This window comes from Schistocerca americana, chromosome 7, assembly GCF_021461395.2.
Source record: "Schistocerca americana isolate TAMUIC-IGC-003095 chromosome 7, iqSchAmer2.1, whole genome shotgun sequence".
NCBI lineage: Eukaryota > Metazoa > Arthropoda > Insecta > Orthoptera > Acrididae > Schistocerca > Schistocerca americana.
In genome coordinates, this window is record NC_060125.1 from 468,410,946 (window position 1) to 468,483,034 (window position 72,089).

Consider the following 72,089-nt stretch of genomic DNA (forward strand, 5'->3'; position numbering starts at 1 on the left):
GGGGTAAGGCGAAATTTTATACTGCAAATCCCATTACATTTATTTCCGACATGGAATTTCTCTGCCCCACTCTAACTTGCTGGGATGTTTGGTTCAAAACATCAAATTTCTGCAACTGATCGCTTTGTATTCACGAGTAAGGAACGAAAGCTTGATTGTGACGTCGAGTCGACAACTAAGTGATTAGAGATGGGGCACAATGCAAGGGGAGGTGGAGAAGGGGGGGAGGGATGGGAAGGGAAGCTATTTTTTATTTTTATTTTATTTTATTATATTTTGTTTTATTAATTAATTAATTTATTTATTTTTTGAGTTATCAGTCTTCTGACTGGTCTGATGCGGACCGCCACGAATTCCTCTCCTGTGCTAACCTCTTCATCTCAGAGTACCACTTACAACCTACGTCCTCAGTTATTTGCTGGATTTATTCGAATCTCTGTCTTCCTGTACAGTTTTTGCCCTCTACAGCTCCTTTTAGCACCATGGAATTCATTCCCTCTTATCTTAACAGATGTGATATCATAGTGTCCCTTCTCCTTAACAGTGTGTTCCACATATTCCCTCCTTCTCCTGTTTTGTGCAGAACAACCCTATTCCTTACCTTATCAGTCCACCTGATTTTCTCCATTCGTCTGTAGCACCACATCTCAAATGCTTCGATTCTATTCTGTTACGGTTTTACCACAGTCCATGATTCACTGCCATATCATACTGTGCTCCAAACGTACATTCTCAGAAATTTCTTCCTCAAAGTTTGATACTAGTGGAGTTCTCTTGGCCAGGAATGAACTTTTTGCTAGTGCTAGTATGCTTTTCATGTTCTCCTTGCTCCGTCCGTCTTCAATTATTTTGCTGCCTATTTAACTTTATCTACTTGGTGATCATGAATCCTGATGTAAAGTTTCTCGCTGTCTCATTTCTGCTACTTCTTATTACTTTCGTCTTTCTTCGATTTACTCTCAATCCATATTCTGTGCTCGTTAAACTGTTCATTCCATGCAGCAGGTCATGTAATCATGCAGCCCACTGATAGAGAAGAAATTGGCTGTGCCATTTCATTTTGGTCTCCTCGAGCGGCGCGTTCTACACGGTCCAGTCACATTAATGTGGTCACCTTTTGCCGCCCGGGCGTTGAGGAAGAGAACCAGCGACGTTCTGGAAAGCACAGACAGGGATGTGGGGCCATGCAGACTCCAGTGCCATGGCCAGCTGCGGTGGGCTTGTCGGTTGAAGATCCATGACGCGAACAGCCCGATCGAACTGTCCCAGAGATTCTCGATTGGGATTAAATCCGAAGAGTTTGGTGGCCAAGAGAGGACGACACACTCATTCTAGTGCTGTTCAAACCACGCATATACAGGGTGTCCCACTCAAACCTCCCTGATTTCAAGGACCTGGGAGAGAAATAGATACGACAATGGAAAATGCACCACATTGTAAAGCATCTCAAGGAATTTATATTCCCGCGTCAGAAGTGTCAAGAATTGTCACCAGAGTGCAGTATGGTCGCATAAAGTGAAAATGGCGGCTCCACAGCATTGTGCGCAAGCAGTGTGGTTTGCAGATACAAAATCGCCGATTACTGTGCAAAGAATTATCGTCATGTGTATGAATGTGATCCACCTGATGTGAAAACAATTAAGGAATGGTGTAGGAAGTTTCTGGCAGCAGGAAGTGTTCTGAAACATTCTGGCACTACACGTTACGGAGTTTCAGAAGAGACAGTGGAGGGCATCAGACAAGCGTTTCTCAGAAGCCCAGGTAAGTCAGTCGTCAAGCATCTAGGCAATTTGTACCTCGATCGACATTGCACCGTGTAGTTCACCAGCGTCTTCATATGTGTGCTTACAAAGTGCAAATTTTGCAACATCTGGCGCTGAACGACAAACCACGCCAACAACAATATGCTGCAGCATATTGATGTGGATGTCAGCTTCCTGGATAGATGTTTATTCTCAGACGAGACCAGCTTTCCTCTATCAGGATGGGTTAATAGGCATAATGTTCGCATTTGGGGTTCGCAAAATCCGCATGTTATCATTGAACACGTTCGTGATAGCCCTAAACTAAACATCTGGTGCGGGCTAATGCACGACAGGATTGTGCATTTGTGGAACAAACAGTGAATGGGTCAGAGTATCTGGACATGTTGGATTCGTTTGTGTACCCTCAGATGAAAAACTTGCAACCCAACATCATTATTCAACAAGATGGAGCTCCGCCTAATTGGTAAACGGCTGTTCGCAGGTTCCTGGATAGGAAATTTCTCAGTCATTGAATCGGATGCAGAGGAACCATTGCCTGGCCACCACGTTCACCCGACGCTATGCCGCTTGATTTCTTCATGTCAGGATTCATGAAGGACTGCGTGTATGCGACTAAAGTGGACGATATTCCTATGTTGCGACATCGTATCACTAATTCAATTTCAACAATAACAGAGGAAATATTACAAAGAACTTGGCAAGAATTGAATATGGACTCGATATTCTATGTGCTACAAATGGTTCACACGTAGAAGTGTAATGATGATAGATAAATAAATTCTTTGATATGCTCTACAGCGTGGTGCATTTTTCACTGTCGTATCTACTGTTGTTTTTTTTCCTGGGTGTTTGAAATAAGGGAGGTTTGAGTGGGACACCATGTACATTGTGACCCGTGTGACATGCTGTATTGTACTGCTGGTCGTTGCCATCGTGCCGCGGTCCGCAAGAATACATGCATACTTGTATTGACCCATTGTGCTGTCCAGAATGACGAGGTCACTCTGGGAATTCCACGAAAACACTCCCGAGACCATTAAGTTCCCTCCTCCAAGTTGGACCCTTCCGAAGATTGTTGCAGGATGTTTGCTTTCAGATATTTCACGCTGTACACGGCAACGGCCATCTATCATCTATAAAGCCACCTGTCGCTACTTACCGAAAGTCCATTTGCAGTATTGGCGTGCACATTCCAGCCTTTATGGCCGATGAACAGCAGTCAGAATAAGTGCATGAAACAGGCACCTTCTGCGGCAGGCCATACACAGCAAGGAGACACTGCCGGTAGCACCTTGGTTCATGTGGGCGGCCAGTCGCTCAACAGTTGCAAGCCTGAAGTCTGTTCACAACTTTCGTTCATGCCTGTCATGTGTGGACCCTGGTGCACCACAATTGCGCTGTCGCTGCTTTTGGATAGCTCCATTTCGCCATGCGCGGTGTATTTTAAGCATGCCTGTGAGCGAAAAATTTACTGACTTAGCAGTTTCAAAAATGCTTTTATCCTTGGCTACTGCACTATATTCCTAATGTCCCCGACACACTTTATATACCCTCCACTGCTAGTGCTGCCACCTGCCGTCTGTGAGTGGTTACTGCATGCTGACGTCGTACATAGGAGCGCTCAGATTAACGTGACTGGGGGTAGTTCGGTGTGTACAAGACTGCAGACATGTACCTGTGAGCAACTAGAAATTAATTAAGGAACGCTATTTTTTCGAAGTTGTAATTAAAACATTGCGACTAGACTCCATATGACGCCCAAAATTTGCGATTCGATGCGGTGTATGGTACGAGTGTAGACATGATGTACTGAAGATGGCAGCATGCCATGAGTTAACCAGCTTTCAGTCTGAGATGGTAATCGCTGGAAGATGCATGGGTGATGGCGTATCGGAGGTTACACTAGGGGTCGGCAGTCTCTGGGTTGGACGTTCAATATCGCAGAGAAGAATTTCCTATACGTGTAAATCACCGCACAAGACGGACACTAGTGTAGACGAGCTGAGGTCTCGTCGCCTCTGCTGAGCCACACAGGGCGATCGTTGGTGTTCTGAGAATCAGACCGCCGCCGATCTCAATAGGTCGTCAGAAACCCATTTCTTAAGGACTGTACGGTGACAAACGTCCAAGATAAGGCTTCACCAACCGACGACCGACTTCACATCCTGTGTCTTCCCACAATTTTTTTACCAGTCACTATATTTGAGCAGTGCTTTCCATTGACTTTTGGTATTTCAGTGAGAAATAGGACTGTCGTGTGACTAGGGCCTCCCGTCAGGTAGACCGTTCGCCTGGTGCAAGTCTCTCGATTTGACGCCACTTCGGCGACTTGCGCGTCGATGGGGATGAAATGATGATGATTAGGACAACACAACACCCAGTCCCTGAACGGAGAAAATCTCCGACCCAGCCGGGAATCGAACCCGGACCCTTAAGGATTGACATTCTGCCGCGCTAACCACTCAGCTACTAGGATGAAATATCCGCTTCTGTACTTCGGTGGTCAACGTGTCTAGTTGCTATGCAGAGGATCCGCACTCGATCCCCGGTACTGCCAGGTATTTTTCCTTGGTTGGAAGACTGGACAGAGGCTCTCTGAGCACTATGGGACTTAACATCTATGGTTATCAGTCCCCTAGAACTTAGAACTACTTAAACCTAACTAACCTAAGGACATCACACAACACCCAGTCATCACGAGGCAGAGAAAATCCCTGACCCCGCCGGGAATCGAACCCGGGAACCCGGGCGTGGGAAGCGAGAACGCTACCGCACGACCACGAGCTGCGGACTGGACAGAGGTTCACTCAGCATCGCGATGCCAATTGAAGAGTTTCTTGAAGGAGAAGTAGCGTCTCCAAGGTCAAGATAGCCAACAACGCACGGGAGAGCGGTATAATTGACCCCACGCCCCTCTGCACCACATCCAGCGACGCCATTGACAGAGAATGACGCAGCAGTAGGTCGGTCTCTACTGGCCCATTAGGGGCATAACGCTGGACTTCACACGTTTCGCTAAAGGACGAAAGAGGAACGACAGGAATCGTGGTAAATGTGTAGGTGATTTACATATCATTTTACGAGTTATATAGGTTAGGGGTAAGATAGATACTGCCTACAGGAAAATTAGAGACCTTTGGAGATAAGAGAACCACTTGCATGAACATCAAGAGCTCAGATGGAAACCCAGTTCTAAGCAAAGAAGGGAAAGGAGAAAGGTGGAAGGAGTATATAGAGGGTCTATAAAAGGGCGATGTACTCGAGGACAATATTATGGAAATGGAAGAGGATGTAGATGAAGATGAAATGGGAGATACGATACTGCGTGAAGAGTTTGACAGAGCACTGAAAGACCTGAGTCGAAACAAGGCCCCCGGAGTAGACAACATTCCATTGGAACTACTGACGGCCTTGGGAGAGCCAGTCCTGACAAAACTCTACCATCTGGTGAGCAAGATGTACGAGACAGGCAAAATACCCTCAGACTTCAAGAAGAATATAATAATTCCAATCCCAAAGAAAGCAGATGTTGACATATGTGAAAATTACCGAACTATCAGTTTAATAAGTCACGGCTGCAAAATACTAACGCGAATTCTTTACAGACGAATGGAAAAACTAGTAGAAGCCGACCTCGGGGAAGATCAGTTTGGATTCCGTAGAAATATTGGAACACGTGAGGCAATACTGACCTTACGACTTATCTTAGAATAAAGATTAAGGAAAGGCAAACCTACGTTTTTAGCATTTGTAGACTTAGAGAAAGCTTTTGACAATGTTGACTGGAATACTCTCTTTCAAATTCTAAAGGTGGCAGGGGTAAAATACAGGGAGCGAAAGGCTATTTAAAATTTGTACAGAAACTAGATGGCAGTTATAAGAGTCGAGGGGCATGAAAGGGAAGCAGTGGTTGGGAAGGGAGTGAGACAGGGTTGTAGCCTATCCCCGATGTTATTCAATCTGTATATTGAGCAAGCAGTAAAGGATACAAAAGAAACATTTGGAGTAGGTATTAAAATCCAGGGAGAAGAAATAAAAACTTTGAGGTTCGCCGATGACATTGTAATTCTGTCAGAGACAGCAAAGGACTTGGAAGAGCAGTTGAATGGAATGGACAGTGTCTTGAAAGGAGGATATAAGATGAACATCAACAAAAGCAAAACGAGGATAATGGAATGTAATCGAATTAAGTCGGGTGATGCTGAGGGAATTAGATTAGGAAATGAGACACTTAAAGTAGTAAAGGAGTTTTGCTATTTGGGGAGCAAAATAACTGATGATGGTAGAAGTAGAGAGGATATAAAATGTAGACTCGCAATGGCAAGGAAAGCGTTTCTGAAGAAGAGAAATTTGTTAACATCGAGTATAGATTTAAGTGTCAGGAAGTCATTTCTGAAAGTATTTGTATGGAGTGTAGCCATGTATGGAGGTGAAACATGGACGATAAATAGTTTGGACAAGAAGAGAATAGAAGCTTTTGAAATGTGGTGCTACAGAAGAATGCTGAAGATTAGATGGGTAGATCACATAACTAATGAGGAAGTATTGAATAGGATTGGGGAGAAGAGAAGTTTGTGGCACAACTTGACCAGAAGAAGGGATCGGTTGGTAGGACATGTTCTGAGGCATCAAGGGATCACCAATTTAGTATTGGAGGGCAGCGTGGAGGGTAAAATTCGTAGAGGGAGACCAAGAGATGAATACACTAAGCAGATTCAGAAGGATGTAGGTTGCAGTAGGTACTGGGAGATGAAGAAGCTTGCACAGGATAGAGTAGCATAGAGAGCTGCATCAAACCAGTCTCAGGACTGAAGGCCACAACAACAACAACACTACAATCCCTACCGACTTCCTGCGATCCAGGCAACGGAGGCGACGCGCAGCTGGCGATGTAGGATAATCGTGCGTCGCGTGCAGCCGGTTACGCTCTTTGGTAAAGGCATGTGCCGCAGTGAAAGTGCCTCCGACTCTGCCTGTTGTGCTGGTCTAGCTGTAGGTCGCCTAGACGAGAGCCAGTGCGGCGCTAGTGAGGATGTTGGTCGGAATCACGGCGGATCAGCGCGGCCGTGACCGCAATGCCACCCGGCGAAGCGCGTCCGCTTATGTGAGCAGGGACGCCGCTATATGCGGCACAACGGCTGGTCCGCTCCGCTGTTTTGTATGACACACACAGACCCAGTTCTGTCGGTCACTAAGTTTGTTTTACTGAAGTAGACATGTTACGAGGATGATATCAGGAACTTCGTGGTGACTAAAATGTCGACATTGGCTGCATAGTAGGATTTTTTAAAATTTAAGGAGCACCAGTGTCGAGTCCCATTTGCAAATCTTCATAAGACGAGTCATTATGTTCTGACGTAGATAGTTACATACACTGAATGATCAACAGTATCGAGACAGGTATTAGTGGAGATTGACATACGATGTGTCCACCCTTCGCCTTTATGACGGCTTGCACTCTGCTGGGGACACTGTCAGTGAAGTGTCAATGCCTGCAGAAGAATGGTAGCCCATACATCCTCGAGAGCCGAAACCAGAGAGAATAGTGATGTCAGACTCTGGATCTGGAGTGAATTCGTCCTTCTAGCTCATCCCAAAGGTGTTTCATTGATCTCGGGAATGTTATTGACCAAAACCATTGCCTCACAGAGGCTACTATATGACGGGGTGCACTGTCATGCTCATACAACCATCGTCACCGAACTATACCTCTGCTGTATGCAGCACATTCAATGTTGTAAGTACGGTAAGGGCACCACGAGAAGCAATCCCATACCGTAACACCACCTGTTGTAACGTCCTTCGGATCTTCGGTCTTGGCTAACACTCAGTGGTAGAGCAATGAGATTGTTACTTCTTATGTATCGGTATCGAAGTTACAAAAAGAACATTGATGAACTGAACTCGCGACTTGTGCGAGATATTTACTTCACCAAATGTAATTAAATCGTTTATAATCGATGGTTTATCAGCTGCTATTTAAATATTAATGATTGGTTCAAATTAGAGCCAGCGACACCAAATTCCCGATAGACTGGTTGTAATCTCAAATCTATAATCAGTCGTAACAGTGTTATTAATTCCTAAAGTCAAGGAGTTTTCTATATAAGCGCCGAGCGCTTCAGTCAAATAATAACGCTGCACGTTACCTCTGTAAATAATATTGTAAAACTTGAATGATAAATGCGTGAATTGACATGATATGCTGGTTTATTACACAATATTAGTCACTTCCTAACAGAGCCGTGAGGAAGAAGCTTTCCCAGGTGTTGGGGGGAATTATAAATTATATGCTTCGTAACTATAGTCCATAGTCCATTAGTTATTACGAATGATACTGTTTATCTGTGTTCACTTCCTAAATAGTGTTAACTTCAGGTTATCTAATTAAGTCACTTCTGTCTAATACATGCAAGTCCTCTATCTGAATTCTAAATAACGTAATATTTGTAGTCCAAGTACCGTTTCACTGCGTAATAGTAGATCGCAATAATCAATTCTGAAAAAACAATCTAATTGCGCCTACAGATACGAGCATTCAAAAGTATGACCTGCTTCGGCTAACTCTCGTAACGTAGTGACAATGGATTGAATTATCCTTACTAGCGGTTCTAGGCGCTCAGTCCGGAACCGCGCGACTGCTACGGTCGCAGGTTCGAATCCTGTCTCGGGCATGGATGTGTGTGATGTCCTTAGGTTAGTGAGGTTTAAGTAGTTCTAAGTTCTAGGGGACTGATGACCACAGATGTTAAGTCCCATAGTGCTCAGAGCCATTTGAACCATTTGAATTACCCTTAGCCATTACTCACGAATCCCAAAGAGTACTCACACGGAGTATTCTTTGGGAACGTCGGTTCTACTTTGCGAATTTTAATTATAATGATTTTGCGATTTACTATGATTTTGAATTTTGAGTTTGATTTTACTGGAATCCTATCTTTCTTTCGTATGGTAATAAATTACTAAGTATTAGATTTCTGATTAAATTACTGGTTAATATCCAAGTAATAGTGTTAACTGGAAATTTGTTTGCTAGTTCATTTTTCATGGAATTTGGAACTTGTTTTGGGGAAATCTTTGGGAATTTTGGAGTTAATTTTTGATTTTCATTTCTCGTCCGAGGAAGTGGCATTACACTGTCCACGCTTCACTATCGGCACTACACATGACAGCAGGTAAGGTTTTCCAGGCATTCGCCAAACCCAGACCCTTCCATCGCGCTGTCGCACGGTATAGCGTGAAAAGCACATGTGTCCTGGCGTACATTGCCTAGTGGTGTCACCACCTCAAGCGTCCCTTAGCGATGACTACAGAAAGTGTGGCCCATGAGATGCTGCGTCATCATTGCAACCCATTCTTCTTAACTTCCTATGTACACACTCAGTGCTAGCTGGTCTGCTGGAAGCAGCTTCGAGCTCACGAGTGTTTGCTTCCGCTGATTTCGTGTGATATTTTCAAAAGCGTCCTTCACAATGTTCGTTGGCCCCTGTCCATCAGTACATAAGGTCTACCGGGTCTTGTTTTAGTTGTGGTTGTTACTTCGCGTTTTCACTTCACAGTCACGTCACCAACAGTTGATTTGGGCAGCTTTGGAAGGGTTGAAATTTCCCTTATTGATTGGTTACTCGCATGTGATGCAGTGGCCAGACCATTTTCGAAGTCAGTGAGTTCTCCTGACCGACCCGTTCTGCCGTTAATGCACTTCTACTAAAAACGCAATACTCCCCGACCCGTTTTGCCGGCCGAAGTGGCCGTGCGGTTAAAGGCGCTGCAGTCTGGAACCGCAAGACCGCTACGGTCGCAGGTTCGAATCCTGCCTCGGGCATGGATGTTTGTCATGTCCTTAGGTTAGTTAGGTTTAACTAGTTCTAAGTTCTAGGGGACTAATGACCTCAGCAGTTGAGTCCCATAGTGCTCAGAGCCATATTTTTTATTTTTTATATCCCGACTCGTTTTATGCTAGCGGGTCCTTCCCTCGTAACATCTACTGGTCAGTTCCACATTACGTAGGTGTGTCCGGATATTTTTGATCACACAGTTGTATCTAAGTAACTTGGTCAGTTGCTTTTACAGTGTCGTGGTAGGGAATACTTACAAAGTCTGAAGTTACATTTTTATACATACTGTATGTAATGGGACATTTTTTGCCACCACTGTCAACGAGTCTGAAGTCTCGTGCATAACACAAGATGTATCTCGTTGGGTGGCTTGCGGAGTATCGATGTAGATGTAGATGTAGATGTAGATATAACATTAAATGGTTAAAAGACACACAATTCAAAGTAATGTATACCACGTTGTTGCTGTCGTCTTCAGGCTGAATAAAAGCTTGCTGCAACTCTCAACGCTAATCTATCCTGTGCAAGTCCCTGCATAACTAGTGCCAGCTACAGTGATTTGAATCTGCTTAATTTGTTCAACCTTGGTCCCCCTGTTCAGTTTTTACTCCCTGCACTTGCCTCCATTACCAGTTTGCCGAATACTTGATGCCTCAGTATGTGTGCTATCAATCGATCCCTTCTTTTACTCAGGTTTTGGCATACTTTTCTTTTCTCCCCAGTTTGATTCAGCAGCTCTTCGTTAGTAATCCAAACCACCCATCTAATCCTCTACATTCTTCCGTAAAATCAGAAACTTCTATTGTCTTCTTGTGTGAACTGTTTACTGTCCATGTTTCATTTCGTTACAGCGTATCATTCCATTCAAATAATTTCGAAAAAGACTTTCTAACACAGAAATTTATATTCGACATTACTAAATTTCTCTTTTTCAGAAACCCTGTTTCTTGCCGTTGCCAGACTGCATTCTATTTCCTCTCTCTTTTGGCCATTGTTAGTTATGTTAACGAAATAGCAAAACTCATCTACTACTATTAGCGTGCTAATTTTTCATTACAGTTCCTTCAGTATCGTCTGATTTAATTCGACCAACATTCCAATACCCATCTTTTACTTTTATTGATATCAGATTTACATTTCTTTTCAAAACAATATCCATTCCGTTCAACTGACATTCCAAATCTTTTACCGTTTCAGGCAGAATTAAAATGTCTTCGGTGAACCTCAAAATTTTTATTTATTCTGCCTGAACTTTAATTCACTTTCCCAATTTCTCCGTAGTTTCATTTATTGCTTACTCGACGTACAGACTGAATAAAATTTGGGATAGGCTATAGCTCATCCTTACACTCTCATCAATTACTCCTTTTCCTTTCGTGTCCTTTGATTCTTAAAAGACTGTATTCCAATCAGGACTGTCAACAGCTCTCACTAAATCTACAAATGCTATACAAGTAAGTTTACGTTGTTCAGTCTATCTAGTAAAACAGTTTGCGCGATCGTAGTGCCTTGCGCGTTCGTACATTTCTCAGGGGACCAAAACTGATCTATCCAGAGGTTAGCTTCTACCAGTTTCTCCATTCTTTTGTAAATAAATATTTATACAGTTTAAAGTTACGTTTTAATAAACATAGTGTGTCTTTGACACTGTAGTCAATGTGTTTGAAGTACTATGCCTAACACGTGATTTACACGCTATGCTTAAAATGGTCACAAAAGTAAGCATCTCAGCAGCAAAGTAATCTATAGCACAAAGCTGGTTAAACAGGCAATACACAATCTGACCACCTGTGTAGAAACTCATATTTACGATCAACTGTGCAGTGGCGTTACAGTGTTTTCGCATGAATATGAGCATACCAGCACCATCATGACGTTTGCACTGCGCCATGTGCTACATTAAACACACAGTGCGAGAACTTTACGAGTAGGTAAAACTCTCTCATATGAGATGGGTGAGAGTTGCCTTTATTGTACCGGCTCCTAATTTGTACTAGTACTATATCAGACATTTAGTATGGTTAGCGTGAATTATGTACTTCTTGAAGCGATATTGTCAGCTGTATGTTGAGGAACAGGTCGTCTGAAGATAGCGTTGATTTTGATGTGGTTTCTATCTAACTTTTTTTTGTACGTGGCGAAGGGAATTACTGTTACATGGTAAAGGGGAACATAATATTTTATTTATGAGTGAATATACACGAAATAATCTTAGTTTTTAAGCTGTCATGAATCTGTATTCGTAGTGGTACATTTGTGGGAAACTGACAAACAGATAATGGCGACGTTGCCTGAAATGTACCACTGTGTTTTCGATACTGAACAATTCAAGAGAAATGCACGTAGACTGATCTTTAAAGAATAAGTTTCGTATTATTAGTGCAACACAATGTTTGGAAATGATACGAGGAATTTTCTAATGCGTCCTTTATCCTAAGTTATTAATCAAACAATTATTTTTCGTTACAGTACGGCAATAAAAACGTGTTGTACAAAGTGGAAAGCAGATGAATTTCATTTAGCTGTAACAGTAACTCCAAATGGGAATCATGAATTAAATGAATGTCCACGCATATGAAATGTGCCTTAGTCAGTAATGAAGGAGTATACTGAGAATAAAAACAAAAATCCACACCGAGATATAAAATTTTTGCCGCAGCAAAGTGTTTTCCAACGAAGTTGAAAATGAATTGAAAGAGCACGTTCTTACATTTGACGCTCGGTTTAAGCAGGTCGGACGGAAGAAAACTTGCGTTCGTTATTACAGAACGAAACGAATTGCTCCACAATTTCACTGTAGAAGAATCTAACACAGACAAAAAAAAAAGGCTGGAGGCGTCCATGCAAGAAATAACGCAGTATCCAAGGAGAATAATGAAAGCTCCGAGCAAAAGACCTAGCCAAGGCGCCTGTGCGTTGACGAGCAGTCCACGCAAAAAAAGGTAACCGAAGGAAAGGAGAAAAAATCTAAAAATACAGCAACATCTGTGGAAAAAAAAAGAGTTTGGAGACTTCGCGGGGAAGCCAGCTAAACAGAGGAACGGTATAACGAGTTGTGCGAGGAAGAAAGAACTGAAGAAATGATGGGGTGCATGAAATGCAAAAGGTGTATTCTTGCAAAGCGTGCAGGGTTGGGAAGAAAACTGAAAATTTCTCATTTCCTTATATTCAGACTAATACATATCTTTAAGCTTAGGAACATAGGCTGGTACAATTTATGCACTCGTTGATACAAATTGGGAAACCAGATTTCTAATTTGTACTACTTGCAGAAATTCCATTCTTTAAATCAGATACCAAGAAGAATATCCTGTAGTTGAAGATGGTTTTGTCTAAATAATTCTGTAATCTACGGTTTAGGATAATATATATATATATATATATATATATATATAATATATATATATATATATATATATATATATATATATATATATATAACTTCCCCTAAGTGAAGTAGAGCCTACAGTTCATAGTAGCTAAACATGTATCACCAAAGCTGGAAAGCTGTTCGCTCGTGGTACTAACATGTCACGATTTCAAATGAGCACAAAGTCAACAGGACCTCAGTGACCTGAGCTAGTCCGAGACCGTATTGGAAGTTGAAGCTTGAGCGAATGTGTCTAGTGAACCACGGATCATAGCAAATCGTTGGCATGCAACGAAAACAGAGGCAACATATTACATAGCTGCACCCTATCTCCTTTCCACATCTGAAAGTATAAAGCAAAAATAAAAGCACCGCAGCTCGTAATAAAACAACCATGAAGCAACCTTACTAACACGTATCTTTTGACACATAAACAGCCCTGAATGCATTTACCTCAGTCAATCGCATGGATACATATCACACCCTGACAAAAAAGTGACACAAGTAAAAAAAAAAATTAGTTTGTCACTGAAAAATACTTCTGGAGTGGCTCCGCGGGCACGAAAACCGTCACGCCTCTGTCTGGCAATTTGTCTACTTGTGGTCAGTTATCATTTTTGTTCTGGGCTACTTGATGATACGCCACGGCACGAACAGTGTTGCAGCTGCGTTGCTACGTCCATAGGTCTTTCAAAAAGCCGGACACATTCTCAGTTGTGACAGTTTTCATGTATAAGATGATTTGAATGTAATTTTTAATACCACTGATTATTACAGTGTATGTGTATACAGTATTTGTTTCTTATATTACAATGCATGCTTTGACATGCATGTCTGAAGGAACTGACATTGTTTTGAAGATTACAGTTGTTGTAAATATTACGAAATTTCGTGCGTCGCAGCCTACAAGGGAGAAAAATGCGAAATTTCTGCTGTAAAGACAGTTCTCGGCGAAAACTATTCCTACGTCATATAAACCCATTAATAACTATGCGTTCGTATATAATATTCCTTAAATATGACGTAATTGACGTTCCTTATTAAATTGTATTAATTTTTATAAATTATAATTTTGTGTTTTGTATTTTGCTAATAAATCAATTTCAAGTTGTTTTTCATTTTTTATTCAAGCTTAAGCACTAATTCTGCCTGATGGACAGTCGAAAATCGTATTATACACTGAAGCGCCAAAGAAACTGGCCTAGGCATCCGTATTCAAATACAGAGACATGAAAACTGGCAGAATACGGCGCTGCGGTCGGCAACGCCTATACAGGGTGTTACAAAAAGCTACGGCCAAACTTTCAGGGAACATTCCTCACTCACAAATAAATAAAAGATGTTATGTGGACATGTGTCCGGAAACGCTTAATTTCCATGTTAGAGTTCATTTTAGTTTCGTCCACCTACGCTCAATGGAGCACGTTATCATTATTTCATACGGGATTACTCTACCTGTGCTGCTAGAACATGTGCCTTTACAAGTACGACACAACATGTGGTTCATGCAGGATGGAAGTCCTGCACATTTCAGTCGAAGTGTTCGTACGCTTCTCAAGAACAGATTCGGTGTCCGATGGATTGGTAGAGGCGGACCAATTCCTTGGCCTCCACGCTCTCCTGACCTCAACCCTCTTGACTTTCATTTATGGAGGCATTTGAAAGCTCTTGTCTACGCAACCCTGGTACCAAATGTAGAGACTCTCCGTGCTCGTATTGTGGACGGCTGTGATACAATACGCCATTCTCCAGGGCTGCATCAGCGCATCAGGGATTCCGCGACGGAGGGTGGATGTATGTATCCTCGCTAACGGAGGGCATTTTGAACATTTCCTGTAACAAAGTGTTTGAAGTCACGCTGGTACGTTCTGTTGCTGTGCGTTTCCCTTCCATGATTAATGTGATTTGATAAGAAGTAATAAAATGAGCTCTAACATCGAAAGTAAGCGTTTCCGGACACATGTCCACATAACATATTTTCTTTCTTTGTGTGTGAGAAATGTTTCCTGAAAGTTTGGCTGTACCTTTTTCTAACACCCTGTATAGGACAAGTGTCTGGCGCAGTTGTTAGATCGGTTACCGCTGCTACAGTGGCAGGTTATCAAGATTTAAGTGAGTTTGAACGTGGCGTTATAGTTGGCGCATGAGCTATGGGACACAAACATCTCCAAGGTAGCAACGAAGTGGCGATTTTCTCGTACGACCATTTCACGAGTGAACTGTGAATATCAGAAATCCGGTAAAACATCAAATCTCCGACATCGCTGCCACCGGAAAAAGATCCTACAAGAACAGGATCAACGACGACTGAAGAGAATCGTTCAACGTGACAGAAGTGCAAGCCTTGCCGAAAATTGCTGCAGATTTCAATGCTGGGCCAGCAAAAAGTGCGCCGACTATATCACCACATTCAAAGTGAGTTAAATCTTGATAACCTGCCATTGTAGCAGCAGTAACCGATTTAACAAGTGCGCCAGACACTTGTTGTCTTATTTAGACGTTGCCGACTGCAGCGCCGTATTCTGCCTTTTTTAAATATCTCTGTATTTGAATAAGCTTGGCGATACCAGTTTCTCTGGCGCTTCAATGTAGTTGCTTCATAAATAAATATTTATCATACAGCTGGAGCAATCTTCTTCATCACGATAATATCTGAATAGTGCCTCCTGGCAGTCTATGACCTTGTCGCAGTGATGAATACAGGCGTTCAGACATCGTGTTAATCATATTAGTTCTCTGTAAACAGCGACGCTTCAGAGTACTGTACTGAGCTGACTGCAGTCAGTGAATTGAACTGTCTGACTGCTGGTTGTAACTGCGTGAGTGTCTGTGGCGCTCTGTGTATGTTGGAGGAAGGATTTCCATGTCCGGCAGTACAAGGCAGGAGCAATGTAGTCAGCAGTTGACAACGCTTTCTATGGCTGCTGTCCACAGTATCGGCGGACGCATATCTCGAGGCTGCCACCTGGAGAGAGAAGCCAGGCGAATGGTTGCCTGGGAGGTGGCGGCCTGTCGCAGTATCGTTGTGTACCTCAGCTACAAGTGAAGTTAAAATAGACGGCTTGTGCTCAGGGTGCCCGGGTGAGACCACTTCCATTCCATACTGGAAACCACAGGGCGGCACGGGGCAGCCTCAGGGACAGCTGGACTGACTCCAGTGGTCGACAATGTGTGCGGTTTCCTCTGTGTGGAATGTCACAGCTGGCAGAAGTGTTTTAAATGGCTCGAAGCACTGTGGGACTTAACTTCTGAGGTCATCAGTCCCCTAGACTTAGAGCTACGTAAACCTAACTAACCTAACGACACCACACTCATCCATGCCCGAGGCAGGATTCGAACCTGCGACCGTAGTAGCCTCGTGGTTCCAGACTGAAGCGCCTAGAAACGCTCGGCCACACGGACGGCAGAAGTGTTTTACAGGGATGTCAGTGATCTCATTTAGCCACTATTCTGTGATTGCTAAACGCCTACAACATGGAGGGGGAGAATCATCTAACAACATTCCCAGCAACGGTGACATTTTAAGTAAATAACTAACTCAGCTGATAAGAGGTATCTGAACCTAAGACTCTCTTTGGACAGTTCGAGAAGCTACTGCAATGGAGAGATTATAACATCTTAACTGTGAAAAGGACAGGCTTAGATCCGAAATGAGTCAAAGGAGCACTCATACTTAAGCCACTGTGACTGGATGACATGGCAGGGCGGTGGAGAAATAAGCACTTATCGATAACAACACTATTGTAAAACAGACTAATGTACACGCACAAAAAAAGTTTTGCATCACCCCGATTCCCAGAACTCCTGAAGATAGACGTGGACCGTGGATATTGTATTACAGACACAGTCCCTTTGACTCTTCAGAGATGTCACTAAACCCGTCCAAAGATGTAAAAAACCATGCATGAGCAGCGCCTATTAGACGGAGGGTGCCCGACAGCCGATCAGTTACAGTCATTCCACCAGGAAGGAGGTACACAGCTCGTGTTGTCTGTAGTTCAACCATGCCTAGACGGTCAATACCGCGGTTCGGTTGCGCCCGCATTGTGCCAGGAAGGGCTCTCAACAAGGGAAGTGTCAGGCATCCCGGAGTGAACCAAAGCGATGCTGTTCGGACATGGAGGAGATACAGAGAGACAGGAACTGTCGATGACATGCCTTGCTCAGGCCGCCCAGGGCTACCTACTACTGCAGTGGATGACCGCTATGGATTCGTGCAGCCACAGGACGTCGTGTTACTTCTCAGACTGTGGACAGTAGGCTGCATGATGCGCAACTTCACTCCCGACGTCCATGGCGAGATCCATCTTTGCAACCACGACACCATGGAGGGCGGTACAGATGGGCCAAACAACATGCCGAATGGACCGCTCAGAATAGGCATCACGTTCTCCTAACCTAAGAGTCTCGCATATGCCTTCAACCAGACAATCGTCGGAGACGTGTTTGGAGGCAACCTGTACAGGCTCAACGCGTTAGACACATTGTCCAGCGAGTGCAGCGAGGTAGAGGTTCACTGATGTTTTGGGGTGGCATGTGGGGCCGACGTACGGCGCTGGTGGTCATGGAAGTCGCCGCTCAACTAGAGTGGACAGCATGTTCTCCAGACATGAACCCTATCGAACATGCCTGGGATAAATTTAAAAGGGCTGTTTATGGACGACGTGACCCACCAACCAATCTGAGTGATCTACACCGAATCGCCGTTGAGGAGTGGGACAATCTGGACCAACAGTGCCTTGATGAACTTGTAGATAGAATGCCATGACAAATACAGGCATGCACTAATGCAAGAGGACGTGCTTCTGGGTATTAGAGGTACCGTTGTGTACAACAATCTGGACCATGACCTCTGAAGGTCTCGCTGTATGGTGGTACAACATGCAATGTGTGGTTTTCATGAGCAATAAAAAAGGCGGAATTGATGTTTATGTTGATCTCTATTCCAATTTTCTTACAGGTTCCGTAATTCTCGGAACCGAGGTGATGCAAAACTTTTTTTTGATATGTGTATTATTATAAAGTGTGAAACAAATAAGGGTGCAAAAGTGATGTAGCAAAAAGTTAACTACTGTTGGCAATCCAATAAAGGAGAAAATTTGCATAATGCAGATATGTAACACTAAAAATGCACTATTATCGCTTAAACATCTTCAGAAGATGGTTCTGTAAAATTAATGAAGAACACTAACCTAGAAGCAGAGCCTAACACGAGAGCTATTGCGTAATTTACTACATGTGCAATGGGAGTAATTCGGAATATAACCATCTACGATCTATATAAGGAAAGACTAGGTAGCGAGTTTCTGATTCAAGAATCACCTTTCAGTGTTGTTTGTCTGTGGAAAGATTGGGTTATGCCTCGTGTAAGAATGAGAAACGTATACTAGCACCTGTCGGAATTCCACTGCAGCAGAATAGTGGCCCACTGAGACTATCGGTTTTATTCCGCGATATTGCTGCTTACGTTGCTTGGGATGCCACGACTGTCTTGGGAATATGGTATCGGAGCAGATTCAGGAGGGCCGTGCTCTACACCATGGGTGGGCAGCTCTACCATGGAAGAAATTCGTGGAAGAGAGAGCGAAGCGCTACAGAATTTTGCTACCGAAAACATCGTAAATAATAATGTTCATAACATGTTTTATTGATAACAGAGTTCTAACACACTTGTAATTTTCGTGATTCTGCAAAACATCTCGTTTAGCTAAATGTAGCGTTATGTGGCTGATCGCAGGGAAATAATATAAGCTGGCGCACGAAATACCGGCCCCGAGTATAGACTACTCGCCAATTGTTGACCGCTACGAGCAGTATAGATAAACATGTAATCATTAGGCACTGAAGAAATAACAAATAAGCTCATGCAAACAGCTTCGAAACAATAGATGACTATTGGTAAGCGACAATGAGCAGTCTAGTACTCGGAGCCGATTTTTCGTGCGCCACCCTTTACCACTGAAATAATATTGTACTGTAGGAGTTATCATATTCTCTTTACAAAACGTGACAACATACACTCGATTACGGAGCGTGGGCTTCATTCAGTTGTAAGTCGGTGTGCCTTCCATAACAATGAACATGCTCTTTTGAGCTGGATCAAAAAAAGACGGAAAATGGCCACTCGTGTGTGCCATGCCGACGTTCTTTGCATGTGGAATAACAAAAAATCTTGCCTTTTTACAAGTATTTCTTTCGCTGTTTATCGAAATAGTGAAGCAAGCTGATGAGCCGTTTTGTTACCTGAAAAGATGTGTGTATTACATACCACGTAATTTTTACGTAATTTACGTAATTATAAAATGCATTTTAATTACCGTACGTGGACGCTGAATAGAATACAAAAGGATCCAGAAGTTCAGAGTTCAAAAAAAGTTTGAAACAGATCTAGAATGGGCGTGCGAAGCTAACGAAACGAACCACAACAACTCGATACTGAACTAACTATGAGCAGTCGGCAGTGGAACTGCGACGAGTAGCCACGCGAAGAAGGACGAGTCCGCCCGGGCGAGACCGAGACAGACGGGAACGGGACCGAGGCTAGAACGAGACCGGCCGACGTACCGTTCGGGAACGCTACCGACCGTTTCCCGTTCCCGGGAACTATAAGTACGAGGGTCACTCCAAAAGAAATGCACACTATTTTTCAAAAAATAGAGTTTTCATTCTGCATGTGTGAAAGTCTTACAGTGTGTAGATACATCCTTCGCACTTGTTTTCAAACTTAGTTCAACCTGTTCCCGTGGGTGGAGCCGTCACAGCATGTCTTCAAGATGGCTGCTACACTTGACGTTCGTCAGAAGCAACGTGCTGTCATAGAATTCCTGTGCTGTGAAAACGAGACAGTGGGAAACATCCACAAGTGGTTGAAAAAGGTGTATGGAGATGCTGCTGTCAATTGCAGTACAGTTAGTCGGTGGGCAAGCAGGTTACGCGATGAAAGCGGGCACGACAATATCGAGGATTGTCCTCGCAGCGGCAGGCCTCGTACTGCACACACTCCAGACAGTGTGCAGAGAGTTAACGAACTGGTGACTGCTGACAGACGCATCACAGTGAACGAATTGTCACGCTACGTTGGGATAGGGGAAGGAAGTATTTGCAGAATACTGGAAGTGTTTGCGTTAAAAAAGGTTTGTGCCAGGTGGGTTCCCAGGATGTTGACAGTGACTCACAAAGAAACAAGAAAAACGGTATGCAGCGGACTTTTGGAACAGTTCTGACCTGGCTCCATGTGATTATCATCTCTTTGGGAAACTGAAAGATTCTCTTCATGGAACAAGGTTTGAAGATGATTACTCCCTTGTGCATGCTACCAAACAGTGGCTCCAACAGGTTGGTCCAGATTTTTACTATGTGGGTATACAGGCGCTGGTTCCAAGATGGCGTAAGGCAGATGAGAGGGATGGAAAGTATGTGGAGAAATGAAAATATTATTCCTAAAGGATGTATCTACACACTGTAAAACTTTCAAACATGTAGAATAGAAGATGGATTAAAAAAATAGTGTGCATTTCTTTTGGAGTGACCCTCGTAGAAAGCCGCGACCGAGACCGAGACAGATGGGAACGGGACCGAGGCTGGAACGAGACTGGCCGACGTGCCGTTGGGAACGAGACCGACCGTTTCCCGTTCCCTGGAACTGTAAGTAGAAAGTTGCTGCCGAAGGGAGCTATGAAAGACCGTTCCTTAGAATTCGTTCCTCGCTCGTTCCGTTCATCTTGGTGAACCATTCCTTTGGACCCGTTAGTTGGCGAACGACCCATCTCTAGTTCTGAGCATTCGGGAGGACGACGGTTCAATCCCGCGTCCGGCCATCCTGGTTTACGTTTTCCGTGATTTCCTTAAAATTTCTCCAGGTGAATGCCGGGATGGTTCCTTTGCAAGGGCACGGCTGACTTCCTTCCCCAAACCGATGAGACCGATGACCTCGAAGTTTGGTCTCTTCCCCCAAAACAAGCCCCCCCCCCCCCCAACCTCTAGTTCGGATTAAAAGAAGACATCATAGCAATTCAGAGGCGGGGTGCTAGATTTGTTACAGGTAGGTTAGAACAACACACAAGTATTTCGGCGTTGCTTCAGGAACGCAAATGGGATCACTGGAGAGCAGGCGCAGTTCTTTTCGAGGAACACTATTGAGAAAATTTAGATAACCGGCAATTGAGAGTGACTGCAGAACGATTCTACTGCCGCCAACCTACATTTCGTGTTAAGACCATGAAGATAAGATTTGAGAGATTAGGGCTCGTGCAGAATATATCGCATGGACAGTCGTTTTTCCCTCGCTCTGTTTGCGAGTGGAACAGGGTAGCAAATGACTATTAATGGTACAGGGTACCCTCTGCCACGCATAAAGTACCTTGCGGAGTATCTATGTAGAAGTTGAACAGCGAATATCGACGCGTTAAAGGAATGTGGGGAGCTCCTCTCTCCGCATCGGTGTTGAAGAGATGATTCGGAAGTTCGAATTAATTGCTCTTTGGGAGTTGTTCCTGACAGACGCCGATGCCCAATTGCGCCACAAATTGTTCAGGAAGTTACTATTGCCATGACAGAATGCTGGACGCAATGTGTAATCTTGAAGCAGTGTAAGAGCTGTGTCACGACGGATAAATATGCCATACTCCTCCGTTCGAAAAACGCTGCGAACAGTTGTGAAATGGTATCATTAGCGTGGCTACAGGCTGTCGTGGATGGACATTGTCATCACATTAAGTAACGCTTGTAACCTGTAACATAAACATGGTACGTAGTTGACAAATGTTACCCTCTCATGTGGAAATTGACATGTGTATCTTTCAATGGTTTAGTCGTTATTTCTGTTCCACATTTCCCTATAAATGTTTGCACAAAGTTTCATTGCCCCACGATCTCTCGTTTTACGTGAGAACCTCTCAAGTCGCGAAAGTTTAATTGTAAGTACCCTACACTTCCATGATAGCCATCCTAAACCACAAGTGTCTTGAGCCTCTCTTATCTTAACACTTTGCCGTCCGCACGTCTCGTACAAATTCATTCGCTTGGCGCCGGCAGCGCTAATTCGGATTACTTGGCTTGTCGCCGGCCGCTTGTCACTTTTCCGTTGATGACAAGCTTCAAATACATTGATTTTCGCGCGCTTTAATTTTTCGGAAATCCTCTATTTTGCCGCATAGTTCCACAAACTCGAATTTTCTTTTCAAGTAACTTCCCTGCAAGTTCTACACTCTTATAATAATTATCCATGCAGACGTGATGCCACTTTCCATCAGAAGATGTCAATAGTTCCACCACTGTTTTTGCTAAAGGCTGTCGAGCGCCTGAATATATTTCCCGTAATCAAATCGCACAGCATCCGAATGAGTATGCCGTCTTTCGTAATTTTCGACGAGCTGTAAACTTTAAAAAACTTAACCGTCCACGCCACGGTATCATTCCTTCATCAATTGAGATGTTTTGGCTTGGGTTAAACGTTTCTTTAAACTTTTTGGAAAAGTAATCAATTTCGAATTGCACTTTGACAAGCCGGTCGGCATTATCCGCTTTATCGTTGCTGTCGGAAAACTGTAAAAATGATAATATTTGCCTGAATTGGGACATCGTTTTGCGAAATATCGGTGTGCCTATCAACGGTTTCGTTGACTAATAGTCATTGATCCTTGCTCTTTTTACAGTTCCCATAAGGATATCAAGCCCAAACCATTTTCTAAGTTCGGGTCCCGCGGGGTCGACAAATTTGACATTTTTTAAATCCAGTTTCCTTCTATTCCAATTTTGACTGTAGTACTTGTTGGTTTCGTTGCTAATATACTCAAATAGATCGTTCGTAATATATAATTCTACTATATTCTCGACGCTCTGTGTAACTTTGGGAAATGTGTTTGGACACGGGGATCCTTCAAATTTATTATTGATCCTCGGTAAATCAAAGTCTGACCACAGTGCACTGTCTTCTTCGTTCTTATTCAGCCGAATCAGTTGGCAACCGTACCGTTCGCCGAATTGTTCTTGGACGTATTTTAATATCTTCCTACGATTCTGTCTCACTTTCATTTTTCTGAGATCTAATGTCTTTTCCCAATTGGCCAAGTAGTCCAGAACGTCAGACAAGACGACCGCGCATTCGTTGTAAATAACCCTATTGTCTCTTTCGTCCGCAGGGCACAAGTACTTATCAAAACAAAAAACTTCTTGACGTATGTAACTTATTGTTACCTAAACAAAACACCAACAGAATGCAAAAGATACTAAAGTGCTGTCGCCGGCCACTGCGTGATACTATGCATACGACACCATTGTGGTGTCGCCGGCCGTTGACCGCTATATCGCGCACGACACCACTGTGGTGTCGCCGGACGGCATAGAGTTAATACAAATGAGATATTTATTAGCCTTTTCTTCAGTCACGAACTTTTCATGTGGAATGCATCTGTATTAGAAATTTGAATGGAAATTACTCAACGAGCTCATATAATCCACAGAATCCAGTACGTACGGGACACATTGCAGAATCGCGTTCCATTTGAACTAACGTTTTCTAAGTGATTTTCATATCGTAAGTCGGACGCTGCTGTCTCTGGATCTTCAAGCGGCGGAGACGAAAAACTTGCATTTGCTAATATGGATTAGATACCAACGACCCTCGCAACGCTACAAACTTGCACTAAGGACTGAGTAACCATCTTAATGACGGATTGCTAGGCGATTTCAAACCGGTAACGGGAAAATAAAATTTTTACCATTACTAAAGACGACTAGTTGCAGCTGCTTTTGAAAACCTCAACCTCTCTGCTATCTGCCCACTGCATTCACTTCATCCCTCTCCACATTCGACATCCATCCTTTGGCCACCCACACCAGCTTAATACCTACTGACAGTAATCCACGTATGTTTGCACATCTCGACACACTTTATGGCTCTTTACTCTTTTGACTGATCGTCTTACGAAAATCGATAACACCCATCTCATGTTGGTACCTCTGTCCCATTCTACGCAGTCGCCGCGCTACGACCTCCAGGTAAATATCTGGATGTAGCTACCGTTCGGGGAAACACAAGTAATAATTTTAAAGAGAAAGCAACACAATCTACCGGGTGATCAAAAAGTCAGTATAAATTTGAAAACTTAATAAACCACGGAATAATGTAGATAGAGAGGTAAAAATTGACACACACATGCTTGGAATGACATAAGGGTTTTATTAGAACCAAAAAAAACAAAGTTCACAAAATGTCCGACAGATGGCGCTGGACTTTTTTTTTTTTTTTTTTTTTTTATGAAACATACATAACCCACTTTCTAACGCTTTTGAGTGGGTGTATTAAGACTAACTATCTCTGCTATCAGCACTACAGAAGTGGTTTATTAATGCATGCATACTATCTATTTATGAAGCAGCTTTTGCTATATGTGAATGATCGGCCTCTTAGCCTCTCTGGAATCCTGCCAGAGAGTTGCCCGTCCCTAGCCACGTGGAGGCGGGCCGCTACTACTAGAGAAACCACTCCATTTGTACTACTATTTTATTGCCCCCACCACCATACTGATCTAACTACAACTACTAGCTACTATGAATCAAAGACTTAAACAAACGTAGTATTTACATATTTACAATTGCGCATTAGATCTGAAGCGCATTTACTCTCTCCCAAGGTAGGCTCGCTGGGCCTCCCTTGAGATTTTGTTTACCAATTTTGCGAAATTGCTGAACAATTCGCTTTTTGTCAATATTTCGTTAACATTTCTTGTTTGCAGAAGCTGCCTCTCCACTGAGACAGCCTGTTCGTATATTGGGCACTCGAACACTGTGTGTTCTGGCGATCCTTCGTGGGCACCACAGTCAAACTCCGGTGTTGGCCTTTTCCCTATTCTATGCAGGTACGTGGGATAGGGACCGTGTCCTGTAAGGAAGTGAACTAGGCCCTGTGAGGGCTTCATTATATTGTTCTTTAGTCTTCCCCTTACTGTGGGTAGAAACCCGTGGACTCCACGGCCTGTACTGGAGTCATCCCATTCGTCCTGCCAAATGTCAAGCACTTTTCCTCGGATGGCTTTGACGCTTACCAGAGGAATGCCCATTATATTTTGCACCATGTCGATGTTCTGTTTGCGCAGCCAGCAGAAAGCTGCGTGCTGCCTTATTATTAGGTCTAGTGGACATAGACCCATAATTACCAATAGTGCATCTGTTGGACTTGTGTTGAATGCTCCAATGCATCTCAACAGAACGTTCCTCTGTATTCGCCTGACAGCAGCGGCAGGCCACACCAGAGCTAGCCTGTGGGCCCACACACTGGATGCGTGCCCTACTATTGCTGCCAATATACTGTTGTGGTAGATGTTTATTGCTTTTGACGGCAAATGAAATCTTCTTTGTCTAATTGATATTATCTTATTGAACAGAGCTAAGGACTTTGTCGTTATTTGCTCAATATGCGGAATGAAACTCCAATTCTCATCTAGATATACCCCTAGGTAACGGGCATATCTGTGTCGCGACACTGCCTGGCCATTAATTCTGACTGTTCGGTCTCTATTTAACTTGCCTTTTAAGAACATGTATTGCGATTTTTGTGGTGCAATAGACATTTTAGTCTTCTCACACCAATCTGTTAACAGACCAATAGCCAGTCGTGATCGGTCTTCGATCACAATGCGAGTGTCACCTTCCGCTAGAATTCCGAGATCATCCGCATAAGCAACGACACCCAAAACTGCAGTCTCTTCCTGCAGGACGTTCAACAATGATTCCATGTTGATATCCCAGAACATGGGATCACACACCGATCCCTGGGGACAACCACAGGATACTCTCTTAGATACGACGGCTCCAGGAGCCGTTATTTTAGCGATTCTTCCATCACATTAGGCCTCCAGACAGCCATATAGCAGCTGCGGGCACCCAATCTCTCTTAGGCGAGAGAAGAGTGCCGGCCACCACAGGTCATCGAAGGCCCCTGAGATGTCTATCATTATGCCCAGAACATACTTCGATGCAGCTGAGTGAACAATCCGGTAAATCTCATTGATCGCATCCTGAGTGGAGCGACCCTTTCGGAATCCGAACTGCCTATCACTCATGTCGTGCAGAGTTCGATGACTCAGGAGTCGGTCAGCCAGCAACTTCTCAAATGCTTTGCCCATTACATCCAGCAGACAGATAGGCCGATAGGATTTCGGCATCGTTGGATCTTTATCAGGGCCTTTCCTCATAATTACAACTTCTGCAGTTTTCCACCTCTGTGGATAATAGCCCATCTGTAAACAGATGTTGTAAATACGACTTAATGCCGGGGCGACCAAGCGTGCGAGTCCCTGTAAGATCTCCACAGGGATCCCATCAGGACCAGGCGCCTTCTTCCTTGCAAAGGTGTAGATGGTTGCTTCTACCTCCTCTGCAAAGAAAGGGCACACGTTTGTATCGTTAAGATACGGAATCGAGAGCGCCTGACGTATTTCCCGCTGCTCCTGCGAGTCTGGCAGTAATGTGTCCAACAGCAGTCTTGCTGTTTCTTCCCAATTCTTGGTCGTGTCACCATCCCCAGCACGTAGTGTAGACAACATCATGGGCGATCTAATTTTTTCTCGAACGATTTTGTAAGGAACTCCCCAAGGGTCTGTTCCCAGCTGATCGTTCACAAATCTTTCCCAGGATCAACTTAGCTGTCTGCTGACATAAATGTAGGTACATCATACAGACACATGAGTGGACGACGCTTTCGTGGAGGTTCACACCTAACTTTCTCACTTAGTTGTTGATTGCCTAAGATCTTTTGGCTGTCTTCTTGCGAGGCCGTCTCGACTATCAGCACATTCTTTGAGGTACGGACACTGTTGATCCTGATTTTATCTTTCTTTGGATCGACACACTTTTCGAAAGCTGACTTAGCAGCTTTAATGTCTTCACCAGGTTTAGGTTTTATAAAAACCGTTGGTGTTACTTTTTTCATGTTCTCTTGAATTGTCTCTTTAGCTGTCGGTGCCTTGGCCACTGGGGCTCTCGCAACCGCAGCATATGTCCAAGTAGGCTGACTTCTAATCCTTTGATTTTCTTTTTCTAATTCCGATATCCTCCCTTCTAACTGGGAGTGAACAATTGCCCAATTTGCAACAAAATCTCTAATCTGGTTTATAGCACCGTTGCTGATCTTTCCATTTTTGACACTCGAGTCCAGCAATTTCAAAAATTTCGTGTGTCGCTCAGCAACCGTTAAATTCATCGCGCTTTCCGTTTCGGAAGCATCTAGCACATTACCACTCTCTTGATTCTCTGCCATTATCGTATTCAAAGAGAGTGAAAGATGGAGGCCCGTCTCTTGCCCCGTACCGGCCTCTCTGGCATGGGAGGAGGCTATATGCAGCTCGCTCACCGGTCCCGCCCCTTGACCAAGAGCTGTCAATAACTGAGCTGCCAGGTTTAGCACGCCGTGGGTACAGCGCACTAGTCCTCTTCAACAGCCACACCACCACAGTTTTCACCCGCTCCCTTATCGGCGAATGCCACCCGCATTCCGGGAGAGCGGATTCACTCTCCGTCCTTCGCCCCTTACTAGTTCAGGTTCCCACCAAAGGCCAAGGACCCGGTCCTACTCAGGTGCCGGGCCGGTCCCCCAGACGTTCAGAGGTCTGGACCCATCTAACCTGACCGGGGACATGTCACCACGCCCCAGCTTGGCAGAGCTTGCCTCGGAACCCAAGACAAGGCGAGTGGCCTTCGCCGACTTGGGGCAGGATCCCACCACAGCAAATGCAGCCATCAGAACCGGTGTGCAAGTTGTTAAGCACACCGTCATGCCCCTACCTTTCAGTTGCCCGAAGACTTAACAGCTCCACCTCTAGAAGGCGGGTGAGGGCACTTGAGAAGGAGAGGCTGTTTGAGGCGCATCCTTCCCCACACTGCCTTTTACCAACCAAGAGCCTGCATAACTTGCAGGCCCATAGTATGAGACAGCCGGAGCTAGATGGCGCTGGACAGCAAAACTGCTACCGTGACAGGTGAGAGGTACGCCGATATGTTACAGAATCGCATCATCCCCAGCCTGGCTGATAAACACCGCCGGCCGGAGTGGCCGAGCGGTTCTAGGCGCTACAGTCTGGCACCGCGCGACCGCTACGGTCGTAGGTTCGAATCCTGCCTCGGGCATGGATGTGTGTGATGTCCTTAGGTTAGTTAGGTTTAAGTAGTTCTAAGTTCTAGGGGACTGATGACCTCAGAAGTTAAGTCCCATAGTGCTCAGAGCCATTTGAACCATTTGATAAACACCTACTGACACGTACGATGATTATGCAGGATGACGCTCCACACCATATTGCTAGACGCGTGAAAGATCTCTTGCGCGCGTCGTTTGGTGATGATCGTGTCCTCAGCCGCCACTTTCGTCATGCTTGGCCTCCCGGGTCCCCAGACCTCAGTCCGTGCGATTATTGGCTTTGGGGTTACCTGAAGTCGCAAGTGTATCGTGATCGACCGACATCTCTAGGGATGCTGAAAGACAACATCCGACGCCAATGCCTCACCATAACTGCGGACATGCTTTACAGTGCTGTTCACATCATTATTACTCGACTACAGCTATTGTTTAGGAATGATAGTGGACATATTGAGCATTTCCTGTAAAGAACATCATCTTTGCTTTGTCTTACTTTGTTATGCCAATTATTGCTATTCTGATCAGATGAAGCGCCATCTGTCGGACATTTCTGAACTTTTGTATTTTTTTTATTTTTTTTTTATTTATTTATTTATTTTTTTTTTTTTTGTTCTAATAAAACCCCAAGTCATTCCAAGTATGTGTGTCACTTTGTACCTCTCTATCTACATTATTCCATGATTTATTCAGTTTTCAAATTTATATTGACTTTTTGATCACCCGGTATATGCATTCGGTGTTCGCAAAAGTACTCACAGCTCCCGGGGCCCCGATGGTTCCGTAGCTACTCCACAGTCGGTGCAGTTTCGTAGACATTCCTGTGAACTCGTTAACACTACAGCGCCCGGTATTACGTAAGCTCACGTATCTGAGCGCGTAGGTAAGCCTGTCTTTCGTCTTCATCAAGTCGCTATGTAGTACGCACATGTCACTCTTATTTACTAGGGGACATTGGCCATAGACATGTTATTCCTTCTGCGGCAGAAGAGCGGAGGTTTCCATAATGGCAGCTGGACAAAGAATGTGATGTACTGAATTGAAACCTTCTTTTCCATTAAGGCCCCAGTAAACTAACTATCATGTTTTGGCCCCACTGCTTAATTCACAGACACCATCCATGGAGGACACAAGAAGTCTGAAAACAGTGAAGGAAGGAATATAAATTTGCGTTGTTTCTACTGTCGCAAAATCCGTAGAAAACGTCTGCGTCGGATCACGGTTAAATTACGTCGATCCCGTAGAGATTCCACCCTGTACACCAGAGTAAAAATTGCGGTCACACTGCATTCCAAAAGGGTGAGAATATGTCCAGTAGGACTTGAGCTCCGTGATGTCTGTCAAGAAAGGCTGGATCCCCCTGGAGGACTCAACAACGGCAAAGCTTGTCGAGAACGTCGTCCTTTTGTTATCGTACTGCGAACTGTGGTCTTCGACCGCGAAATGTTTAGGAATCAACGTCCCAGAGAAAGGGGCGGTTTCATTAACGAACTAAATGCTACCCCTTGACGTCTCTCCTTTTCGATTCTGAGCGATGTAGTGCCTGAAATGTTTTCCTCGGCTACCCCATACGAAAACCGCGTGATATCAACGTTGGGTGTCGCGGTTCTAACCTCCATTGCAGAGGCGTCAAAAGAAGGGGAAAATGTGGGTAAGAAGGGTTGTGATGACCTTCCCGTCGTGCGAGACGTCCACGGCGGCGTTGGGCAGAACTGTGGTGAAATGTAGTGCCAATGCGGCATAATTAATCTCCTTTACACGTCCAATGAACATCTGACTTCTGGCCTTTTTTTCGCGAGTATCCACACCTTGCTGTTAGAAGCGACGTCGAGAGTGAGGTTGACGTGACAGGGCGCCACGATTTTGCACCGTTACAGAGAAACGTTGTAGGCACCTTTGAGCCAAAATTCAAACTTAGGCCTTGGAATGTGACACAGTGGAATAGGATACATGTATGGTATTTCTAAAATGTGATCCTTTACTCCTGTTGCGCTGTGTAGTAGAAAATTACATAGTTACTGTTGTGCTGTGTGCTGTCAATTAGGTCGTTTACTTGTTGCAAAGTGAATACTGAAACAATTTCTGGTCCACTGCGGGAACTACACTCCTGGAAATGGAAAAAAGAACACATTGACACCGGTGTGTCAGACCCACCATACTTGCTCCGGACACTGCGAGAGGGCTGTACAAGCAATGATCACACGCACGGCACAGCGGACACACCAGGAACCGCGGTGTTGGCCGTCGAATGGCGCTAGCTGCGCAGCATTTGTGCACCACCGCCGTCAGTGTCAGCCAGTTTGCCGTGGCATACGGAGCTCCATCGCAGTCTTTAACACTGGTAGCATGCCGCGACAGCATGGACGTGAACCGTATGTGCAGTTGACGGACTTTGAGCGAGGGCGTACAGTGGGCATGCGGGAGGCCGGGTGGACGTACCGCCGAATTGCTCAACACGTGGGGCGTGAGGTCTCCACAGTACATCGATGTTGTCGCCAGTGGTCGGCGGAAGGTGCACGTGCCCGTCGACCTGGGACCGGACCGCAGCGACGCACGGATGCACGCCAAGACCGTAGGATCCTACGCAGTGCCGTAGGGGACCGCACCGCCACTTCCCAGCAAATTAGGGACACTGTTGCTCCTGGGGTATCGGTGAGGACCATTCGCAACCGTCTCCATGAAGCTGGGCTACGGTCCCGCACACCGTTAGGCCGTCTTCCGCTCACGCCCCAACATCGTGCAGCCCGCCTCCAGTGGTGTCGCGACAGGCGTGAATGGAGGGACGAATGGAGACGTGTCGTCTTCAGCGATAAGAGTCGCTTCTGCCTTGGTGCCAATGATGGTCATATGCGTGTTTGGCGCCATGCAGGTGAGCGCCATAATCAGGACTGCATACGACCGAGGCACACAGGGCCAACACCCGGCATCATGGTGTGGGGAGCGATCTCCTACACTGGCCGTACACCACTGGTGATCGTCGAGGGGACACTGAATAGTGCACGGTACATCCAAACCGTCATCGAACCCATCGTTCTACCATTCCTAGACCGGCAAGGGAACTTGCTATTCCAACAGGACAATGCACGTCCGCATGTATCCCGTGCCACCCAACGTGCTCTAGAAGGTGTACGTCAACTACCCTGGCCAGCAAGATCTCCGGATCTGTCCCCCATTGAGCATGTTTGGGACTGGATGAAGCGTCGTCTCACGCGGTCTGCACGTCCAGCACGAACGCTGGTCCAACTGAGGCGCCAGGTGGAAATGGCATGGCAAGCCGTTGCACAGGACTACATCCAGCATCTCTACGATCGTCTCCATGGGAGAATAGCAGCCTGCATTGCTGCGAAAGGTGGATATACACTGTACTAGTGCCGACATTGTGCATGCTCTGTTGCCTGTGTCTATGTGCCTGTGGTTCTGTCAGTGTGATCATGTGATGTATCTGACCCCAGGAATGTGTCAATAAAGTTTCCCCTTCCTGGGACAATGAATTCACGGTGTTCTTATTTCAATTTCCAGGAGTGTAGTTACAACTCGGAGACGACATTTTCGTGAGATGTTTAATTATATTTAATGCACATGTCTCCATTTTACTGTCACGATAAAAGTATGTGTGTAGGGGATAGACTATGTGAGGAAGAAGATGTTTGTATACGCTACTAGCCATTAAAATTGCAGATGATAAACGGGTATTCATTGGACCAATATATCATACTAGAACACATGTGATTACATTTTTACGCAATTTCGATACATAGATCCTGAGAAATCAGTACCCAGAACCACCACCGCTGCCCGTAATAACGGCCTTGATACGCCTGGGCATTGAGTCAAACAGAGTTTGGATGGCGCGTACAGGTACAGCTGCCCATGCAGCTTCAACACGAAACCACAGTTCATCAAGAGTAGTGACTGGCGTATTGTGGCGAGCCAGTTGCTCGGCCACCATTGACCATACATTTTTCAATTGGTGAGAGGTCTGGAGAATGTGCTGGTCTGGGCGGGAGGCGAGCATTTTCTGCATCCAGAAAGGCTCGTACGGGACCTGCAACATGCGGTCGTGTATTATTCTGCTGAAATGTGGGATTTCGCATGGATCGAATGAAGGGGAGAGCCACGGGTCGTAACACATCTGAAATGTAACGTCCACTGTTCAAACTGCCGTCAATGCGAACAAGAGGTGACCGAGACGTGTAACCAATGGCACCCCATACCATCACGCTGGTTGATACACCAGTACGGCGATGACGAATACACGCTTCCAATGTGCGTTCACCGCGATGACGCCAAACACGATTGCGACCATCATGATGCTGTAAACAGAACCTGCATTCATCCGAAAAAATGACGTTTTGCCATTCGTGCACCCAAGTTCGTCGTTGAGTACACCATCGCAGGCGCTCCTGTCAAGGGTAACCGCAGCCATGGTCTCCGAGCTGATAGTCTATGCTGCTGCAAACGTCGTCGAACTGATCGTGCAGATGGTTGTTGTCTTGCAAACGTCCCCATCTGTTGACTCAGGGATCGAGACGTGGCTGCACGATCCGTTACAGCCATGCGGATAAGATGCCTGTCATCTCGACTGCTAGTGATATGAGGCCGTTGGGATCCAGCACGGCGTTCCGTATTACCCTCCTGAACCCACCGATTCCATATTCTGTATCAGTCATTCGATCTCGACCAACGTGAGCAGCAATGTCGCGATACGATAAACTGCAATCGCGACAGGCTGCAATCCGATCTTTATCAAAGTCGGAAACGTGATGGTACGCATTTCTCCTCTTTACACGAGGAATCACAACTACGTTTCACCAGGCAACGCCGGGCAACTGCTGTTTGTGTATGAGAAATCGGTTGGAAACTTTCCTCATGTCAGCATGTTGTAGGTGTCGCCACCGGCGCCAACCTTGCGTGAATGCTCTGAAAAGTTAATCATTTGCATATAACAGCATATTCTTCCTGCCGGTTAAATTTCGCGTCTGTAGCACGTCATCTTTGTGGTGTAGCAATTTTATTGCAGTGTATTCATTTCATAAGCTTTTCGCTGCCACCACATTGTGCTGCATGTTAATGCTAGTATTTAAAAAAATTCTAATTTTTGTTAAATTAAATAATGAGAATTAGTGTGTCAAAATATTGATAATAGTAATGAGCTTTAAAAACTGTGTACTTTTGTGACCGAAACACAAACGAAAAACTTTTGTTTTTACCTCTTAGTAAATTTCGTTCTACCCCAGAGGGGGTAACAACCTGCATGTTGCGATCCACTAGTCTATACGACATATGGAACAAGGAACTAACGAACTGCCTGACAGAGGCTGCATTCTTAGTCAGGACGGGTCCAGGTGGCGTTCACCGTACTGCCTTGGCCCGCTTTCCTGCAGACAGACATCTACCACTGGATTAGTCACCGCGCTTTAGCGCCGAGCACCCGTTTTCGCAACGTCACACTGACAAATGGACCTCGCGCGGCACCTCTGCACCTGGTGATCGTCATCTGCCATAACTTGCAAATGTTCTGGTATTGTACACTGGCCGATGACTTGCGACGGTTACTACGCGGTGACTACACAGATTCCACAAACCTATATCGATAACAGAGCAGACGAACAGATGCCGACTCGGCCCCTAAAGTACATAAACATACACGTGAATAGAAACACGCATGCACGCATATTGTGACACACACATAAATAGAAACGTGCATGCACGTATATTGTGACCTGTAACCAGCGGTAAGAAGGCCTTTCCAGGAGAAGGATGTACCAACATTTACAATTGTGAAATCAAACAACGATTACTGATGATGTATGTTGCAGCCTTTCTTCACTGAGCAGTCTGAGTGTCTAATATTTACATGGAACACCCGAATCAGATCTCCAGCATGACACGTGAAGGCAATGGATGAAACACGTGAATGATGATTAAAGGCTCTAGATAATAATGCCTACTCGAACGGATGGGTGGCTGACTGTTGTGGTGGCGATACGTTCTTCAGCATGCTGTAATAGACAGTGTGTGAAGACACGAAAACATTTGACATTTCACTTCTCATCCGTCAAGGTTCCGCTACCACTAACAAGACACATAATTTACATGATTCCGAATGTTTCTTTAAATCCTGGGTTACAACAGTGCTTAATTTAAATAATTTTAGGTGCCGGTACGCACCTGTGAAACCATACAACCACCACACCTCCCCCATCTCCTCCCCCAGCCATAAAAAATTACAAGGTTCGATTTTTGAAAACTTGTGATAATAGATACAAAGAGAAATTACACTCCTGGAAATTGAAATAAGAACACCGTGAATTCATTGTCCCAGGAAGGGGAAACTTTATTGACACATTCCTGGGGTCAGATACATCACATGATCACACTGACAGAACCACAGGCACATAGACACAGGCAACAGAGCATGCACAATGTCGGCACTAGTACAGTGTATATCCACCTTTCGCAGCAATGCAGGCTGCTATTCTCCCATGGAGACGATCGTAGAGATGCTGGATGTAGTCCTGTGGAACGGCTTGCCATGCCATTTCCACCTGGCGCCTCAGTTGGACTAGCGTTCGTGCTGGACGTGCAGACCGCGTGAGACGACGCTTCATCCAGTCCCAAACATGCTCAATGGGGGACAGATCCGGAGATCTTGCTGGCCAGGGTAGTTGACTTACACCTTCTAGAGCTCGTTGGGTGGCACGGGATACATGCGGACGTGCATTGTCCTGTTGGAATAGCAAGTTCCCTTGCCGGTCTAGGAATGGTAGAACGATGGGTTCGATGACGGTTTGGATGTACCGTGCACTATTCAGTGTCCCCTCGACGATCACCAGTGGTGTACGGCCAGTGTAGGAGATCGCTCCCCACACCATGATGCCGGGTGTTGGCCCTGTGTGCCTCGGTCGTATGCAGTCCTGATTGTGGCGCTCACCTGCACGGCGCCAAACACGCATACGACCATCATTGGCACCAAGGCAGAAGCGACTCTCATCGCTGAAGACGACACGTCTCCATTCGTCCCTCCATTCACGCCTGTCGCGACACCACTGGAGGCGGGCTGCACGATGTTGGGGCGTGAGCGGAAGACGGCCTAACGGTGTGCGGGACCGTAGCCCACCTTCATGGAGACGGTTGCGAATGGTCCTCGCCGATACCCCAGGAGCAACAGTGTCCCTAATTTGCTGGGAAGAGGCGGTGCGGTCCCCTACGGCACTGCGTAGGATCCTACGGTCTTGGCGTGCATCCGTGCGTCGCTGCGGTCCGGTCCCAGGTCGACGGGCACGTGCACCTTCCGCCGACCACTGGCGACAACATCGATGTACTGTGGAGACCTCACGCCCCACGTGTTGAGCAATTCGGCGGTACGTCCACCCGGCCTCCCGCATGCCCACTATACGCCCTCGCTCAAAGTCCGTCAACTGCACATACGGTTCACGTCCACGCTGTCGCGGCATGCTACCAGTGTTAAAGACTGCGATGGAGCTCCGTATGCCACGGCAAACTGGCTGACACTGACGGCGGCGGTGCACAAATGCTGCGCAGCTAGCGCCATTCGACGGCCAACACCGCGGTTCCTGGTGTGTCCGCTGTGCCGTGCGTGTGATCATTGCTTGTACAGCCCTCTCGCAGTGTCCGGAGCAAGTATGGTGGGTCTGACACACCGGTGTCAATGTGTTCTTTTTTCCATTTCCAGGAGTGTATTTTTAACAAAGTATAGATCTGGAATTCAGATCTCTAAAGCATAGTTTCTTATAATCAAAACAATAAAGCCGCAACATTTAATATAAACAACAGGTGTTACCGTCCGTTCCGTTGTAGGGTCATTTTGCTCCCTGGTTCTGCTTGATACATATCGGCACCAGTCAGTAGTATTCGTGCGAGGCCCACGGAAAAGACAAGCCGCGGCGTGAACGTCACAGCACGTGGCAGTACAGGTCTTACGAGAGCCAGCAGTTGCCTTTGGTGGGGTGCGAGTAACTGTTTCTGATGATAGGGATACAAGCTGAAGCAATGAATTAAAATTTGTGCCACAACCGGGTGTTAAACCTGGCTCTCCTGCTTACGAAGCAGATGTGCTAACCACTACACCACCATAGTACTTTGGTGACTTTACCTGCATGGGCTACATTAGTCCAAAGCCCTCCTTAACCCGAACTGCAATACACAAGTAACACACTGCCTAGTAAGCAGGAGACCCGGGTTCAAGTCCCGGTCGTGGCACAAAGTTTAATTAATTGATTCAGCTTCTACCATTACTGAAGATGAAATTGAGACTAAAATGTCTCCAGCAAAATTTTATTCCATCAGATCAATATTTTATACGAGTTTAATAATATTCTTAACAATGCATTTAAATGCAAGCAAGCTCTTGGTAGCACACGACAAAATTAAGACCTACTGTGGGCACCTTTTCACTGACATATTGATTTCCCGCGGGCCCTGCATGGAGCCGTGCGTTCGCGAAGTATGGCGGGCAAGCAGACTACACTCATGCTCATAAATTAAGTATAATTGCAGAATGTGGTGCCACACAACGTGGCACTACACAGAACTGGCGCTAATAGCAGAGGGACATAGGGAACACACACGACACTGATCTGTAAGTCCACGTTATTGGTGACAAGTTGAGAAAACTGAGCCGAAACACATGTGCTACAAAACGCCACTGTTTCCTGCGCATGTACCCCGACATCAATATGGGATATGATCAGCATGCACACGTACACGGGCCGCACAACGGGTTGGCATACTCTGGATCAGGTGGTCGAGCAGCTGCTGGGGTATAGCCTCCCATTCTTGCACCAGTGCCTGTCGGCAGTGCCTGTCGGAGCTCCTGCAGTGTCCTAACGGTTTGAAGACGTGCAGCGATACGTCGACCGAGAGCATCCCAGACGTGGTCGATGGGGTTTAGGTCTGGAGAACAGGCAGGCCACTCCATTCGCCTGATATCTTCTGTTTCAAGGTACTCCTCCACGATGGCAGCTCGGTGGGATCGTGCATTGTCATCCATCAGGAGGAAGGTGGGATTCACTGCACCCCTGAAAATTGGGACTTTACTGGTGCAAAATGACGTCCCGATACACCTGACGTGTTACAGTTCCTTTGTCAAAGACATGCAGGGGTGTACGTGTACCAATCATAATCCAATCCCACACCATCAAACTACGACCTCCATACAAGTCCCTTTCCAGGACATTAAGGGGTTGGTTCCTGGTTCAAGCCGGGCGAATAAACCATGTCTGTTCAGACGTCTGTAGACTGTGTGTCTGGAGACAACTGTTCCAGTGGCTGCGGTAAGGTCCCGAGCAGGACTACCTGTAGTACTCCGTGGCCGTCTGCGGCCACTGATGGTGAGATATCGGTCTTCTTGTGGTGTTGTACACTGTGGACGACCCGTGCTGTAGCGTCTGGACACGTATCCTGTCTGCTGGAATCGTTGCCATAATCTTGAGGTCACACTTTGTGGCACACGGAGTCCTCGTGCTACGACCTGCTGTGTTTGACCAGCCTCCAGTGGCCCTAGTATTCTACGCCTCATGACGTCATCAATATGTGTTCTTTGAGCCTTTTACAACACACAGTCACCATTAGCACGTCTGGAAACGTCTGCACACTTACTCCCTGCTCCGTACTCCGACATGCATCATCACACCTCTGCGTATGTGGACTGCTGCAAGCGCCACCGTGCGACGACCGCAGGTCAAATGCACCGTATGGTCATACCCCTAGGCGATTTAAATCCGAAAACTGCCCACCAGAGCGTTATTTCACCATGTATCAGCATTATCCTTAATTTATGATCATGAGTGTATATCGCAAAAATCCTACGCACTACAGTAGAAAAAATGCCGATTCACAAGTTACAAAAAGGTATGATGATGTAATTGCATGTATATTTAACTTGTTTTAGCTCCCGCCAACCTGAAGAAAGTTCATAGTTCCAGGTTGCGTTTTTAATATTGAAATTGAGCAAACCAGCACTATACAGTTAACCTTTTTTTCGCCGATGTCGAAACACTCCCATTTTCACGCAATTATATCCACTTACCAATCGATGCGTTTTTTGCACGTTTGGAAACATTTTTCGAACCTTTTCAATTCGTATAAATACCTATGTTTGTCATTTTCAAGCACTCATGTTTTATTTCGCAAAAAAACTAGTGAAATGACGCAGACGTGAGCGAAGTACGTGCTTTCAAACTTAACCATTATGAAACATGTTACGGAGAAGGATATTGTCGAGAATAATATTTTAGCTGATACTAAAGCCCTCTATGATACTATCCGAAACTAACAGGATCCCTGTTCCGTCGTTAAATATTATAGTATTACATCGGTTCATTCGAACCCTCGGATGTGCCAGATTCCCATGCCGAAAATCTGGGTTTTAAAGTGTTCTAACACTTATGGCACACTTTATACGAATGGATCTTAAAAAATAGACTCTTTAAAGAACTTTTAAGTCAATAAAAGCATTAGGCGCAAAAAATTTTGTGTCCTGTTCTACCCCCTTAAAAGAACACAATGGTCGCTTTGGAGCACAGCAGATGGTATAAAAGTGTTACCAGGCGGTCGCGCGATCCCCCAGCGCTGGCGCAAGTCATGTTAGTGATGATGCGCTGTGTAGGTGCCAGTCGGTTGTGTGGAATCAGCGCTGTAAGACGAGCTCGACGTGCAGACATGACAGAAAGGAGTTATTGTGCTCGGACGGCCCCAAGATCACACAGCGAATAAAGCTGCCCGATATGTTGGTATATCAATGCATACTGTCGAAAGTATCTGCACCACTCACAGTCATGTAACACGACGTAAAACAGCGGTCGTAAAAACATCCTGACGGGTACCGGAAACAAGTCTCACGCCTTGTCAATGTCACTTGGTTTCAAAATCACCGGAATTGTAGCTGTCAGTGCATGCAGATCCATATCAACAAATGTCCATGCGAACATTGCGAAGTAAACTACATGCAACGAACCTTTTGAGTTGGGTACATCGCGAAAGGCCATATCCTACAGCGGCACACAAAACCATTCGTCTTCACCGGACCATAAGACACAGAAACTGAATGGAGTCGTGTAGAATGCTTCAACGAGCGGAGATTTTACCTCTTTTCAAATCATGCTGTAATGTTTTGGGACACGTTTTTCGTACCACTATTTGGTCCCACTCATCCATGTTACCGTCAACGTGACCAAGTATTGCATTTACTGTGTTTTCGATCACCTATCACAGCTGAGAATTTGTGGTTAATCTGCAGAATATGCTTGCCCTGTCTGGTGCAGACCTAGTCATGCTAAACAAGTGGATATCGCCTTGAATGAAACCTGCAGACTCGTTACGGGATGTTTGAGATCTACACCACTTGATAAAGTTTACTGTCTAGCGGGCATTCCACCTTCAGATATCTGTCGTGAATGTGAATCCAGACAGGAAAAGTCTAAGGCAATGAATCTGAAGACCCAAGCACTACACGGGTATCAGCCAGCAGTACCAAGCTCAAGTCTAGGAAAAGATTTCGCCATTCAACAGGAAGCCTCACTGAACCACCTTCGAACTTCAGAGTCAACTCATGGCGTTCCAGATCCAGCCACCTTGCAGGGTGGACGATCCCGCCCGAAAGCCTCCCATCAGGTCACGAAGAAAGCTGGTCAATATGGAAGGCCCTCAACTGGCTGCGTTCTGGACTCGGAAGAACAAAGACCAACTTGAAAAAGTGGGGATTTCCACGCGGCATCACAGATGCGAATGTGATGAAGAACAGACAATGAGTCATCTTCTTGTCTGCTGCCTATGGCCAACGTCATGCACGCCACTGAATGTCATCGATGCCACCAAGGAAGCATGCGAAATTGTTGCATACTTGTCACGCCGCATTTAATTGTAATTGTAATGCTTGTATTACCATGTTTTGGAACATTTGGTATAACTTGTAAGCTATAGCGTGTGTTTCTGACACTATTAAATAAGTAAATAAATTTCATATCCACATTCTGATAATAAAACAAGTATAAGCATGTAAAAACTAAGTGCCTCTGCTGTGTATTTTACTGGTTGTTTTCATTTGGTCCCTGATGAGTATCCAGACTTTTGCATTACAATAGGCCTTAGTTCTTCAGCTATCTGTGTAGGAATCAGTTCGCATCAGTCTGCAGTACATCTTGCAGTGTATTTGTATACCTGATCAGGTTCAAACCAAATTACCTCCTAATGGGACGGAAGCAGTATATTGGACTTGAAAGAAGTGCTGTTATTGTAGCTCTGCAACAGGAAGGTTCTTTCAGGAAAAATATGGCCGATCGACAGTGGTGTAAACACTGCAGCAGTTCAAGCAAACTGGTGCCAGTGCTAGTGTTTCGCGATCTGGAAGACCCCGAGTAACATCATACAAGGAAGGTCATTTCCTATGTGCGTAGAGTAAACGTCCGAGGACTCTTACTGCATCTGAAATTGGCGAGGAAGTAAACAGTATTCGAGCACTCCAATCTCTGTCTCTCGTATACTACGACGGCGTCTTCGTGAACAAGCTTTAAAGGGGTACACGGCGGCCAAAAAGCCTTTAAGATACACACCGCAATGTTACACGCTGCAATTCGGAGCCCTCTAGCAGCAGAGGGCTGCAAGTATGGAGACACGAAGAATAAAGATGCGGAATGTTATTTACGTTTGTTTTATTTAAAAAGCTTTAAGAGTTTTCAACATAAAAAATTTGGAGGCATTACTTTTGCGCACGCCCTCATATTATCTTTAAGATCATAGATGCACAACATGACCAACCTGGATCTCAACACACTTACCCAGGGCACACCTGAAGCTACTTCTACTTTTGTCGATGACTCACCATCCTAGGTAACATGCTGCGTCCTCTCTGCGAATAAACTCCCAGTCCAGTCACAAGTTTTGCTTGATACCAATGCAATCGTACTTAAGATAACATACATACATAGGTGTGGTACTGAATCAATGCCATTTGGAAGTCAAGAAAAACTGTATCTACGTACCTTGATCCATGGTTTTTAGGATATCATGGTAAGAAAAATGAGAGTTAGCTTTTGCACGGTCGTTGTTTTCGGAATCCATGTTGGTTGGCATGTTAGAGGACATTCTGTTCAGGTATTGTGATCGTTGGTCCTTAATAAATGTCCAAATCATTGTGTTAGTTGTTGTTTCTTTAGTTGGTTTTTCTCTGTGTCTAACAGTCTTCCCACAAAAACATCACATAATTTACTACTTGTTGTTTCCTGTAAGGTCGTAACTGCTAAGTGGGCAACGCTGGTCAATATAGACTAACCGTTTTGCGCAAACGTGTCTATACTTTAACACCTGACCTGCCGCCCAGGGGCAAATAAGAGTTAATAAGTTGTTGTTACCAATGTACTTGGAGGTACTAAACAACATAATACTCCTAATAGGTATAATTATTAGTCTGCAAAAGAAATAAATACTGATATAATGTTCTAGAACAAGATTTTCACCTTGCAGTGGAGTGTGCGCTGATATGAAACTTCCTGGCAGATTAAAACTGTGTGCCAGACCGAGACTCGAACTCGGGACCTTTGCCTTTCGTGGACAAGTACTCTACCATCTTTTTTTTTAAAAAAAAATCTCATTTTGTTCGAAATTGTTAGTTGTGTATGTTCGGGGCGGACGTCCCAGGACACCCGTTCAGGTTGTTCGTTGAGTAGTTTACTCATTTTTTTGTGACAGAGGGTAGCGAAGCCTCTGACCGAACACGCTTTTTTTTTTGTCACGCTGACCACTTTTTTTTTTTTTTTTTTTTTTTTTTACCACTTTTTATTATAAGAGTGTTCAGATATGGGTAGGTGGAGACAAGGCGGGCAGGGGTCGAACCCGAGGCCTGGCCGCGATGTCTCCCCCCTCCCGTCCCTGAATCACTCCCTCAAAGTAGCTTTTTGATTTTTTATTTATTTTTTTTTTTTTTTTTTTACCAGGGAAAGGGTAAATGAAAAAAAGATCTTTATTGGTACAAACTTAAATACAACAGAAATGCCATCCTTCCGGTGAAAATATCACGAGACAATATACTCGTACAAGGCGAGGAATTTTTTTTTTTTTTTTATGAAGATGGTGTAGGGAAAAAAAGAATAATAAGTCTGATGTAATCTAAGAGGTGTGAAGCAATATACAGTGGAGTGAGGGAAAGACCAGTGTTGTCTGGGGTAGTGCATTAAAGAAAGGAGGCGCGTGTCCATGCGCCTATTCCACTGTGGGTTACAATGTAGAAAGTAGCGCGGGGAGTCTCAGATGTCAGCAGGGGGGGCGGGAGTGCTGTCGGCGTGTGGCACCATCCAACTGAGCGGGGGTGAAGTAAAGATCGCGTGTAGGTAATTGGCGAAGAAGGCGCGGTAGCGCGGTTGCTGTTCGACTTCACTGTGGGCGGTTTGTAAGTACTGCCAGAAATCAAGGCGTGATTTGTCGCCACCATTATACATGTAGGTGATCGTCCATCCCTTGACCCATACAATCGCATGATTTTTGGAGGCGGGGAAATAAGTATTCTCAGGATGGATAAAAGTCCGTGGGTCAATCGAGTCCGGCGGAACGCGGAGGTAACAGGCAACGAACTGTCGGGCAAGTTTCCAGACGTCACTGGTGGCAGTACAAGTCAGTTGATGGACATCGTCATCCACGAGGTGGCAAATGGAACAAAGTGGAGAGTCCTGTAGTCCGATGGCGTGAAGGCGATGATTTGTGGCGAATTTTTCATTTGCGACTTGGTACCATGTTGCCCGGACGTTGGAGGGAAGAAAAGGCTGGTGGATGTGACGCCAAACCGTTGGCCACCGCGTGGACGGATGTCTCAGTTCGATATTGTTGCTGGATATGGAACGAAGGAGAGGGGTGTAAAAATCTTTAGGTCGAGGAGAACGCGTGGTCGGTAAGTGTGTGTGAGCATAACTGAAGTCGACGATGAAATCAGAAATGTGCGTCAAATGGTGCTTGATGTGTCCGACTGGTACTGGTGGTGTTATGGTCGCGGGCACAAGAATTTCCAGCAAGCTGCGCGTAAGGGAGGTGCCCCCGTGCCACTGCTTGTGCATGGTGGACATGTACAAGGACGCCGCTCGGAGTCGCACATTGACAAGGCCGAGGCCTCCTGCTCGCGGGGGAAGGGTGAGCGTGTCGCAGCGGACCTTAAAGATCGTACCGGCCGTAAGGAAGTATCCGAGGGCAGCCTGGAGGCTGCGTCCAATAGTTGATGGCAGCGGGAGGACCTGTGCGATGTGGACCATTCTGGCCGCCACATGTTGATTGAGGTATTGGACACGTTGTAAAGAATCGAGTCGTCGGAGAAGATTTTGTCGCACCGTCGTGCGGATAGTTTGGAGTGCACGCCGAAAATTGATGGCAGCGGAGCGGCGCACGGTGGAGGTGAAAATGATACCAAGATATCGTAGTTGTTGTACACACGGGAGAGGTGCTAAGTCTTCGTGTGAGAGGCCGCGTCCAATGGGCATCGCCGCGGATTTAGCCACATTCATGTTACTGCCCGCTGCAGTGCCGTACGTTGATATCAAATCAAGTACCGTGTGTGTTTCACTCCGTGAGCGGATCAAGAGGAGGAGGTCGTCCGCTGTCGCAAAGTGAGACCAGAAAGGTGGCTCGTCAGACTCCCGATGAGTGGCTCCAGGCTTATGGCATACAGTAGGGTCGAAAGTGGGCAGCCTTGCCGTACGGAACGCCGGATCGCCACTGGTCCCGCCACACGGCCGTTAACCTGAATCAGAGATTCGACGGTGCCGTACAGGCGCCGGATCACGTCGATGAAGGCTGGTGGAAAACCCATGCGGTTCATCACTGAGAACAGAAAAAGATGCCGCAATTTGTCGAATGCGCTGTCAAAATCAATGGCAACCACTGCGGCGCGGAGTCTGCACGCCGCTGCCAGTGCAATTAAATCGCGACATTCTCCTGTGGCCGTTTGTATGTTAACTGAGCCGCCCGGAGTTGTCTGTTCCGGGGATAGAATGCTAGGCAGGATCTTGCGGCATCGCGTTGCCAGTAGGCGTGTAAAAATTTTACAGTCTGCGTTAAGCAGAGTCAGGGGACGGTAATGTGCTGTCGTCACACCTGGTGTCGGTTTGTGGATGGGTATAATAATTCCCGTGACGAAGGACGGCGGTACGGCGTTCCCTGTCGTCAGCAGTTCATGAAACATCGTTGTCCACCGTGATGCCATTAGTGTGAAGAAAGCGCGATAAAATTCTATCGGCAATCCGTCGACACCAGGTGACTTATTCAGAGCACCTTTTTTGATTGCATCGTGGATTTCGTCACGCGTAATGGGCTCCAGCAGCTCGTCCGCTTCGTCGCTGGTGAGGGTGCGAGTTACGTGTGGTAACACAGACTCCTCAGCGTGGTTGTTGGTAGTCTCCTCCTGGTACATTGTGCGGTAGTGGTCGACAAAGGCACTGACGATTTCGGCCTGGCAAGTGACGTGCTGGCCGCGACAGGTGGTGATCTCGGTGATGAGTTGTCGTCGTCGATGTTTCCTATCGGAGGCGATATGATGCATAGTCGGATGTTCTTGTTCCGCCGAATCTTGACGTCGGGTTCGCACCATAGCCCCCTGCAGTCTACGGCGTGTCAAAGTTACAATTTGCGCCTTAATCCTGCTGCGTTCCCTCTGGGTGTCGGGGGTGGGCGGTTGGGCGTCCAGGTCGCGGAGAACGGCGTAGAAATAGTCGGTAGTGTGCCGGCGCCACATAGCAACTTCCTTTCCATACTGAATCAAAGTACGTCGAATGGCAGGTTTGGCACATTCTAGCCACCAGATCAAGGTCGTGCAGTATTTAGGTAAGCGACGTTCACAGGTGGCCCATGTCTCGGTAACACGTTGAAGACATTCGGGATCATGAAGATGGGAGGTGTTTAGCTTCCACGGTGCACGACTACGCCAGACCACTTGCTTGGGGAAGAGAATGTTGCAGATGTAGGCACAGTGGTCCGAAAAGGCCAGGGGCCAAAGTTCTGCACCTTGGACTGCAGGTGTGAGTTCCCGAGAGACGTAAATTCTATCAAGGCGGCTCGCGGAGTGACTCGTCTGGTAAGTATGTCCAGGCGCGTCGCCGTGCCGAACTTCCCAAGTGTCGCGGAGCAACAGATCTCGGACGACAAGACGCAGTTCTTGACAGGTGTTGTAGTGGGGCACTTGATCTTTAGGGTGCAAGACACAATTAAAATCACCCCCAAGCAAGTAATGGTCGCAGCGTCCAAGAAACAAAGGAGCGATTTCTTCTGAATAGAAGAGGGCCCTGTCGCGTCTGCGGGTGGAGCCTGACGGAGCGTAAATGTTGATGATACGCGTCCCCATGACGGTGACGGCCATGCCTCTGGCAGATGGAAGGTATGTGATATCGGCCACTGGAATGCCTTCTCTGGCGTAGATGGCTACGCCGCGTCCCAGGTGGTCACCAGGAGAAGGATAAGTGTTATATCCCGCGACGTCTGGTAGTGTGGCCAGGTGTACTTCCTGTAGTAGTGCGATATCGACGTCCGACGCCCATATCATCTCTCGCAGCAGTTGAAGTTTCACGGGTGAGCTAATGGTGTTAGCGTTGATCGTCGCTATTCGGTAGGTTTGGAGCTGTAACCCGCCGTGGAGGGGAACTCCACCGGCGGAGGATGAAGAGGGACGAGGCAACGGTGAGTCGTGCCGTACGCCACCTGACGGCATTATCAGCGGCGTAACGATGCTTCCGTCGGGGGTAACTCTGTCCCCAGCGTGTGGTCCGGCTCCTCATCGACGTCCTCACTCCACACCATTGAAGGCGTTGTCGTTGTGATGGTCGTACGTTCCACTTCGGTCGTAGGGGCAGAGGACGTCTCGGCTGCAGTCGCATCTGTGGAGTCCATTGGTTCAGGAGCACCTGAGCGAGCCAGTAGAGTAGGCATCGACGTATCCACAGTCGGCGTCATGTTGTCGTCATTCATATCGTCGTGTAGGTTCTCCGAGGCCTCGTCGGGTCGGACGGCCTCTGGAGCATCGGGGGGTGGTGATCCGTCTCGTTCCGAGACCGTACGGCGCCTCCTCTTGCGCCTCTTAGGTGAACGTTGTTTGCGGGTTCGTCCCTCCGTGTCGGAAGACGGGAGGGAGTCGCGTCGCTCTGAGAGGAAGGCCGTCGCGGGAACGTCAAATGAAGGGGCGTCCATATGTTCAGGCGGATGGGTGTCGGAAGTCGTCGCTGTTGGCAGTGGCGCCGGAGTAGCGTCAGGCGTTGAGCGCGACGCGTCGGCCCCAGCGGTATCCGTAGCAGCTGGAAGGGTCACCGGTGCATGGTCCGATGGGCGGCGGCCGGTGGGAGGAGAACAGAGCGCCGATGCGTAGGTGATCGGTAAAACCGTCGTCGGAGCCGGAGGTGCCACGGTAGCGGCTGGCAATTGGGTGATTCGTCGCTGAAGACACTCAGATCTGAGGTGGCCTTCTTTGCCGCACCCGGAACAGGTCTTGGGTTGGCCGTCGTATATGACAACCGCGCGGCACCCGCTAATTTGCAGGTAAGACGGCACGTGGCGATGGAGGTCGATGGTGATCTGCCGTACACCGTTAAGAACAGGGTACGTTTGGAATTGCGCCCAGCGTTCGGCAGTGTGGCCATGTACAGTGCCATAGGGGCGGAAAGCCGCGATAACGTCTTCCGCTGGAAGCTCGAACGGGAGTTCGAAAACTCGTATGGTGCGCATTCCTAAGCCGGCATGGTCGACAGTGACCGCTCCGACATTGCCGTCGGCGTGGCAAAAGCGTAATCCATGGTTGGTGTCACGAAGTATTCTTTCACATACCGCGTCATTGACGACTTTGACGTACACAGTACTGCTTAATATGGACAAATGGATGCCCAAGATGTCAGAAGCTGGGATCTTAGCAACGTCGCGTAGGAAACGTTCCACTTCCAAGGCCTTTGGTCGTGCGTAGTCGTTGCAGAAGTTGAAACGTAAAGTTGATTTTCGAAAACGGTTGGCCATGATTCTAGTGCACGTAAGCGACACGTAAGTGACGGCCGCTGAAATGTAAACAACAGCGAGCGCGCGCGCTCCGCAGGCGGAAATAACAACACGTCCGCACTGCACGGCGGCGAAAGCCGGACTGGCTGAGCTACCGTGCCGGCTACCATCTGAGCTACCCAAGCACGACTCACTAGCCGTCATCACAGCTTCAATTCTGCCAGTACCTCGTCACCTACGTTCCAAACTTCACAGAAGCTCTTCTGCGAACGTAGCAGAACTAGCACTCCTGGAAAGAAAGGATATTGCGGAGACACGGCTTAGCCACAGCCTGGGCACTTGCCCACGAAAGTCAGAGGTCCCGAGTTCGAGTCATGGTCCGGCACACAGTTTTAATCTGCCAGGAAGTTTCTGATGTAATGTTGTTCAGCACACTGTCCCCAGACACCAACAAAAATATCTGCTCTTATACCCCTAACAGCCTGTATTTGAGCTCAGAATGTATTCTAAGATTCTACAACACATAGACGTCAAAGAGATTTGGCGGTAGTTTAGTGGATTACTTATGTTACCTTTCTTGTAGACAGGTGTGACCAGTAATTTTTTCCAATCAAATTTCTTTTCAGGTGATCTACGTTATACTACGGTTAAAATGGGAGCTAACTCTGTTGAAAAATCTGTATAGTATCTAAGAAGGGTCCCACACGATGAGTATACTGTGGCCACTCCTGTCTTCCAAGATAACAACAGCCATTTTCAGAAGACTAAACGAATACATTCCTGGTTCGACGAACATTCTAGGCGCCGAAACATCCCGATCTTCATCCAACAGGAAATATCTGAACTGCAAGAGAACCTTTACAATCAACATCCCTGTAATTTGGTAGTTCTTCTGAAGTTAGTCATGAAGTGGCTTCCGCTGGCACTGGCGTACCTAACAAAACTGTGGACTGTCTTTCTCGCTGAAAGTAGCCTTTATCAAGGCTGCAGTTAGTGTTAGAGGACATTAACGGATATCTCATGAGGGTGCCTGAGTTTTGTCGGATGTGCATTATTTGAAAAGAGCTAAAATCGCCTCTCGTTGAACCATTCTACACGACTCCTGTCAGATACTGCCCAGTTTCTGTGTCTTTTGGTCCTGGCCGAGGAGTTGGCCGCTGTTTGCAGTACGAGGCGAATCGTCGGGCAAAGAAATATGGGTTAGACCAGCGCCTAATTCGCAGAAAACTAATTTCACCAAGGATATAACCTAGACAGTGACAGTCTGGGATATTTCTTTAAATACTTGTACAATTCAAGAGATGAAATGAAATGTCGTGTGGCTAGGGCCTCCCGTCGGGTAGACCGTTCGCCTGGTGCAGGTCTTTCGATTTGACGCCACTTGGGCGACCTGCGCGTCGACGTGGATGAAGTGATGATGATTATGACAACACAACACCCAGTCCCTGAGCGGAGAAAATCTCCGACTCAGCCGGGAATCGAACCCGGGACCTTAGAATTGACATTCCGTCACGCTGACCACTCAGCTACCGGGGCCGGACAATTCAAGAGATGAATCAGAAACATTGGTGTATGCTCCATTCACATTAATGTGGCCATCATCTGTTTTCGACGTCAACTTTCAACAACCACTCGCAGACGGCAGGCAGCAGCACTAGCAGTGGAGGGCATATAAATGTTGGGGGGGACGCGTAAAGTCGTAGTCGTAATGCGGAAACGGTGCGATTTCTCTGACGTCCATCAGGGCGTGATTAAAACTGTGTGCCGAACCGAGACTCGAACTCGGGACCTTTACCTTTCGTGGGCAAGTGCTCTACCAACTGAGTTTGGAAGGTAGGAGACGAGGTACTGCAGAAGCAGAGCTGTGTGGACGGGGCGTGAGTCGTGCTTGGGTAGCTCAGTTGGCAGAGCACTTGCTCGCGAAAGGCAAAGGTCCCGAGTTCGAGTCTCGGTCCGGCACACAGTTTTAATCTGCAATGCAGTTTCATATCAGCGCACACTCCGCTGCAGAGTGAAAATCTCATTCTGGAGGGAGTGATTATTGGCTTTCGGGAAGCATTTCCGAAACATCTAAGTTTGTAAACCCGCCCAGATGAAGCATTGGGCTACCAACGGTGTCTCCTCAACAACCGTTCTGCAGCGTGTTTCTGGTTCATGCACCCGTGCTCACTGCTGCATCGTCAACGAAGGCTGGAATTTTCACGCCAATACCACAATTGGGCGTACCGGAGGAGGGAGCATTAAGGTTTGAGGAATGTTTTCGTAGCATTCCCTCGGTGATATCGTCACCCTGGAAAGCACAATGTAAGAAGTAAGCACTGTCCTTGGGGGCCATGTACACCCCTACATACAGTTTGTTTTTTCTTCCGCACGATGGCATCTTACAGCAGGAAAACACAACATATCACACACCTCGCAGCGTACTGCATCTTTCGAAGAGGACCAGGACTCTCCTGGCCACCAAACTCCCCAGATTAAAACCAAATGGAGTAACATAGGGACCACCTCGACGGGGCTGTTAGCGCCGTTGATGCTCTGCTGGCCACGGCGCTGGAGTCGGCATAGCTCCACATCTCTGTCAGTACCATCCAGAACCCCAATGACTCTCTTCCTCCAAGTCCGCACTGCACATAGTGGCTATTCAGGCTTTTGACAGGTGATCACGTTAATGTGACTGGGCAGTGTAATAAGTAATAAAAATGACATTTCGAAAGCACAATCACGTGAGTTATAAGAAGCCACACAAGATACGGAAGAGGCACTTGCAGATGACGGTATTTCAGTAAACGACCAAATGTGGAGGAGAAATAGTGCGAAAGAAGCCCCAAAAATTATTTAGAATCTATCTACAGAAGAAGAAAATTACTCCAGACTGGAACAACGCTTTCGTTTTTCTGCGCGACAGCAAAGGAAACAGGCAAAGAACTACACACCTGGATAAAAATAGCAAATTGGTTGACAGTTGAACATGGCTATAGGAAATGTTGCCGGTTTGCCATTACGCGCAAGTGCAGCATGGCCTCATTAGCAACAGCTGTGCAGCTGCGCACCGACTACGTTCGTACGTTCCTCGTTAACGTGTCACACTGAGTTCGCGCTGCAGGATCATGAGTGCCTTATCACTTTTCTAAGCAGTTAAACAAAATGTTCAAATGTGTGTGAATTCCTAAGAGACCAAGCTGCTAAAGTCAAACTAACTTATGCTAAGGACAACACACGCGCCCACGCCCGAGGGAGGACTCGAACCTCCGGCGGGAGGGGCCACGCAATCCGTGACATTACGCCTTAAACCGGGCAGCCACTCCGCGCGGCCGCAGTTTAACAGTTAGCTTCAAACATTCCGCCGGCCGTTGTGGCCGAGCGGTTCCAGGCGCTTCAGTCTGGAACCGCGCTGCTGCAACGGTCGCAGGTTCGAATCCTGCCTCGAGCATGGATGTGTGTGATGTCCTTGGGTTAGTTAGGTTTAAGCAGTTCTAAGTCTAGGGGACTGATGACCTCAGATGTTAAGTCCCATAGTGCTCAGAGCCATATGAACCTTTTTTTCCAAACATTCCGTGAAAGCAACATGACACACTGAGAAACAAAGCATATAATAACGAATCACAACAATTATATCACGAACTGCATCTCCTGTCTACAGCTAAATACTGACCGACAGCTGACGCAGCACATCGATATGACAAAGGTGCCCCACACAGGTGTGACGCCGGCCGAAGTGGCCGTGCGGTTAAAGCGCTTCAGTCTGGAACCGCGCTGCTGCAACAGTCGCAGGTTCGAATCCTGCCTCGAGCATGGATGTGTGTGATGTCCTTGGGTTAGTTAGGTTTAAGCAGTTCTAAGTCTAGGGGACTGATGACCTCAGATGTTAAGTCCCATAGTGCTCAGAGCCATATGAACCTTTTTTTTCCAAACATTCCGTGAAAGCAACATGACACACTGAGAAACAAAGCATATAATAACGAATCACAACAATAATATCACGAACTGCATTTCCTGTCTACAGCTAAATACTGACCGACAGCTGACGCAGCACATCGATATGACAAAGGTGCCCCACACAGGTGTGACCAAACTCGTTGTCTGATTGGGTGTTGCTATGGTAGGCGTCCTGCAAATAAGACTGCGATTCACTTTTTTATTTTGCTTCCTGAATAAACTTATCATCTTCCTCTCTCCAAAGTACTGAAGTACTAAAACTGTCTCCAAACGAAAGCAAAAATGATTGGATATTAGTCAGGAAAAGGAAAGGGCTGACCATACAAGTGCGTATAGCGCAATAGACTCTTTTTTTAGTCGGGAATGCAATTGTAATACGGGCAGTTATAAGGGGTGATCAATAAGTTTCCTCTTGAGGACGTTGCTACAGCGTATATCCAACGCAACGTGACTCCGATGCGGGTATACAAGCACCGACATGTGGGCGAGGGCATAGTGTGGTATTCGAACGGAAACGTTTTAGTCGCTGCTTATAAAAATGTTCAAACGTGTGTGAAATCTTATGGGATTTAACTCCTAAGGTCATCAGTCCATAAGCTTACACACTACTTAAGCTAAATTATCCTAAGGACAAACACACGCACACCCATGACCGAGGGAGGACTCGAACCTCCGCCGGGACCAGCCGCACAGTCCATGACTGCAGCGACTAAGCCCGCTCGGCTAATCCCGCGCGGCGTGCTACTTATACACAGGCACTTCAGATAGTAGGTTACACATGTTACTCCACGCTAAGAAAACTGCGCAACGAGAGTGTCGCATCGATTACATTTTCCGTGTTTCCTGCAGACACAATTCTGCTGCATGCATTAGAGTGAGCGATTGAAATGGCGCGGCAACTGGAAACGAACTCCCAAACTGAATTAAGCACGACAAAATTGCACACCTATTCGCCGTGAAATTCTAGCGATATATGGACTAAAAGAAGGCCATTTTCACAAAAGTCAGCGCCTACAAAAAAAATTTTAAAAAATCGGAAAACTCATTTTATTGAATTATAAGGGGCGTTCAAAAAGGAACGAGCCGGAGGCATAATTACAGAAACCAGTACCTGTATGTTAGAAGTATTGACCTTAGCTGTTGAGACACTTGCCCCACTGTGACACAAGGCGGTGAATGGCTGTCTCACAAAATTCCCGGGGCTGCGATGTTAACCAGTTCCGCACGTACAGCTGGACGTCGTCGTCCGAGGTGAATCGTTTGTACCTCAAAGCCTTTTTAAGGGAACCAAAAATGGCGTAATCACAGGGAGAGAGGTCCGGACTGCATGGAGGGTGGCCGAGAACGTCCCATTTGAATTTCTGTAGGAGTGCCGCGACTGTGTAGTCCGTATCAGGCTTTACATTGTCGTGGAGCAGAATGACCTCACAGGTGAAATTTCCTGTTTTTATTTGATGGCTTGGCGAAGTGTGGTCAAGGTTTCCGAGTAACGCTGGGCATTCACTGTTGTCCCGTGCTGCAGGAAGTGCAACAGAAGGGGCCCCTTAAAAAAGCTCTGAGGGGCAAACGATTCACCACCGACGACGGCGTCCAGGTGTACGTGCGGAAGTGGTTAACATCGCACCCCGGAATTTTACGAGACAGTCATTCACCGCCTTGTGTCACAGTGGGACACGTGTCTCAACAGTCAGGGGTCAATACTTCTAACATACAGGTACTGGTTTCTGCAATTATGCCTCCGGCTTATTTCTTTTTGACCGCCCCTTATACTTAAACAATATACACTACTGGTATCTTCCAAATTTTATTTATCAAATAAAGTCTAGATACATAACGGTGGACAGCCGTTTCTATTAGCTTTCATTTGCAAATAAAAGATGTATAAAAATCGCGAATTTTTTCTAAATCTAAACATGTAAAGATTAATTATTTTATAGCAGAAATGTTTTAGTTTATTTTAACCTACTCAACAAATAGTAATTCAATAAATTATTTCATTAACATGCTGTACTTCATTATTTTCGTTGTCGTGGTTTTCCCATAGAACTCTCAGGCTGCTTCTGATGATATATCACGTTGTTTCTGGGTTTAATTACAGCTGATAGATCAAAGACCTTGAAACAATCATGTTACTTTCCTTCACTTCAGCGATATAGGAGAGGAAAAATATGTTGTTTCGACATTGCAGATGGCACTATCTTTTCTTTTATGAAGAACTCAGCCTTCAGACATTTTGAGTGGTAGTTTATCTTTTATTAATCTTTAAGTATTGGTCTTAAAATTTGCCAGTCCTCGCCCAGAATCATACCGTACCATAGTGGCTCCAAACCTCATGATAGTGAAATAGTGAGGTTATGGTTTCGAGGTTTTTCAATTCCTTTTTGTCCGCCCCTGGCAGCTGAGCGGTCAGCGCGACGGACTGTCATACCAAACGGCCCGGGTTCGCTTCCCGGCTGGGTCGGAGATTTTGTCCGCTCAGGGACTGGGTGTTGCGTTGTCCTTATCATCATCATTTCATTCCCATCGACACGCAAGTCGCCGAAGTGGCGTCAGCTCGAAAGACTTGCACCAGGCAGTCTATCCGTCGGGAGGCCCTAGCCACAAGGCATTATTATTATTATTATTAATTCCTTTTTAATGGTATCAAAGACCCAATCAGGGGCCATATAAATGTGTTTCATGTCGGGAAGTAGCGAGCTACTTCTTCGAAAACTAACAAAAAATGTCTACCAAAAACAGTAGACGTTCGCCTTTGGTAAAGCTCCTTTAGAAAAATTTCACAGCTTTGCATTAAAAAGATTAAATAGGCAAATTTTCGTAAAATTCTTTTCTGCAGTGTATTCGTCTCATTTAGTTACACACGAATATACACTCCTGGAAATTGAAATAAGAACACCGTGAATTCATTGTCCCAGGAAGGGGAAACTTTATTGACACATTCCTGGGGTCAGATACATCACATGATCACACTGACAGAACCACAGGCACATAGACACAGGCAACAGAGCATGCACAATGTCGGCACTAGTACAGTGTATATCCACCTTTCGCAGCAATGCAAGCTGCTATTCTCCCATGGAGACGGTCGTAGAGATGCTGGATGTAGTCCTGTGGAACGGCTTGCCATGTCATTTCCACCTGGCGCCTCAGTTGGACCAGCGTTCGTGCTGGACGTGCAGACCGCGTGAGACGACGCTCCATCCAGTCCCAAACATGCTCAATGGGGGACAGATCCGGAGATCTTGCTGGCCAGGGTAGTTGACTTACACCTTCTAGAGCACGTTGGGTGGCACGGGATACATGCGGACGTGCATTGTCCTATTGGAACAGCAAGTTCCCTTGCCGGTCTAGGAATGGTAGAACGATGGGTTCGATGACGGTTTGGATGTACCGTGCACTATTCAGTGTCCCCTCGACGATCACCAGTGGTGTACGGCCAGTGTAGGAGATCGCTCCCCACACCATGATGCCGGGTGTTGACCCTGTGTGCCTCGGTCGTATGCAGTCCTGATTGTGGCGCTCACCTGCACGGCGCCAAACACGCATACGACCATCATTGGCACCAAGGCAGAAGCGGCTCTCATCGCTGAAGACGACACGTCTCCATTCGTCCCTCCATTCACGCCTGTCGCGACACCACTGGAGGCGGGCTGCACGATGTTGGGGCGTGAGCGGAAAACGGCCTAACGGTGTGCGGGACCGTAGCCCAGCTTCATGGAGACGGTTGCGAATGGTCCTCGCCGATACCCCAGGAGCAACAGTGTCCCTATATTGCTGGGAAGTGGCGGTGCGGTCCTCTACGGCACTGCGTAGGATCCTACGGTCTTGGCGTGCATCCGTGCGTCGCTGCGGTCCGGTCCCAGGTCGACGGGCACGTGCACCTTCCGCCGAGCACTGGCGACAACATCGATGTACTGTGGAGACCTCACGCCCCACGTGTTGAGCAATTCGGCGGTACGTCCACCCGGCCTCCCGCATGCCCACTATACGCCCTCGCTCAAAGTCCGTCAACTGCACATACGGTTCACGTCCACGCTGTCGCGGCATGCTACCAGTGTTAAAGACTGCGATGGAGCTCCGTATGCCACGGCAAACTGGCTGACACTGACGGCGGCGGTGCACAAATGCTGCGCAGCTAGCGCCATTCGACGGCCAACACCGCGGTTCCTGGTGTGTCCGCTGTGCCGTGCGTGTGATCATTGCTTGTACAGCCCTCTCGCAGTGTACGGAGCAAGTATGGTGGGTCTGACACACCGGTGTCAATGTGTTCTTTTTTCCATTTCCAGGAGTGTATTTATAATTCATTTTTGCAAATTTTGTAGTTGTTGGGTTTTGTGAAAACGGTCTTCAAATATTATATCGCGTCCAGTCATAATGAAACGGTGCCAACAATTTGAACAAGGCCGCGCAGACTTGGGTGATGCTAACACGAGGCCCATATTTTGCACCATGCGATTTCCTGCACCATGCGATTTCCGTATTTTCTGCAAGATAAAAGAACATAAGGAAGGAAAGAGCTTTCTGAACGACGAGGACTTTCTCGAATGTTTCCGTAAGCAAGGAACGAATTTCTATCGTCGACGAATTGAATGACTGGTAGAACCAATGTTGAAAAACAGTACCATATATCTCTAACTCTTTGAAGAGCACTATTAAATAAAAGATACTAGGCCTGCCATAATAACGTGTGACTTATTTCTTGAAGTATCCTCATAATATCAATTCTACTGTGTATGGGATTCGTAGATTTCAACTTTTATTACATTTAAACAAAATCTTTGCAGCGGCCTTGAAAATCATTGTGTTAATTGATCCTATGCTACTGTACTGAAGAATATAGATGTCAGTGCTACCCCTACCATTCTGGGTAAAGATTCAGGGCTCTGTACGACTCTATAAGACGTCGCAACCGCCACCAGAGGAAGGCAAGTGCGCAGAGTCATACCCCTGCTCATCTGTCGTGTGCGTGAAAAAAGGAAGTCACACACCGCTCCACCGACATGCGTGCAGAGCGTCATAAAAACCCGGGAATGTGACGGCGGCAGCTCGCATTCGCTACTGTGCAGAGGTATCTCCTTACGCACACTTACGTCACCGCTGTTCTTGCAAGGTCATGGCTGCGTAAACCCACTCTCTGATACGCTGAGGTGACCCGCAGGAAAGAAGCGTTTCTTCTCGATCGAGAACATCAGAGACTGTCCACAACCCACGCTGAATAAACATTTTCTTTCCAAGAGACCAACCTGAAGTGAGAACATAAAATATGTGACGTTTCAAAGAGATTCACCTGTTATGCAGTCTTTTTTGAAAGTATAGGCCTCTTTCCAAAAGATTCATCCGATTTCACAAGACTATGTCTTCTAGCGAAAGTTTAAGTTAAAATTCAACTCAAGTTTTTGTCTTCATCCATGTTGAAGATTTACTCTTGTGAATTCGGATGAAACACTTTGAAACTGCCTGTAAGATGGGAGGACAAAGATTTGATATTATTTCCTCCCGCATACGTACAGTGCCTCATTCAAGGTCGTTAACGTGCGCTTGCATAGTTGTACTCGGTGCAGGACCATTTGCTTCGAATCCTGAGTTGGAGTAAGTTTTTATCAAAATTATTTGGGCTGAAATACGAGGGAGCAGTGATGGAATACAGTTCACAGTTACCATATAAAAATCTTGGATTAACCCTCAAAACCTTCCGTCCTGGTTCCCGTAGTCAGGATGTCTGTCGATGTTATTGAGAGCAGTACGTCCGTTGGGTGGGAATGTTAATCTCAGTGAATGCCTTGGTAATATCTGGATGGCCTAGACTGTGTCCCGGTCCTTCTCCTTTAATTTTCGTGAACATCTAACCAAGATTGTAACGTCATCCTGTACAGTCATCCAAAAGACACAGTTACACGCTTGACACATTCTAACGCAGTGAGTGAATTGCATCAGTATTTTGATACATCCATAAGAAACTACTTAAGTTGGTTAGAATTAATGATCAGTCAGCCAGGCAGTTTGTTAGTGTTGTGTGATAACGCTTAATATAATGGACCAAATGAACCATTACATTTACGTATAAAATACATCACTAACACACAGCATTTTTTCCATAGACAAAAAACCACTTTATAAGCAAAGTGATAGGGAAGGTCTAAATAAATTTGATATGTCCAAAGTATTTGATAATTAATTCAAACCCTCAGCTGCCGATAGGTGGTGTTGACATACCTCGATGGGGACAGCTGAAAGTGTGTGCCCCGACCGGGATTCGAACCCGTGATCTCCTGCTTGCATGGCAGACGTTCTATCCATTTTTTTTCTTTTTTAATCTCATTTTTGTGCTACATTGTTCGTTGATTTATTCATTGCAGACGTCCGATGACAGCTGTTTAGTTCGTTCCTTGATCCGTTCACTCAGTTTTTTTTTTATTACAGAGGGTATCTAACTCTCTGACCGAACACGCTGAGCTACAGTGCTGGCAATCCATCTGAGCCACCGAGGACACAGATGAATAGCGCGACTGCAGGGACTTATCCCTTGCATGCTTCCTGTGAGACCCACATTCCCAACTGTCCACAATCTACATACGTAATGTTCCTAATAGATACTTTGCCCATCCCTGCAGTCGCGCTATTCATCTGTGTCCTCGGTGGCTCAGATGGATAGAGCGTCTGCCATGTAAGCAGGAGATCCCGGGTTCGAGTCCCGATCGGAGCGCACATTTTCAGCTGTCCCCATCGAGGTATGTCAACAACATCTGTCGGCAGCTGAGGGTTTCAGTTATCATTTATTCTAGAGAAGCTGCACGGTCATCAATGGTATCTGTTCTTTCGAGAACAGTTACTATCTTCATATATCCAAAATATTTGATTACGGATTACGACACACTCCCAGTAAAGCGTCAATTTTGTGAAATTGAGATCAGTTGTGCTCTTTAGCACAGCGAGTGAGCTACAAAAATAGAAACTTCCCTATAAGAGCACGCAAATTTCAAAGTAACGAGGTCGTGCAAGAGAGATCAACTAATTAAATGAAAATAAATAGCACTGGCCCAAGTAAGCATGAAAGTATGAGTACCACACCTCACACGCACGTATTGGTAATGGGATCTATCAAACTATGAAAGGAAACAAATGGTCATTGTAACCATATGTATTACATCCAAAAGAGATCAAAAAGGTTTTATCTGCCGAACCAAGAATACAAACTATTAATAAGTGGACAAGAGTTTACAAGCAGCAATGGCACGGGACATGAATTTTAAATGGGTCTCTGCAGACTCTCCCGTGATGAAAGAAAAGAAGAGCAATCATCATTTTCGATTCTGTACAACAAATGGATCACACCAGTTATAAACACAGTACATGGTTAGAAATCGGTAAACAGAGTACAATGATCCGGATTTTTGAGTGATCTATTTACGAAAATTCGAGTTAGAGGAAATATGTTACTGAATTTCTCAAAAGCTTATATTCAACAGTTTCTGAAGCCATAGTTGCTGGTTTCAGAAATAAACAAATCATACCGACATATTTTGCATGTTTTCACTTACTAATGGCTGACAGTATAATGTTCTTTGGCAAGGGAGTACTGATGGAACAAAGGCAAATGATGCGAATAATACTTGGTGGCCGTCCACTGTCATCATATAAGCGCCTGTAAAAGAAGCTGGGTATTCTAAGCGTCTTAACAATATATGTAAGTAGCCTGTTTGTATATTGGCAGCGCTATATACTATGTTAATATCGCTGACAGCGCTCTGCGCTCTCGACAAGAGATTCTGTGGTTGGACGGGCTAGCAGTTAGCGAGTGGATAGAGAAGTGTGTGGACATGTTTTTCCTAGCGGAGACTCTGTGTTGGTAGTACGCGCAATGTAAAGTGAGATGAAATTTCTTATAAGAAAAGATGGAAGGAAAGGTATGATAATGGATGTATGGTTGATAATGTTTGGGTAGTGGAATTATTGCCAACTATATAATTTTTGGTACTGGATGTCATATAAATCAGGTAAAATTTTCTAAATACATTGTTTGCTCTTCAACAACATCTGTCTTTTGATAACCATATGCCTCCTAGTAGTCAGATTCTATAGTAGTTAGAATACTTTTATTTAGCTGGCTGTTGTTGCTACTAGCTGTAATTGCTGTAGTTTGTGCTAAGAAGATTTTCTGTAAGGTAAGTGACTTATGAAAAAGAATTGGGTTTCCGCTATTGGGATTTTTAATTGAAATGAGTTTAGGCAATTAACGGAGTTGGAGGTAGTTTCGTATTTCTTTAATTTCATATTTTTTTGGGTTTGTATTACTGTTAGGATTTCTTGCAATTCAGGGCCATTCTTTTATGTTAATTATTGGAAGTCATGTTGTCAAAGTGTAATAGTCAGATTGCATTGGGCTTGTATATTGTGGGTAAGAAATGAATAGGTTAAGTTTGAGTTGTTTTCATCAGGGAACATTTTGCAGGACAGTGTGTAATAAAAAAAATTAAAGACTTATTTTCACATAGGTCTTCACATGCAACACGAAAAAAATATAACCATCTTTACTCATCACTAAAGCTGTCATTGGTCAGGAAACAGTTCAGTAGTCAGTCACAAAAACCTCTGACCATTTCCATAGTCACATCAAACATCTGATATAAAGGAAAATAAAGTTCAAATCTAATCTTAAATCGTTTCTTCCATACATCTATTCTACAAAATAATTTGAAATAAAAAGCTATTATGTGTGTTAAAGAAGAAAAATGTTTAATTTTGTTGTTAAATTTAAGGATGATTTAGTAGTAACAAGAGCATTGTTGAAGATTAATATGTTCAATTTTATATTTAAGGCAATGTGCTGTTCATAAATCAGTAAATGATCAGTATGTAGCCATAAATACAATCTGGTTAAGTTTATGTAATCTTAAAGCGTTTGTTCTACATCGTTTCGACAGAAATTGTGCAAATGAAATGTGTAACACTGCATTAACCAACCAATATTTTTATTACATCTCAAGAGACGTTGAGGACGTTGCACAACACCATGAAATTAGATCTGGGTAGGGTATGTATGTTCTATGACAAACCCAAAACACAAATGTTAGTTTGACTTAACTGCGGAAGTTCCATGAAGAATTCTGTTTTACTTCAATTGCGAGAAATGTACACGAGCAAATGTTTAGTAAAATTCATAGTGCAACAGCATTAATAATAATAATAATAATAACGATTCTGGCCTGACTATTAAAGATGTGAAAATTCAATTATCATAATAATAGATCTAACAAATAGTAGGATGACAATAATTAGAAATAATACAAATTAAGTAGTTTATTCTCTTCTTCGGAGGAAGTTGCAGAGTTACTGTGTCTGTCTGGTATATTGATTTGTAAATGCATAAATAACATTCAAATACACCAAACCTAGATGAATACTTTGTTACAATTATAAATAAGGAAAACAAAAAGAAAGGAAAATTTCAAATCGATTAAGGCAGATAAACTCGGAAATCTGTTCAAAAGATAAGGAAACGATGGTGTGAGATACAAATGAAAACAATGGAAATATGAAGAACACAAAGAAGGGAATTGTGTTGGGTAGTCAATACATTTCAGATGACAGATGGAAAAGTAAGCAACAACAGACAGAAAATTTTACAAACTTTCCAAGATGTCTTTAAAAGTCTGTATAGTTCAAGGAGTGAAGCAAAAGCACAAGACGTTATTACCATTCAGTTACAAGTGAACATCTCGATCTCAGATGTTAATTATCTTTGGGAAAGTTAATGCTAAGAAGCGACATGAAATATGATGAACATGTAAAAACAGTAAAAAATTTTCGATGGTGCTGACCACATACATGCAATATTTTTTGAAAGAATAAGTCGCCATTTGGCTGTGTATTACTGTATTTATCTCCTGCACTATTATACGTCGACTTTTTAGCCATTGCCGAGTACAATAATAAAAGTTTTAGCACTGTACACGACAACGGCCTAAAAACCGAAATCTAGATAGTACAGAAGACGGATACAGTAATACTTTTTCAAAAAAAATGTAAAAACGGTATTTGGAAAACAGAATGGAAAACACAGATTTGGTGAAAGGATTCTGGGAAAGTTCAATGTATCCCGTTTTACGTATAATACGAAAATAGGCACCAGGACTCCGTTCAAGTTCTGCTTAAGTGCATATATTGGCAAATCTGAGAAGTACAATGTTACAGTCGTTTTAACATAAAGAGCTCTATGTGAATTTATGAACCTGGTAGTTTAAGGTTCTGGACCCTTAGAATTCTGGCATCGACTCTGGCTTGTGATTTCTCCTGTGGCCCTAGAGGGTACGTCCAACACGATGCAAAGAAAGGGAGGAAATACTGTATTACAGTGACATACTTTGTCACCAGTCGGACAGATGAACCTCCTGTGTCAGTTGAACACTGTGGAATGTGAAAGTTGGGTTATACATTACAAAATCATAAACACAACTGACTGTTTGGAACCGGGAACCAAAGCACAGCATTAATTTCAATAGGTAGTAAATTAAACCTTCGCTTGCAAATGAATATTAAATACAAACAGAGCCACGAATTATGAAAGTCCGCAAATAAAACCCTCTCATCAGCAGCGCATTCTCTTTTTTGTGCGACTTTTAAAATGTTAGACCTATTGACGTGTGATTGAATAGTGTGTTGCATCACATAACTCGTTTTGACAATTCACTTAAAAACATTAACAAATATTTATGTGTCTTACAAATATGCCACCTTATAGTGTGAGAGATGAATTACTAGCTGTTCAGTTTCTACATGACTGTGTTACTGGACAGGACTAAAATAATTTTCTTACTGTCAAGCTGGGGACATTCAAAGCGAGAATGAAACGTAAAACAATATTCAAACACATGTTAAAATGTTGAAGACTGTATCGAACAATACTGTTGCATTGCAAATATAACGGTGAAAAGTCAAATGTGTCAAAGAAATAAGCTGCAAGTAACAACAAACTAATTACGGAAACAAATAGAAATATTATTTAATTTGACACGCTTTACAAGTGAATGTCTGCTACGCCAGTGAGTGTTACGTATGTTTAATTATGTTGACCGACTTTTTTTGTAATATTGTATCAGAAATAATATCATTACTTTCAACTGTGTACTTTTAAAATCTAGCACTTAATTCTTGTCTTCTGCGATGCAATGATTGCACTTGTAAATTAAAATTACGAGGCACTAGTACTATTTCATCGGCGTTATGAGATACTTTGTACACAATGTATTTTTTTAAAATTTGCCATTGTTAGACGAGTGGTACTCAACCTGGTCGCTATCGCTCACTATTGGGTGTTCCAGCTTTCACAGTGGGCAGTAGGTGACAGGGGTTTTAAAAACATGTTTAGGTTTTCGTAAAATCTTAGCATAAAGTATTTGGCAAGCAATTATCATTTATATTCGTTAATTTTCTGTAACTCTGCTTTATAAATTTTATAAACTAAGATTACTTCCTTAATTTCTAAATCACCATTACTGTGGAATCGGTTGGTGGTTAAATAATTTTGCTACTAACAGAGATATAAAAGTAGACAGTAGGTAAACCCCTGGTTTAGACGTTTGTTTAAAAGAACAGGTAATAGACAACAAGGGCAGATTAATGTATTTAAAAGCCACTGATTCGGAGCTGTGGTGCAGTGCGTTGTGAGAAACTTCTGTGCTGAGTTGCTGATTACAATACTTTAACTATCTGCATTAAAATTGTAACCTCTTCTACTAACATATTCGTAAGAATGAAACGTAACTGTAAACAGTTCCTAGCTCACTTCTTGTGTTATGATGCATTCTTCCTTGCTGGCAGATAATAAAGTGAGAATAATGAAATCGAGCAAAAAGTATTCAATGCATGATTAAAGGTGTGCCTCAGTAAAGATACGTCACGAATGCGATGGCATGATATGGTCACTGTTATAGCACACACCAGTACGTAATCCGTTATCTTGTTAGACTGTATCACCTTCATTGCATTAGATTAGGTTAATGCTTGCTCTACAAATCATGAATGCGATACTTCCTAATGATGTGGAATGTGTCAGTTTAAAAACAGATCTCTTTACATACCATAATTAAAGTTTTCTGTTTTGATTTTTTGTTTTGTTCTTTTGTTTAGTGGTACAATTAATAATTTAGAAGGATTTGCCGTTCATAATTTTTTTAATTTGTTTTTAAATGTTGGTTGGCTATCTGTCAAACTTTTGATGATATTTGGTAAATGACCAAAGACTTTTGTAGCTGCGTAATTCACCCCTTTCAGTGCCAAAGTGAGATTTAACCCAAAGCAGTGAAGATCAGCCTTTCTCCTAGAGCTGTAGCTATGCACATTGCTATTGATCTTTAAATGGGTTGGGTTATTAACAACAAATTTCATATTTGAATATATATACTGTGAAGCTACTGTGAATATCCCTAGTTTCGTAAACGTCTGCAAGATGATCTTGTCAGGGCTCCAGCTATGTGCAATGAATACTTTTTTCCTTCATGTTGAATTACGCCAAAATATGACGCCATACAAAAGCAGTGAACGAAAATAGGCATAATAAGGTAATTTACTTATATGTTTATCGCAAAACTTTGCAATAATCCTAATAGCATAAGTAGCTGAGCTCAAACATTTCAGCATATCATCAATATGTTTCTTCCAATATTATCTCCCATTAATGTACACATCCAAAAATTTAGAATGGTCTGTCATAGCTACAGACTTCTTTTCAAATTCTATATTTATTAATGCTGTTGCGCCATTTACTGTGCAGAAATGTATATAGTGTGTGTCATCAAAATTTGCTGAGAATCCATTTGCAGAGAAACACTTCATAATTTTCTAAAAGACATTATTTACAATTTCTTCAGCTAATTCTTATTTGTTGGATGTGACTGATATACTTGTATCATCAGAAAAAAGAAGTAGCTCGCATCTTGGTGAATACAGAGTGGCAAATCATCAACATATGTTCAGAACAATAAAGAACCCAAGACTGAACCTTATCGGATCCCATTCTTGATACCTCCCCTGTGTGAGGAATCTGCTGATATTTGAATATTATGTGAACTGTTTATTTCAGCCTTGTGAACTGTTCCAGTTAAAAATTAATTAAACCATTTGTGCACTGTCCCACCCATGCCACAATACATAGGCCGTCGCTTATTTTTTTATGTTTCAGGCTCTGATGGCTATTGTACATCATCATTGTTTGAAAGATTTTTGATGGTGAAAATGTTAAACTGACTCCATGTAAAAAGTGGTAATAAGTATCAGTTCCAACTTCTTAGAACAGAATATTCAGGTTCGTCTTTTTGAAAATGTAGCATTTAAGCAAAACGATGCCGTAAGCTATCGGTCGTTCTGCCTTCAAACAATGTATACATAATTTCTGACACACTCATCTGCAACATAAAACTCATACAATAAGATTAATATGTCATTACTAAAAGGTTTCCACAATGAGTGCAGGCACATTTGTTATCAAAATGACAATTATTATTCAATGAGATGAAATAAATTATAAAGCTCAATCACACGTACCTCATATAGATTCGTAGGCAGCATCTGAAGTGAGATAGAAGAAGAGGAAGACCTCGCTTCCGAAACTTGTTTTACGAAAAACAGGAATCACGTTTACAGATTTTCTTTAACGTTTTTCGTATACACTGTCGTTAAATTACAACCAATATTCATTCTCTATTCTTTGACGCCATATACATATTTTATGACATAATTCTCTTACATACTAATTATCTGATCGCAAGAGTTTAAAAAAATGAAAAATAATACTTCTTTTAAGAGGTAAGTTTCAAAGTATATTGTTTGCGATCTGTTAAGAAAATTGTTCTCAATAGTGTACTTCAAAAACTAGTATATAGCTGAGTAAATTGACAAAGAGATTGTCTAAGTGACTGCCTGCGGTGAGCAGTACGTCCAAGTTCGATTCCCCATTTGATAAAAATTGTCATGTTTTCAAATTCATCCTCTACTGATTTGCTACGGTCCACGTTTCACCGTGCGATTTCTGGTGATATCGTAGGTTTCCTAAGTCTTTGTAACTAGGATTGCAATTTTTTGTAGTGCGACACTTTTTTACTTTGAGAGCTGAAAGGAATCGCGCTTTGGAGGAAATTTTCCCCGTGTCTCTGGAAAAACGTGTGGTGCATTTGGCGGGCGTTCGCTGTTTCTGTTTCAAGTTTCACTACTCGCACAATATTATTTAGCACACAGACTTACGGAATCTTCTCGACTTGCCTTCTAGTTGTTTTCAGTGAATTCTGACGGATGGTTGACTGCAAAATTCAGAGGAACGATTACCTTAGAGAGAATGAGCAGGCGTACTTCGTGATAGCGCTGACAAGTCGTCAGTCCACAATACTGCTGCCGATGGCTGAAGCATTTCAACGTTAGTTATCAAGTATAAACGCTGTAAGTCTTCCTTTACTTGCAGACTGAGAACTCCCTCCATAGTCCTCGTTAAAATGCAAAGTACTGGGCAGCAGCGCGTAACAGTAGGCTTTACTGCTAACGTATTTCACCAGCGTCGTTAAACAAAACTGCATCAAGGCTCTGAACGACAAGCGTGACGTATACCTTGCCCGCTCTTTGCCTTCCTGTGCGTAGGTGCACAAACTAAACGAGGAAACGCTGTGGAATGCTGCTGGTATTGCGCTTATGATTACGCTCAGCTCAAGAATTGTAAGCGTCATTTCTACAGAAATGTTTCATCGTGGCACAGATTAAAGCCGCGGGTATGAGAAGCAGGGAATAAAACTTTAGAACACTGTAAACTGACATCCAGCGAAAGCGTAATAAAGTATATTATGAACAGCCTCTTAAGAAATAGCTCCCAGTGCACAATAGCACACTTCAAAATCACAGAAAAACGAAAGTTTATCGAAACACGTTTTGCTATCGAATATGGAAAGCATGAAGTCCTCAGTAACTCAAATAAAAATCAGTTACGTACACAAGAGATACGCGTTGGAGGGAAGTGCCGGAAACCCAAATTACCGTCATAAGTGAGATCCTTGTGAAGATGGTTTGCTGTTACCTTCCTCCGATCTGGCATAGAGTGTCAAGTGTATGTCTGTGTCGTTCGGATGACTGTCATGAGCGCTTATACAGTGCACTGTAGCGTTGTGTTATGGATATCGGGAAGACGGGAAGAGAGAGGGTAGAACTCGCCCTTTTTAGTGGCAGGTTGAAATACAGCGTCACCGGTGTATCATGGTCTTATTGTCTTGATGGATGGTAAAAGTGTTCTATTCTACAATGATATCATTCCAAAGACATCACTGGAGTGAACGTTGAAGATGCATCTGCCCACTTTGCCCCCACCCTTCCCTTTGGGTGCCGGGACAGTTCCTTTCCAAAAAAAAAAAAAGTAAGCAGGAGATCCTGTGTTCGAACCCAGGTCCGGTACAAATTTTCACTCGTCGCCGCCGATTCCGTGTAATGTACCCACGCAGCTGACAGCGTGATCCCTTCCCTTTCTTTTCCTTTCTACCTCTCTTCATCTTTAGTTTACATATAAATCCACATGTATTTGGCCCGTAAGGCAATTGCGTCACGCGAGTTGCGCATGCGCAAAAGTTCTTTAAAACGTGCACAACAGAAGGTGTGCTCTTGACCCTGTTGTCAAGTTTCACAAAGAATTATTACTGCGACAAATGAAACAAATAAAGGAGAATGTACACGTGCCACGTAATTTTATTAGCTTAGTGTATGCCTCTACATTCGCATTAATTTGTGAACTGTTACACAATAAAAGGTGTCACTGAAGTGTGGGATTCTCGGTTATCTTGCACTTTTTGCCCTTAACAATTGCGTCTGCGTTCGGAGTAATTGTTCTTGTGCATTTTAGGCGCAGCGTGCAGTTTAAATTTCGATCAGACAATGCGTTTCTCAGGCGCGTCTTGTTACATTTCATTGCAGAGAACAGTGGTTCACAAACATACGTGGAACAGAACATTGATATTATTGTAGCCGCCAGTTTGTGCAAACGAGGAAATCTATCCTGAGGGAAGGGTCTGTAGGATTCCAAAATGTTTTTCTTGTTCTGAAATTTGTCTCTGTATTCTCTGTGACACTGCAGGTCAATAATTTCTTGCTGCAGCTCAGGACGAATCTCTTAAATATTCGCTGAATATGGAGAGAACAGATCAAAATCACTGTCTAGTGCTGTCAGATCTTGTAAGCGCTGATCAACTAAACTATGTGAATAACGTTCACAGTCTTTGTTAACATCTTGCATGGATGGTAATTTAGGAGAACGAGCTAGGTTTCCTGCTTCCAGCTGACTCACCCAAAGTGTTAATTTCATTTTAAAAGCTCGTATTCGATCTATGAAATGAGTAATTAGCAGATCTTTACCTTGTAGTAAAATGTTCAACGCATTCAGATGGCTAGTTAAATCTGCTAAGAACGCGAGATCACATTCAAACGTGCGCGCGCATTTCCCCTCCCTCCCCTCCCTCCCCACTCCGCGACCTTGCACCTGCTCGCGAGCACGTGCCTGAGCAGACGCGAGTACTCGCGCTCAAAACCGGCCAGTTGTTAAGCCCTGGTCTAGAGGAACAGTAGCGCGTTAGATTTAAGTGCCTTGTCTTTCAGATTGCAGCATCTGTGTTACGTTTAACATCATTTAAGGAAAGTTGACCAATAAATCCGCAAGGTGTCAAAAGTCAGGGTGTTCACATACTCTTGTGCTCTTACACAGCAGCCGCCATTGTGTGTACAAAAGGTATAAAATGGCAGTGCACTGGCGGAACTGTCATTTGTACTGAGGCGACCCATGTGAAAAGGTTTCCGATGTGAATATGTCCGCACGACAGGAACTGACAGACACTCAACGCGGAATGGTAGTTGGAGCTAGATGCATGGGATATTCCATTTCGGAAATCATGAGGAAATTCAATATTGCGAGATGCATAGTGTCAAGAGTGGGCCGAGAACATCCTAATTTCAGACATTACCTCTCACCACAAACAACGCAGTGACCGACGAAGAGCAGGGGCGTATATGTAGAGTTGTCGGTGCTAATAGACAAGCAACACTACGTGAAATAGCCGCAGAAATCAGTGTGGGGCGTAGGAGAGGGCGGCGAAATTTGGCGTTAACGGCTATGGCAAGCAGACAACCGATGCCACTGCATTTGCTAACAAGACATTAGCTGCAGCGTCTCTCCTGGGCACGTGACCGAATCCGTTGGTCCCTAGACGACTGGAAAATCGTGGCCTCGTCAGATGAGTCCCGATTTCAGTTGGTAAAAGGCGATTATAATGTTAGAGTGTGGCGCGGACCCACGAAGCCATGGACCCAAGTTGTCAACAAGGCACTGTGCAAACTGGCAGTGGCTCCATAATGGTGTGGACCGTGTTTACATGGAACCGATCATTGGCTGGAAATGTTTTGTTGGGTTGCTTGGAGACCATCTGTAGCCATTCCTAGACTTCATGTTCCCGAACAGCGATGGAATTTTTATGGATGACAATGCGCAATGTCACAGAGCCACAACTGTTCGCGATTAGTTAGAAGGGCGTTCTGGACAGTAAGCGAATGATTTGGCCACCCAGATCGCCCGACATGGGACATAATCGAGAGGTCAGTTCGCGCACAAAATCCTGCACCAGTAACACTTTCGTAATTATGGACGGTAATAGAGGCAGCATGGTTTAATGTTTCCGCAGGGAACTTCCAACGAATTGTTGGGTCTATGTCAGTCGAGTTGCCGCACTACGGCGGGCGACGTAGGTGGTATCCCATGACTTTTGTCAAATGTGTGTGTGAATTTATAAAGGACCAAACTGCTGAGGTCATCGGTCCCTAGACTTACACACTACTTAAACTAACTTATAGTAATAACAACACACACACCTATGCCCGAGGGAGGACTCGAACCCCAGGCGGGAGCGGTCGCGCAGTCCGTGACATGGCGCCTCTAACAGCGCGGCAACTCCGCGCGGCTGACTTTTGTCATTTCGGTGTATACGCCCTACGTACTTTGACTAGATAACAATTGTTATCGGATTTCCTTACCTGCAAAGAAGTAGTAGATTAAATTAGGAGACAGTGTTCCGAGAGCGCATATTCAAATTCGAAACTGCGAAATCTCGCACCAAATTTCATTGTTGTTACATAAATAATGGAGCAATTTACGTATCTCACATTTTTTCGTTCTTAAAATGTGATCCTTTCACTATTTTCGTAGGAGTGCTTACAACTATGAATTAGGTTTCTGCGCATTTTCAACATAATAGGGAAAAAATATGTTCGTAATAATCATTTCAAAAGTCGAAGTGAGCAGCCGTGTGAACAGTCATTGAATTGCGAAGTCCTGTTCAACCAGAGATTTACTATTACTTGGCAGGTAAATACCTCCCATTCTAATCTAGACTCGGACTTACAGATATTGCACTATATCATAAATATCTCTTCTTTTCAACACGGTCATTAGTAATTCTGCATTACAAAATCTAACTTTGTGGAAAGACTATTTTATTTTTGAACGAGACATGGCTTCAGATGTAATCTGCAGTGATACATGCTCAAATTTATCAGTCAAAAAAATTGCTTCCGTTATAACTGAAGTAGTCACCAGTGATTGAATAATGCAACAGACCAAACTTAGGAATGAGTAAGGCATGTTTTCCCATTGTCACCACTGAAATTTAATTTGTCTACTGAAGAAGCAGTGACGGTAGTAAAGCTCCATTTCGATGTTAGGTCGTCTGTCACTGGCAGAAAGTCAGCATGTGACGGTGCATCGATGATCTAGCAGTAGCGAAAATGAACAAGTATTGAGTCGGGTTCACCATGTAAGTGAGCGAGTGCTAGTTTATGGTTGTAACGCGTTCATGAGCAACAAGAAAACTACGCTAATGACGTTCGCGGTTGGTTGGTTGGTTTTGGGGAAGGAGACGAGACAGCGAGGTCATCGGTCTCATCGGATTAGGGAAGGACGGGGAAGGAAGTCGGCCGTGCCCTTTGAAAGGAACCATCCCGGCATTTGCCTGGAGCGATTTAGGGAAATCACGGAATACCTAAATCAGGATGGCCGGACGCGGGATTGAACCGTCGTCCTCCCGAATGCGAGTCCAGTGTCTAACCACTGCGCCACCCTGCTCGGTGATGACGTTCGCGAGGGATATGTTGAATGGCCAAATGTTATACATGGTATAGAGGCTCCTTTGAAAAAAAATTTTTTGAAACTTCCTGGCAGATTAAAACTGTGTGCCGGACCGAGACTCGAACTCGGGACCTTTGACTTTCGCGGGCAAGTGCTCTACCAACTGAGCTACCCAAGCACGACTCACGCCCCGTCCTCACAGCATTGCTTCCGCCAGTACCTCGCCTCCTACCTTCCAACCTTTACAGGAGTTCTCCTGCGAACCTTGCAGAACTAGCACTCCTGAAAGAAAGGATATTGCGGAAACATGGCTTAGCCACAGCCTGGGGGATGTTTACAGAATGAGATTTTCACTCTGCAGCGGAGTGTGCGCTGATATGAAACTTCCTGGCAGATTAAAACTGTGTGCCGGACCGAGACTCGAACTCGGAACCTTTGCCTTTTGCGGGCAAGTGCTGTACCAACTGAGCTACCCAAGCACGACTCACGCCCCGTCCTCACAGCTTTACTTCCGCCAGTACCTCGCCTCCTACCTTCCAACCTTTACAGGAGCTCTCCTGCGAACCTTGCAGAACTAGCACTCCTGAAAGAAAGGATATTGCGGAGACATGGCTTAGCCACAGCCTGGGGGATGTTTCCAGAATGAGATTTTCACTCTGCAGCGGAGTGTGCGCTGATATGAAACTTCCTGGCAGAGGTACTGGCGGAAGTAAAGCTGTGAGGACGGGGCGTGAGTCGTGCTTGGGTAGCTCAGTTGGTAGAGCACTTGCCCGGTTCCGCACTTACGTTTAGTGAAAAAAATACGAGCTTACGGAATATCGGACCAGGTTTGTGATTGGATTCAGGATTTCCTAGAAGAAAGAACACAACATGTCATTCTTAACGGTTCAAAATCTGCAGATGTAGAGGTAATTTCGGGAGTACCGCAGGGAAGCGTGATAGGACCTTTATTGTTTACAATATACATAAATGACTTAGTTGACAACATCGGTAGCTCCGTGAGGCTATTTGCAGATGACACGGTTGTCTACAAGAAAGTAGCAACATCAGAAGACTCGTACGTACTCCAGGAGGACCTGCAGAGGATTAATGCATGGTGCGACAGCTGGCAGCTTTCCCTAAACGTAGATAAATGTAATATAATGCGCATACATAGGGGCAGAAATCCATTCCAGTACGATTATGCCATAGGTGGTAAATCATTGGAAGCGGTAACGACCGTAAAATACTTAGGAGTTACTATCCGGAGCGATCTGAAGTGGAATGATCACATAAAACAAATAGTGGGAAAAGCAGGCGCCAGGTTGAGATTCATAGGAAGAATTCTAAGAAAATGTGACTCATCGACGAAAGAAGTAGCTTACAAAACGCTTGTTCGTCCGATTCTTGAGTATTGCTCATCAGTATGGGACCCTTACCAGGTTGGATTAATAGAAGAGATAGACATGATCCAGCGAAAAGCAGCGCGATTCGTCATGGGGACATTTAGTCAGCGCGAGAGCGTTACGGAGATGCTGAACAAGCTCCAGTGGCGGACACTTCAAGAAAGGCGTTACGCAATACGGAGAGGTTTATTATCGAAATTACGAGAGAGCACATTCCGGGAAGAGATGGGCAACATATTACTACCGCCCACATATATCTCGCGTAATGATCACAACGAAAAGATCCGAGAAATTAGAGCAAATACGGAGACTTACAAGCAGTCGTTCTTCCCACGCACAATTCGTGAATGGAACAGGGAAGGGGGGATCAGATAGTGGTACAACAAGTACCCTCCGCCACACACCGTAAGGTGGCTCGCGGAGTGTAGATGTAGATGTAGATGTAGAGGACGGGGCGTGATTACACGCTTCCGCTGTTGTAGAAATCTGCTCCAGATGCTGCAGATACCGTGTTGAGCTGAAAGTGGTAACCAAAGTACGGAGAAATATTCTTCCGGGCTCTGTTGCATAGC